Source organism: Mustela lutreola, chromosome 7 (assembly GCF_030435805.1).
Source record: "Mustela lutreola isolate mMusLut2 chromosome 7, mMusLut2.pri, whole genome shotgun sequence".
NCBI classification, from domain to species: Eukaryota; Metazoa; Chordata; class Mammalia; order Carnivora; family Mustelidae; genus Mustela; species Mustela lutreola.
Genome location: NC_081296.1, coordinates 80,270,431 through 80,338,294, shown reverse-complemented (window position 1 = coordinate 80,338,294; position 67,864 = coordinate 80,270,431). Strand labels below are relative to the sequence as shown.

The 67,864-nt window shown below is 48.1% G+C and overlaps 4 protein-coding genes across 6 annotated transcripts; 3 read left to right on the top strand and 1 right to left on the bottom strand.

Moving 5' to 3' along the window:
* Nucleotides 1-1,898: 1,898 nt before the first annotated feature.
* Nucleotides 1,899-2,759, bottom strand: PSMB11 (proteasome subunit beta 11). Its single transcript, XM_059183418.1, has one exon. It carries the CDS (start codon nt 2,757-2,759, stop codon nt 1,899-1,901), a length of 861 nt encoding a protein of 286 aa, XP_059039401.1.
* A 5,873-nt stretch (nt 2,760-8,632) lies between these two features.
* Nucleotides 8,633-16,008, top strand: PSMB5 (proteasome 20S subunit beta 5; the record flags this gene model as incomplete). Its single annotated transcript, XM_059183417.1, has 3 exons — nt 8,633-8,899; nt 9,638-9,944; nt 15,506-16,008. Coding segments are annotated over 3 exons (861 nt in total), but the record flags the coding sequence as incomplete, so codon positions are not given.
* Nucleotides 16,009-29,221: 13,213 nt separating this feature from the next.
* C7H14orf93 (chromosome 7 C14orf93 homolog) lies at nt 29,222-52,018 on the top strand. 3 transcript variants are annotated; one of them, XM_059181638.1, is made up of 7 exons: nt 29,222-29,318; nt 41,300-42,232; nt 44,736-45,056; nt 49,106-49,167; nt 49,383-49,486; nt 50,597-50,709; nt 50,975-52,018. In XM_059181638.1, the coding sequence occupies exons 2-7, from the start codon at nt 41,633-41,635 to the stop codon at nt 51,392-51,394; spliced, it is 1,620 nt and encodes a 539-aa protein (XP_059037621.1). In that variant the 5' UTR covers nt 29,222-29,318; nt 41,300-41,632; the 3' UTR covers nt 51,395-52,018. The 3 variants fall into 3 exon arrangements, with proteins under 3 accessions (XP_059037621.1, XP_059037620.1, XP_059037622.1); XM_059181637.1 differs by having other exon boundaries at nt 29,229-29,318; nt 41,182-42,232; XM_059181639.1 differs by lacking the exon at nt 44,736-45,056 and having other exon boundaries at nt 29,229-29,318; nt 41,182-42,232.
* Nucleotides 52,019-55,258: 3,240 nt separating this feature from the next.
* Nucleotides 55,259-66,458, top strand: AJUBA (ajuba LIM protein). The gene is made up of 8 exons (XM_059181636.1): nt 55,259-56,640; nt 60,041-60,142; nt 61,828-61,895; nt 62,027-62,089; nt 62,786-62,916; nt 63,000-63,051; nt 63,786-63,854; nt 64,300-66,458. Exons 1-8 carry the CDS (start codon nt 55,605-55,607, stop codon nt 64,423-64,425), a joined length of 1,647 nt encoding a protein of 548 aa, XP_059037619.1. The 5' UTR covers nt 55,259-55,604; the 3' UTR covers nt 64,426-66,458.
* The last annotated feature ends 1,406 nt before the right edge of the window (nt 66,459-67,864 follow it).

Sequence of the window (67,864 nt, the reverse complement as noted above, 5' to 3'; positions counted from 1 at the left end):
CTCTAGCACACTCATGCACACATCTCAACTGGGCCCCTCACTTACAACAGGACACAGATCCACGTACGTCTCTGCACTTGGAGATGCACCCTCTTATGCCGGAGTCCATCACGTCCTTGAACCCTGAGCAAAAGCTTTCCTCCTGTTCTCCTCCAGGACTAGGCTGGCCCTGGGTGGGGGGTGGGGGTGTCCCTGAGCTCTGCCTATCATTCCCAGAGCTCTGCACCTTCTCCCCAGAGACTGGAGAATGGACAGGGGGGTGAAGGGTTGTTGTTGAAGCCACCGATGAGATTCCTGGACCCTGACTCTCAAATGCTAGCTCTTCTGTAGGAAGCACTTTTCTGCTGCTCCTCCTCCCCCACCACAATTTCCTCCCTCAGCCTCCACTGCCTCCCGGCTTTCCTTCCTAAGACTCCCTGGCCTTTCCTTCCTCCTCCCTAATCATGCCCCAAAGGCCAGAACCTGGGGGTCTCTTAGTCAGGTCAGCTCCAGCCTGGAGGAATTCTAAGCAGGAAGTCCAGTGTTGGGGCCTAGGGCTCAGAGCTGGGCGGCAGGCTGAGAGGAGGAGAGAGGAAAGGGGGCTTTGAATCTCTCGCCTGGAAGCTCTGCAGGAGCGGGATGAGAGAAAGGTTCACCAACATTCCCTCCATTCAGTCCTGTCTCTTGGTTGACTGTGCTTCCCGCCCATCCCCCTTCAAGTTTGCCTGGGGAGAAGCCGGGCGGGGAAGGTGGCCCCCCTGGAACTGGCAGCCAGCCTTGCCAAGTCAGGGCTTATAGGGGAGCTGGAGGCGGGGCAGGAAGGGCAGGAGAGGATGTGCTAGCCCAACAGTTCCCACTGGCACAGCCATCTCCGTCTTTTCTTCCTTCCCCAGAGGAAGTGACAGGAAGGAAAGGCTGGAAAGAAGGCAAAGGGAAGAAAGCAGGAAGGGGAAAGAGGGAAAGAAGTCTGGCCTCAGTAGTGACAGGGTCTGAAGACCAGAGCTCCGGGTAGGTGATGACCATGGCTCCAGGTCTTGGGGCGGGGTGGGGGGGGTTGGCCACCCTCCAGGCCCTCAGGCTCCTCTGCCCACCGGGCAGGGGTTTGGCCCAGCTCCTCTCCCGCTCCCAGCTCCTCCCCCGCTCCCCACTCCCAGATGCCTGAAGGGCCTAGGGCAGAAAGACAGGGCAAGAAAGAGGACCTGGGAAGACAGAACTGTGTTGAAAGAGCAGAACTCTGGAGCGAAGGCCCGGAAGGCGGGGTCCCACCCTCATCTCTGCCACTTACTGTGTGACCCCAGCAAGTCACATAACCCTTTGAAGCTGTTTCCTCTTCCGCAAAGTGAGGATAATTTTTACCTCAGAGTTATCATGAGAAGGGCATTCAGAATGAATAGTGATTGTTGTCCTTAGAGTCCCTCCAGGGCAGGGGGAGAAGCCTTACGGTCTGTGCTGCCCTGCCCCCCCCCCATCTGGGTGCTCTGGGCCACTCGCCCCACCTTACTCCACCCCCAGTTACTCCCTCACCAAGGTGACACAGTGACAAATACTTTGAAGCTGAGATACAGAAATGGGAGGCAAAGAGAGCAGGGATCAGGTGGGGAAAAGCGGCAAAGAAGTTGGTGAGAAAGAGGGTCTGGCACCTAGCCCTGCGTCTGGCGTGCAGCAGGCACACAGAGATTATTCGTGGAGAACTTGGGGGTGGAAAGGAGGCTGGACCAATCCACTGGGCATCCAGAGGAACATGTTGGACAGAGCCACAGCGCTGGGAGACAGAAAGGGAAGGAGATCTAGAACAAATGGAGCTGGGGACCCCTGTGGGCTGGAGCCAGATGCTGTGAGTCTCCTCTCCCGACCCCCACCCCCATGCCTATCCTCCCACCCACTCCCTTGGCCAAGGTCCCCTCAAGTCCTGCTGCTTCTCACAGCATCTCAGTCTCTGCGGCCAGCCTGGAGTCTCTGTGCAGGGTGGCAGGCTCAGCCTGGTCCTGGCGGACCTCCTCCTCCTCCTCCTCCTTCTCTGGCTCCGGAAGCTTCTGCAGTTCCCAGTACAGCACACAGGCATCGCTGCGCGACACATACTCCCATCCGCTTTCCCGCACATGGAAAAGGTCTACAGAGCCCCCTGAGTAGGCATCGCGGTGGGTGGCGTGGGTCACGGCGCGGCGAGCCAGGGCATAGGCTTCCTGGGGGCTCATGTCGTAGCGGTAGCCGCGGTCGAGCACGCCATAGGCGTAAGGAGATCCAGAGCCCACCGAGAAGATGTTCCCCTGCAGGCGGGTGCCGTCACTGTCCACATAGAAGAGGGCAGGGCCCGAGCGGTCCCAGCCACACAGCGCGGTGGCCACGCATAGATCCAACCCCCGGTAGCAGGACATCAGGGCCGACAGGAGTCTGGCGGACCCGGCCACGCTGGGCAGCCGCCCCTCCCTCAGGGCGCGCAGCCGCAGTTCCCGCCGCAACACGCGGTACCACGTGGCACAGTCTGCAGACGTGCCGGATGTGGTGCCCAGCAGGTGACGGTGCACCGGGAGGATCTTGCGCGAGGCCGGGCACTGCACATAGCTACCACAGGACGCCCGGGTGTCCGCAGCGGCGATGACTCCGTGCCGGAAGCGGAAGGCCAAGGTGGTGGTGCCGTGGGCCAGCCTGGGGCCATGCGTCCGCAGGAAGGTTTGAGGGTCACAACCTGGGGGCACGGCCCAGCCGCTGGCCTGAGGCAGGTGAGGCGACAGTCCCCAGGTGTCCGGGGCCTGCCACTTACACACATCCTGCAGAGCCATCCCTGGGGCTGAGTGATGGCTGGAAGGAGCAAGGCAGGGATTTGTGGGCTGGAGTTGGGGAGGGGAGGGACGCTGTAGAGACGCTGGGCTGTAGCCAGAAGGGCACAGAGGGGCAGGTGATCTATGGCTTCACTTCTCCCTACCCCCAAGTCAGGCTCTGGGACTGTCCTGAGCAGCGGTCTCCTATTGCTCAGAGGATGGCTGAGGAGAGACAGGAGGAGGCCAGGGAAGTCTGCACTGATGGGAAGACGCCACTGGTGACACACCTGAGCGTCACCCAAGGAGTCTCCCATCTATCATCCTCCCAGCACCTGAAGTGGGGCGGGCAGTGGGTTGACTTCAGAGGAAAGGAGGCATGAGTGGAAGGAGCACTGCTGGGTCCCTCTTGTTTCTCCTGTGGGGAGCACTGGACATGCAAAGACAGATGAGGCTCTGTCACAGCCCCTGCAACAGCTCCCAGCTGTTGAGAGAGGGACACCTGGGTAACTCAGTCGTCAGTTGAATGTCCAGCTCTTGATTTCGGTTCAGGTCATGATCTCAGGGTGATGAGATCAAACCCCACGTCAGGCTCTGCGCTTTGCATGGAGTCCCATTGGATTCTCTCTCCCTCTCCCTCTGCCTCCTCCCCCGGCTCATGCTCTCTAAATAAATAAATAAGTTTAGATAAATAAATAACATCTTAAAAAAGAAAGAAAAGGGGTGCCTGGGTGGCTCAATGGGTTAAGCCTCTGCCTTCGGCTCAGGTCATGATCTCAGGGTCCTAGGATCAAGCCCCACACGCATGGTCTCTCTGCTCAGTGGGGAGCCTGCTTCCTCCTCTCTCTCTCTCTGCCTGTGTCTCTGCCTACTTGTGATCTCGGTCAAATAAATAAATAAAATCTTAAAAAAAAAAAAAAAAAAGAAGAAAAGAAGAAGAGTGTTGTGAACCCACCAAGTCAGGAGTCGTTTTTTGTTTTTTGTTTTTTGTTTTTTAAGATTTTATTTCTTTGAGAGAGAGAAAAAGCACAAGTAGGGGGAGCAGCAGAGGTAGAGGGAGAAGCAGGCTCTCCGCTCAGCATGGAGCTTGATACAGGACTCGATCTCAGGACCCTGAGATCCTGACCTGTGCCAAAGGCAGACACTTAACAAACTGAGCCATCCAGGCACCCAAGGCAGGGGCCTTTGACATCAGGTTCCCTCTTCAGGGGTTTGAGACCAGGGAACTCTAATGCTCAGCTCACACTTTGACTTTCTAGTCAGGAGAAAAGGAAATGGACGGAGAGCAGGGCAAAAGAGAAAAGTGCAAGAGAGTCTTTATGAGGGGGAGGGGTGCTCAAATACCTTCTAGAAAGGCAGGGTACAGAGGGACCTGGGTGAGAGGAAACTAGAACGTGGAGTTCCCTTTCTCCTTTGTTTCGAAGGTGCATATGAACTTCCATCTGCATGAAGACCGCATTCCTGACAGTTTCTAGCAGTATAGCTTCTCTGTTGTGGGATACTTCTGAGAATGTAGCTGAAAGTATCTAATGGCCTTCCCTCTCCCGGTCCCCCTTCGCCCAGTAGTTTACAATAGTGGGAGAGTTGTTTGTAGTTCCAAGGCAAAACAAACTGACCTTGTCCCCATTAGGCTGAGTCTAAGTCTTAGACCAACCAGGGGTGGGCAAGGTATAGGACTGCTGGCCCTTCAGAAAGACGAAGTAGACTGGGGCAGAGTGACAAGCCTTAACTACTTCCAGCACCATCTGGAGTATATTTTACTAAAGCCTGCAGCTCAAAGGGGTGCTGTGAAAATGGGCTTAGTCAAAGAAACAGACCCACACACAAGGGAAAGAGCCTGGAGTCCCCCCAGATACCATGATGGTGGGGCTGTAGAGTCAGTACTAAAGGCAAGTGCAAACATGTCATGGGAGGACTGGAGAAACCAGGAGGTCACACTAAAGTCCAACCAGTCTTTCTCCTTTCTTTTGCACAAGACCACATGGGACTCTTACTGGAGAGGTAGGTATGTCTCCTGTTTTTAAAGACTAAGCCTTAGATGTTGTATATATGGATGGATTGTCACCTCCTTAAGTCAAGCCATTCTCAAGTCAGATGTAGACAGTTGAATGGCCTTCTAATTTGCCACCCTCTAGTCTCCCCTCTAATCTTACCCTTCACACTGACATGTTTTCCTAACATGTCTTCTCTACTAAGAAATCTTGAAGGACTACAAGATCAAACCCAAACCACCTTCTCCTCATCAGGCTGGCATTTAAGGCCCACGATGGTCCCATCCTGATCTATCCACCACAACCTCTTTCATACCGTTCCTAACACATCTCACACCTCCCCTTCATCTACTTTTTTCATCTATTTTTTTCAAGATTTTTTTTTTAAACATTATTTATTTATTTATTTGAGAGAGAGAGAGAGGGAGAGAGAGAGTAAGTGAGCATGAGATGGGAGGGCAGAGAGAGATGGAGAAACAGACTCTCCCCTGTACAGGGAGCCCTATTTGGTTCTTCCTCCCAGGACCTAGGGTCATGACCCAAGCTGAAAGCAGCTATTCAACTGACTGAGCCACCCAGGTGCCCAAGATTTTTTTTTTAAAGATTTTATTTATTTATTTGACAGACAGAGATCATAAGTAGGCAGAGAGGCTGGCAGAGAGAGAGGAGGAAGCAGGCTCCCCACTGAGCAGAGAGCCCGATGTGGGGCTCGATCCCAGAACCCTGGGATCATGACCCAAGCTGAAGGCAGAGGGCTTAACCCACCGAGCCACCCAGGCACTCCAAGATGTTTTTTAAAAAATACATATTTTTAAAATTTATTTGTTTATTTTGACAGAGAGAGACACAGTGAGAGAGGGAACACAAGGAGGGGGAGTTGGAGAGGGAAAAGCAGGCTTCCTGCCCAGCAGGGAGACTGATACGGGGCTCGATCCCAGGACCCTGGGACCATATCCTGAGCCGAAGGCAGATGCTTAATGACTAAGCCTAAGGTTTTATTTTTAAGTAATCTCTACACCCACTGTGGGGTTCGGAATTAGCCCCAAGGACAAGAATCACATTCTGTTGACTGAACCAGACAGGTGACCCTCTCCTTCATCTATCTGAATCCTATCCTTCAAAGCCTGGCTTGAGTATCTTCTGTTTTGAAAATCCTTCTCAGGTGTGGTCTGAGAGAGGTGAGGCTGTTGGTTTGAGGAGCAATGGGATCCCCACAGTATTTAGGGAAATGAATCTACACTTCCTTAGCATGCCTTCCTGGTCTCCCCACCCCACCCCAAGCTATATTGATCTCTCTCACCTCTGAACTACAACACTTATCATTTTTTTTCTCCCCCAAACCTTTTTTATTGAGATAACATTGACACATGACATTATGTAAGTTTAAGGTGTGCAGTGTGATGATTTGATACAGGCACATATTGCAAAATGTTTACCACAATAAGGTTAATGAACACATCCCTCACTTTATATAATTAACCATTTTTGTGGTGGTGGTGAGAACATTTAAAGTCTGCTTTCTTGGGGCACCTGGTTGGCTCAGTCATTAAGTGTCTGCCTTTGGCTCAGGTCCTGATCCCAGGGTCCTGAGATCAAGGCCCACATCGGGCTTCCTGCTCCTCAGGAAGCTTCTCCCTCTCCACTCCCCCTGCTGTGTTCCCTCTCTCACTGTGTCTCTCTCTGTTAAATAAATAAAATCTTTAAAAATAAAATCAAATCTACTCTCTTAGCAACTTTCAACTACGGAATACAATTTAGCATCATTAACTATAATCCTAATGCTGTACATTAGATTCCCAGAACTTCTTAAACTGGAAATGTATATTTACCCTTCGAACAATATCTCCCCGTTTCCCCTACTCCACAGCCCCTGGTAACTACCAACCCACTCTCTGTTCATATGGAGTTTGGCTTTGTTAGTTTCCACATATAAGTGAGAGCATACAGTATTTGTCTTTCTCTGCCTGACATGTATCTCTCTATATAGATACAGATAGAGATAGTGACAGGTGATATACATATATCTCTATCTATCTATCTAAGAACTAATACAAAGTAAGTTGAGAATAGATTATGGAACGCCTTGAATGCCATACCGAGGAGCTGAATCTTAGAGAACATTTTTAAGCAGGCAAGAGATAAGATTAAGAGGGCGTTTTAGGAAAATTAATCTGGTACTGTGCAAAATGAATTAGAGAGTACAATTTGGGCCCAGAAAATCAGAAGAATATTTCAGTAATTCAGTAGTGAGGAAATAAGAAGCCAAAAGGTGGTATCAGTTGCAATGAAAAAACAACAACAACAACCAAAAAACACATGAGAAGCATTGTAGAGGAAGAATCAACAGGACTTGGCAACTTATGGAATGTGATGGAAAGGAAGGGGAGTTGTCAAAGATGGCCAGGGCTTCAGGCCTCTGCGACTGGAAGAACATTGTTACCATTCTCTCCTGTATTCACCTGGCAAGCATTTACTAAGCATAGAGTGGACGCAGAGATGAACAGTAGAGAAATACCTGTCTTTAGAAACTCGCAGTCAAGTACACTTACAACCAATCACTTTAAAATGTGAAAGTGTCTTAAGAGAGGTACAAATGCTATTAGTGACAGTGTGAACAAACCACAGGGGAGAGTCAGGAAGAGGACAAGCTGCATCGCAGGGGGGACGGCAAAATAATACCTGCTCTATAAACGGAGGCACTCCGAATTTTCCACACCATCCAAGTGTGAGACGCAGAAAAAGATCTTCTGCTTCATTACATTCTGATGGTTGGGCTTGGAAAGGGTTGCCAAATTTCAGCATTAAAAATACAACATATGCAGAGTCAGAGTCTGCTGGGGAAGAGGAGGGGCTGGGTTGGGCATCAGAAGAAAGGGGAATTTAGATATTGATGGATGTTGCTGCTGGAATCCAACAAGGAAGGCCAGACACTGACTTCATAGAACCATAAAGCAGGAGGCAGCATTTCATACATTTGCCCACTTCCTTGTTTGTTATGGGTCCCCAAAGGGTTGAAAAATGAAGGTGGGTGGAGAGATGGAGAGACAATGATAAATACCACATTCCTGTATTAATAAAGAGCTTGTCTTAGCAAGCCTAAGTTGGAGAACCTCTTGGTACATTTTTACTGATTGTCAGCCTTCCTCCAGGCTCTGAGATGGTAAATGACTATTGACTCAGTTATTCGGAGCTGAATTGAGAATCTAGTTTGTGGATTAACTGGGTCCCATACGTTTCCTTCTTTATTCTTCTGCCTTTTAGGCAATACATTACTTAGAATTTCCACCACAGGGTGGGAGTAAAGAGAATATTAAATCTTAAAAACTGGTTATGTTACAGAAGTTGGGTAGTGTGGCGATTAATGCTATCAAACAACAAGAGGTATAGCACTTTTATTTTGTTGCAATTTTTACCACAAACTACTGGGGGTTAACTAACTTCACAGGAAAATGCCTCAGAATACATCATTATTTTACCCAGTGTTACCGGGTGCCCTTAAACAAAATGGCAACTTCAGTTGCGTTAACAGGATGCTAAAGCCGCCCAGATGTAAAGTATTGCTTAGACACCTGGCAGGACGGGGACGACTTAGTATTAAAGGTTCTGAAAGGATTTCAACTAGTCACGCCCTTCTCAAAGATGGCCGGCCTCACTTCTTCTACGCAACAAGGGCGTTTCTGATCGCTTCCTATGGATTGGAGGTGAATTTAATCCGGTATTGCTTGCCTGACAAAAGTAAAGATGACAACAACATCCTTTTAAAATTTAGAGGAATTTAAGGCATTTATTTTTATCCCCTCGGCGAAAACAGTCCCTGGCATCGGGTTCTTGTTTTTTGGAGGCGTGGTTGCCAGTAGTTAAAATGGCTTCTCCCTGGGATAGCTTTAATAGGAAGTGAAGCTGTGACGGCGAGGCGTTGCCCGGCTGCTCTTTAGTAGGCCTTCTGGCAGCGAGTTTCTTGTGCCCTTACTAGACATGGCGCTGGCCAGCGTGTTGGAGAGGCCGCTACCGGTGAACGGGCTCGGGTATTTTGGACTCGGGGGTCGTGCGGATCTGCTGGACCTGGGTCCAGGGAGTCCCAGCGATGGGCTGACCCTGGCCGCGCCCAACTGGGGTGTCGCGGAGGAGCCAAGAATCGAAATGCTTCATGGAACCACCACCCTGGCCTTCAAGGTGCGGACCCAACCGCCGCGCCGCGCTGAGACCCGCGCGCCCGCGCCCTTACCGACCTTCCCGGCCTTCCGGCCGGACTGGAGCCCGTGGGGGCCGCGGGGGCCGCGACCACCGAGCCTAGTGGGAGCCTCGGGCCTGTCCTCCCGACCCCGGTGGTTTCGCTGTTTCATTGACCTGAGAGGCTTCGGTTCTCGCTCTAGCCGTAGGACCGTGGGGCTGAGGTTAAGGGGGAGAAGAAACCCGAGGCCGCTTTGGTTGATTCCTAGGCAACCCTATGACTCCGGTTCAGGAAAGGGAAGGCCTCAAAGCAATGAATATTGGTAGAGGAAAGGATGTTTAACCATTAACTAAAGGTTTTTAAAAACTGGGTCCCCATTAGGCAGGGGTAACTGAAAAGCGATGAGGGAAAGAATTGTGGGAGGGAACACTGTAGCGGGAGCTAGACAACTGGAATTCTTGATCCAGCTTTACAATAACTAGGTGTACGATCTTGGGCAAGTCATTGGATCTCTTGAACTCGTTTCCTGATCTATAAAATGAAATTGAAGATAATACCGGTTATACCATGTCGTGGGATCTTGTGAAGCTTAGTTGATACCAATATGTGGAAAGCATTTTGTGAAGTGTGAAAGGATAGAGAAAGATATTCTGGTTTTCTACTGATGCAAAAAGAAATGTGAAGGAGATGTTTCTGTGGTCTGATGTGGTCTGCTTTGTGTTTTCCTCTGATCTTAACAGTTTCAACATGGAGTCATTGTTGCAGCGGACTCTCGGGCCACAGCTGGTGCCTATATAGCCTCCCAGACAGTAAAGAAGGTGATAGAGATCAATCCCTACCTGCTGGGCACCATGGCTGGGGGCGCAGCGGATTGCAGCTTCTGGGAGCGGCTGTTGGCTCGGCAATGTCGAATATATGAGCTTCGAAACAAGGAACGCATCTCGGTAGCAGCTGCCTCCAAGCTGCTTGCCAACATGGTGTATCAGTATAAAGGCATGGGGCTGTCCATGGGCACCATGATCTGTGGCTGGGATAAGAGAGGCCCTGGTGAGTTAAGCTGCAAGCACTTGGTTCTTGGGCTGGCACTACAGAGAGGAGGGGTTGGATGAACAGGTGAATGAAAGGGCTTTGAGTAGGCGCTGGGGATGTGTTGATTAGGTTCTCCACCCTTTCTTCTCTTTGTTCAAGGAAGGCACTACTGTGTAGGAGAGGGCATGGAGTTAGACTAGCTGTGTCATTGACCACCCCATGTGACCTTACTTTGGCTGCTCATTTTCCCAGTCAGTTTCATCATCTGTTTTGTTAGTTAAAGGAGGTAATACATGTAAAGCATGTCTGGCACATAATGTTTCTCCTTCTCTCTCCCATTAAATGGTAAGACCTACAAAGAGTGTATTTGAGAATTAAATTGGATAATAGACATAAAAACTCCAGTCAGTGCTTTCTAATAAAAATATGATGTGAACCACACATGTAATTTAAAATTGTCTTATGGAGGGGCACCTGGCTGGCTCCATCAGTGGAGTATGTAATTTATCTCAGGGTGGTGAGTTCAAGTTCCACGTTGGGTGTAGAGTTTACTTAATAATAATAATAATAATAATAATAACTTTTTTAAAGATTTTATTTATTTGAGAGAGCGAGTGAGCTTGAGCAGGGAAGGAGTAGGAGAGGGAGAAGCAGACTCCCCGCTGAGGAGTGAGCCAGGTGCAGGGCTCAGATCCCTGAACTCCAGGATCATGACCTGAGCCAGAGGCAGATGCTCGACTGAGCCACCCAGGTGCCCCAATAACAATTTTTTAGAATTGTCTAATGGATATATTTAAGAAGTAAAAAGATGGGGACATTGTAATGATTCGTTTAATCCAGAACATCTAAAGTAATATCATTTGGCATGTGCATTAGCCCCATTTCAAGTGCTCAATGCCACATGTTGCTAGTGGCCATTGTCCTGGACAGTGAAACTCTAATAGGAAGTTAGTCATTTCTCTTCTTTTTTCCTTTAGGGAGTCTTTGGCCTAGAAGGGGCCTTTAGGGCTGATCCTTTCCTTGCTTGATAAAATCATCCTAGGTCCTATTCTGTCATCTCTTAAAATAAATTCCTTAGCCTTTTTCTGTTTTTAGTATATAGAAACCTTGCCAGGAAGTTCAGCCTTGCATCTGATGTCAGTTCCTTTTCAACCAGTTTTTTTTTTTAAGTTTTCATTTAAGTATCCATTTAAATAATCTCTATACCCAGCGTGGGGCTCAAACTCACCACCCTGAGATCGAGAGTCGCACGCACACTCCACACAGACTGAGCCTGCCCGGCACCTCAGCTTTTTGACCAGTTTCGGATGTCTCTTTATCAAGCTGGAATACAGCTAGTTACTTTCTGTATAATTTTCCCCCTCCATGCTTGAGTAGTTTATTCTTCCCTTTTGTTTATGCTTCATTCATTCACCTGTTTACTGAGTGCCTAGTTTTTTTCTGTCGAACAACTGCAGGATACCCAGCACTTTTCCACTTGGTTTAGAAGCTCTCGGTTCACTGTTCAGTGGAGGGTGAATAAGAAGATTAAAAAAGGGGATGTAAGAGAGGAGCATGGCTTGTTACTTTGGAAATTGAGATGCTTTTTTGGGAAAAGTGTGAAAGAACAGCTCCATACATTTTTTGTGTGGCCCAGGGAAGCATTTTGGAACTGTTGCTTCGTACCCTTAGCTACTGGGTCTGTTCCAGGGGACGGAAGCCGTGTTTGAGAGTACAGATGCTGGCTAGCAATGAGAACCTGAGAAGCTAGAGCATAACCTAAATCATGCCTTCACAAGAACCCTTCCCTACAGCATGTCTCATCTAGGATGAGTCAGTCCGTTGCCTCAAAAAGCAGATGACTGAAAAATGATTACAGATTACTTAACACGAGGCTAAATTAGATGAATGCCATTGTAAGGAGAACCGGTATGCTGCTGAGGGAGTTTTGAGGAAAAGGATTATTTCTGATGGGAGGACACAGGATGACTTCATTGATAAGTGACAGTCGAATAGGATGTGCAAGTGAGAGAAGGGAAGCATGGTGGAAAAGGGGGGTGGATGAAGCATGCGGTTTGGGAGGAGTAACTGAAAGCCCAGTTTGTTTGTTTGTTTTAAATATTTATTTATTTGAGAGAGAGAGGGAATGTGCACACAAGCAGGGGGTGGCAGGCAGAGGGAGAGGGTAAAGCAGGCTCCCTGCTGAGCACAGAGCCTGATGCAGGGTTTGATCCAGAAACCCTGGGATCATGACCTGGACTGAAGGCGGACGTTTAACTGACTGAGCCACCCAGGCACCCCCAAAAGCCCAGTTTAATCAGAACTAAGGTTGTGTGAAGAGGAGTAGTGATCCATAGAGCTGGAGAGCTAAACAGGAATCATGTAGTGAGCCCACTAGGCAAGGTAGTGGCCCTGGGACTGAGGAGGGACTAGTTTGGGGTAGACATTGGAATCCTTGAACCTGAAGACTGGTGAGCATTTGGTTCTCAACTGGGTTGCATTAGAATCACCTAGAGAACTTAAAACACAAGTCCCATACTTGTTCTCCACCCCAGACCAACTGGAAAAGAATACCTGTTGTAAGTCCTGGGCATCTTTTTAAAAAGCTTCTTAGATGAATCTGATACACAGTGAGAGATTGGAACCACTGGAACAGAAAAATAACGATCCTATTGGCAGGCAGAACTTGAGAACATGGGAGGCAGTGTGGGCTGGTGGAGCAGTAGAGAGAGATGAGTTTGGTTGGTAATGGAGAACCACTGAAAATATTTGAGGATAGGAAGTCTGAATCTGAACTTGGTGACAAAGGCATCCTGTTGGAAGATCCAGCAGGTAGTTGGAATTGATAAACATTTTATTAAAATCTTTGTCTAAATTTTCATCTGTAGTAAATACTAGCTAACTTCTTCATAAAGTGCCAAATAGTAAATAATGTAGGACTGCAAGCCATATGGTCTTTGTTTCAACTACCTAACTCTCCTGCTTTAGCATAAAAGCAGTCATAGACAATATGTACACAAATAGGTATGGCCGTGTCCCCATAAAACTTTGTTTACAGAAACGGGCAGTTGGCCTGGCCAACCCCTGATCTATACCAGCATCGTCCAATGGAAATAAAGTGTGAGCCATACATGTAATTTTAAATTTTATAGTAGCCACATTTTCTAAATTAAAGATAAAGAGAAATTAACTTTAATGATATATTGTATTTTGGAGTGCCTAGGTGATGCAGTCAGTTAGGTGTCCCACTCTTGGTTTCAGCTGTGATCTCAGGGTCGCACTCAGCCTGGAGTTGGCTTCGGATTCTCTCTCCCTCTCCCTCTGACCCTCCACCTTGTGTGCATACACATTCTCTCTCAAACAAATCTTTTTTTTTTTTTTTTAAGATTTTATTTATTGGGGTGCCTGGGTGGCTCATGGGTTAAAGCCTCTGCCTTCGGCTCAGGTCATGGTCCTGGAGTCCTTGGATTGAGCCCTGCATCAGGCTCTCTGCTCAGCGGGGAGCCTGCTTCCCCCTCTCTCTCTCTGCCTGCCTCTCTGCCTGCTTGTGATCTGTCAAATAAATAAAATCTTTAAAAAAAAAAAAAAAAGATTTTATCTATTTATTTGACGGAAAGAGGGACCAAGCAGGGGGAGTGGCAGAGGGAGAAGCAGGCTTCCCACAGAGCAGGTAGCCCTATGTGGGCCTTGATCCCAGGACCCTGGGATCATGACTGAGCCAAAGGCAGATGCTTAACGACTAAGTCACCCAGGTGCCCCTAAAATAAATAAATCTTAATAGTATATATTTTATTTTATAGATCCAAAATGTTAGCACTTCAGCATGTAGTGCCAGCTTCATTTCACATGCTCAGTGGTCACACAGGGCTAGTGGCTCCCATATTGGACAGTGCAGGTCTTTGCGATATAATTTGGAACCCTAGGCTCTCTTCTACTGTGCGGTATATGTCTTGTTCCCCAGATAGTCTAAACTTTGAGGACTAGGGTTGTTTTTTTTTCTTTGTAAGTATTGTTTTGTTTTGTTTTGTTTTTTGTTTAAGTTTTTATTTGTTTATTTGACAGAGACACACAGCAAGAGGGGGAACACACAGGCAAGGGGAGAGGGAGAGGGAGAAGCAGGCTTCCCAGTGAGCAAGGAGCCAGATGTGGAGCTCAATCCCAGGACCTTGGGATCGTGACCTGAGCTGAAGGCAGATGTTTAATGACTGAGCCACTCAGGCGCCCTGTTTTCTTTTTTAAAAGATTTTATTTATTTGAGAGAGAACACCCCTAGCACCCAAGGGCTAGAACTGTTTTAAACATTATCTCCACAGTGCTGACATTCTGTGCTTGAAACCTAAGTCATGGGGCTCCTGGGTGGCTCAGTCGGTTGCATTAGCCCTGTATCAGGCTCCTTGCTCCTCAAGAAGCCTGTTTCTCCCTCTGTGTCTCCTGCTCTCCCTGCTTGTGCTTGTGGGGTCTCTCTCTCTCTCTCTCAAATAAATAAAAGTAAAACCTTAAAAAAAAGAAAACCGGGGCACCTGGGTGGCTCAGTGGGTTAAAGCCTCTGCTTTCGGCTCAGGTCATGATCCCAGGGTCCGGGGATCAAGCCCCGCATCGGTGCTCTGCTCAGCGGGGAGCCTGCTTCCTCCTCTCTCTGCCTGCCTCTCTGCCTACTTGTGACCTCCGTCTCTCAAATAAATAAACAAAATCTTTAAAAAAAAGGGGGGGGGCGCCTGGGTGGCTCAGTGGGTTAAGCCGCTGCCTTCAGCTCGGGTCATGATCACAGGGTCCTGGGATCGAGCCCCGCGTCGGGCTCTCCGCTCAGCCGGGAGCCTGCTTCCTTCTCTCTCTCTGCCTGCCTCTCTCCCTGCTTCTGATCTCTCTTCTGTCAAATAAATAAATAAAATCTTAAAAAAAAAAAAAAAGAAAGAAAGAAAAGGAAACCTAAGTCATTTGGATTATACTTGTTTTTTGGTTATGCAGTGAGGATAGTAAAGCAGTAATAATGTGAAGTAGAATCCAGGAATCTTAATATTTAATTTTATTCCTTCAGCTATTATTTTTAATAGATTTTTATTTATTTATTTGACAGAGCACAAGCAAGGGGAGTAGCAGGCAGAGGGAGAGGGAGAAGACAGCTCCCCATTGAGCAGGGATCCCAATGCAGGGCTCAGTCCCAGGACCCTGGAATCATGACCTGAGCTGAAGGCAGGTGCTTAACTGACTGAGCCACCCAGGCGCCCCCAGCTATTATTTTTTTTCAAGTAATTTTGTAGAAATATATTTGCTTTCTTTATTTTTTTTTTAAGATTTTATTTACTTACTTGACAGAGACACAGTGAGAGAGGGAACACAAGCAGAGGGAGTGGGAGAGGGAGACTTCCTGCCGAGCAGGGAGCCTGATGCGGGGCTGGATCCCAGGGCCTTGGGATCATGACCTGAGCCAAAGGCAGACGCTTAAAGGCTGAGCCACGCAGGCACCCCCAAAGTATTATTTTCTTGTATATCTGTTGGTCTCCCCTGGGTTTCAAGAGGGATAGAGAACTTTTCTTGGAGAATGAATTAGATGTCAAAAGAGATGGTCATTTTTTTCCTGCTAACCTCACCTCTCTTTCCAGGCCTCTACTATGTGGACAGTGAAGGAAACCGGATCTCGGGGGCCACCTTCTCTGTAGGTTCTGGCTCTGTGTATGCTTATGGGGTCATGGATCGGGGTTACTCCTATGACCTAGAGGTGGAACAGGCCTATGATCTGGCCCGTCGAGCCATCTACCAAGCCACCTACAGAGATGCCTACTCGGGAGGCGCAGTCAACCTCTACCATGTGCGGGAGGATGGCTGGATCCGAGTCTCCAGTGACAGTGTGGCTGATCTGCATGACAAATATAGTGGCTCTACCCCCTGAAGGAGGGTGGATGTGGCTGCTTGCATTTCTTGGGGGAAACTGTTGCTGGCAATGTGGGTACAGCTCCCCATCCTCTAGTGGAGGGGTCCTCAATTGTACTGATAATTTTTTTAAGCTCTGGTGGCATTGACCTCTATGTGTTACTAGTTGTTAATGACCTGCTGCAGAGGTGATTATTTGTTTTACTTTCTTGGATGTTAACATTACACTACTCGACCTCAGCCTGTGTTGTGTCTTTTGTCCATGCTGTCCCTCCTCCAAGCACTTTTCAGCCAAAATAGCCAGGACCGTGGGAGGGCACCGACTGTAATTACAGGAAACAGTGGTGTGAAGACATTGTCTAGTGAATACATTAGCATCCCTACTCATGAAGCTAATAACAAAGGAGATGGAGAGAGAGGCAGGGAGGAGGGAGAGACTTCCCGATTCTGTTTGCAAAGAGATGAAAAGTTGATGAGGTGGAAAGATGCACAGGGCTCTGTGAGGAAGAGCTGCACAGGGAAAGGCTCTCATCCTGCTGTGGGGGAGGGGAAGTCAGTGCTACCCACAGAGCAGAAAGGTGAAGAGGGTGAATCTTGAATCTTAAACCAACTGGGAAGGGAAGGTTTGTTTGGACCTTGAGAAAAGAGGACAAAGAGGTGAGTGTGAAAGTGGTAGTGACCACAAGCTTGGTGATCCTTGTCCTTTTGGCCATCCCGTGTACACAGGTGGGGGACAGAGCGGTTGATGGTGGGCTTACAGTCTCCTGAACAGGAAGCGGCTCAAAACTGTCACTGGCACATGTGGGTGGGGAGGAGACCCTGCTGAGAGCAGAGCAATGGCTGATTTATCACACCCCGCACTGAGGGGGTTCCCAAGCTAATGGTGGCAGCAGATGGTAAGGCCTTCTGTTTAAGAGAAGCCATAAGCATAGGGGAGGTTGATGGGAGAAACCTTTGAAAAAACGGGAGAGGAGGGTATGAACAGTACCGCTTTGTTTTTGGTGAGTAAGAAGGGAGAAGGTGGCTGGTGAGGGTGACAGCCCAGCCTCATATCTTGAGAAATCGAGGGGTAAGGGCCCCTCTCGCCTGTGGTGCGGATACTTTCCCTTCCCCCTCAGCCTTGTGCAGTCGCGTATTGATTGATGAGGGCTGTCCGCCAGGAACTGATCGAGGCTTGTTAATTGCATTTGTCAAATGCAGGGAAATTGGGAATTAGTGAGATCCGAGCAGGGAGTTTGGAAAACAAATGACTCTGGTGCCTGAGGAGATTCATTTTGCTGAAAAGTGCCTCTGGAGCCCCCGGAGCCTGGGAGCCGCTAATGCTAGCCGGGAACTGGGCCCCCTCTACGTTAGAGGCAGCTGGGAGGTTAGCTGTGTGAGAGCCCCAAGTACAGACATCCTCTCCTTCAGGATGCTGGTTGGTAGACCTTTGTCACAAATCAGAGCCCTAGGGGCACCTGGCTGGCTCAGTGGGTGAAGCATGCGACTCTCCATCTTGGGATCATGTGTTTGAGCCCCACGTTGAGCATAAAGTTTACTTAAAAAAAGTCAGAACCTTGGGTTGCTGGGGGGAGGGGGTTGGGGAGAAGGGGGTGGGATTATGGACATTGGGGAGGGTATGTGCTTTGGTGAGTGCTGTGAAGTGTGTAAACCTGGTGATTCACAGACCTGTACCCCTGGGGATAAAAATAAATGTTTATAAAAAATAAAAAATTTTAAAAATCACTATATTGTATACCTGAAACTAATATAATACTGTCTGATAATTACACGAATTAAAATTAAAAAATAGAAGTGCAAAAAAGTCAGAACCTTAAAAAAAAAGAAAAGAACTCTTAGGAGAAATTCTAACACCTGAGAGAAATCAAATCAGGTTGAAATAAGAGTTGGGGGGGTCAAGAGCCTCTACCCCTGAGCCCCCTCCCCCTTGGGGCCCCAGCCCACAGTGCCACCTCCCTGCCTCCACACCTTTATATATATACATGCTCCCTGGTACTTCTTGGAACCCGAAGGAACACAATTTGACAGTTACTGCCCTGGGACATAACCTTGAGGGTGGAAAGAGAGTTGAAGAGTGGAATTCTTGTCCGTGAATGAGCCTAGGACTCCCTGGCCTGTGAAAGAAAATTAAGTCTGGAGATAAGAGATGGTCTTGAAGCAGTGCTCCCCTAGCCCAGTTTCTGTCTCAACGGCCTGCTTTGGCAGTGGTCTGGCTGTATAATGTAAGCACCCATTCTGCACTGGCTGAGGCCTTATGTTCAGGCAAGAAAATGCACAGCCATCCGTCCCATGTTCTGTTCTGCACGTGCCCATTTCTCTTCCTTCCTGGATCTTGGATAAAAGGAAGAATGAATGGAAGAGATGGAATTGTGGTAGGTGTTCTGGCGAGAAAGTAGAGCAGGGGTAGAAGAAACTACAAGCGTCTAGGCCCAGTCATGTCCAGCCTGGGCTGTCGTGGCTTCTTGCTGCTGCATGCTGGCAGGAAACTGGCTTGGCAGGGATGTTGTATGTCTCCACTGCATGGGGATGATGGATGCCTCACAGCGCTGGAGAGATTCTGTCGAGTGGAGTGGACCAGTTCGGGGACTCCCATCAGATTCATTTCCCAGTGCAGTCCTCTTGACAAAGGATGATGGAAAAGAAATTGCCTTAAATAGCTGGAAGATTAATTTCTCTCGGCAGTTCCCAGGCGTCCATGGGACAGGGCTCTTTAAGTGATGTCTGACAATTTCTCCTCCTTCTACAGATAGCTCAGTGACACCAAAATCTGACTCCTCAGGGTAGGTAATGGGACTAATCTGATTAAATAGAGCAAACACTCCTCCAGGTCTGGGTCTCGTGCTTTCTCTAGCTAGCAGGGAATGCATGGGCTTGAAGGCAGATGAGAGGGCTTTGTGGGGGTCGGTAGAATGTTCAGGAGGGAGAGGGAAAAGATAGGCGAGGACAAGGGGGAGGGGGAGGAAGGGCACAGTGAAAGGAAATCAGGGACCAGAGCATAATAGTTACTGAGTGTTCCCTCTTTAGGCAAAACCAGAAGGTCAATGTCTCTTGATATCCTCCTCAGCTCGCAAATGAGAAAACTGTCAAAGTCGTTTGGGAGTGGAAGGTTACATCCTTTGAGGGAAAATAAAACAACTGATTTATTCTGGTCCATGGATTCCATGTGGTCTGTTAGGGGAGAGGAGTAAGGTTAAGAAAAAAAAAAATGTGGAGGGGAAAGGTGGGGGGGAGCAGTTCCCTTGTGTCAGATGGTGTGGAGGATGATTGGGTGAGTGAAGGATTTACATGAGCATATCTAATCTGGTGAGTACAGTTAGGGGTTTTGATATTGTTGCTTGTGTGTGTTTTGCTAGAAGAGCCCCTCCTTCCAGGGCCAGAGCAGGAGAGGAGGTCCTCTGAAACTGACCCTCAGCAGTGACCTCAGGATATGATTAAGTGCTTTATGATTAAAATATGCATATATTGCAAACAAGCAACTCTGCCATTTTTTTAATGTTTGTTTCTTGTTTGTTTTCAAAATCCTGGTTTCCCTTCAGGAAGCCAGAATCACATCAGGAAAGCTTTAATTAGAGCAGGCAAGGGGAGAGAGCACACACAGCAACAGAACTATCGCAATAAGCAGCTGCCTGTTGCCCCCTCCCTCCTGACCCTGGCAGGCCCTCCTTCCCCGCCCTCTCCCTCCAGTCCGCGCACAGTCCACATTCCTGCGGTGCTCCCCAGGCCTAGCCTCTGAGCCAAGTTCTGGCTTCCAGGGGCTATGCCGCACTGAAGCATTTCAATAAAAACCATTTCTATAATGTCCTGTTCGCAGTTGTTAGTGGGTCAGGCAGAAGAAATTCTACCCACGTCAGCTTCTTGGGTTTATTTAACCCAACTTTTTTCTCCCTGAAGCTTTTGCCTCTGAGTGAGGTGCCAAACCTAACTTGGGATTTAACCCTTGATAATCCAGACTCTGCGGTCCTCAGCCACGAATATCCTCTCTAGTTTATTTGAGGGGAAATAAGAGTATGGGTTCTGGGGTGCCTGGGTGGCTCAGTGGGTTAAAGCCTCTGCCTTCGGCTCAGGTCATGATCCCAGGGTCCTGGGATTGAGCCCCGCGTTGTCGGGCTCTCTGCTCGGCAGGGAGCCTGCTTCCTCCTCTCTCTCTCTGCCTGCCTCTCTGCCTACTTGTGATCTCTGTCTGTCAAATAAATAAATAAAATCTTTTGGAAAAAAAAAAAAAAAGAGTATGGGTTCTACGTCTTCTGATGCCTCCCTTTCCAGCCCCCACCCCATCTGCTCAGGCTGCCTGCCCCTTTTCTCTATGCTCCCTCAGCTCAATTCTGTTTTCTCTCTGCTCTCTCACTTTGTAAAAAAAATTCCCTTTTCTTGCCTCCCCAGAATTTAAATAAAAACCAATCAATCAATAAACCAAGTGCTGCGGTGGACTTTAATGTAAAGAGAAAAGGTTATCACTAGCTGCGGGGTACCCAAAGCGTTCATACTGCAGAGGGAAACCCAGATGGAACGAGAGAGAACGGGAGCTAGAGAGAAGCAGACACATGAGAGAAGCAGGAAGGCAAGTCCCCTGCAGCAAGTGTGAGAGTGATCGCAGTGGCCAGCCTGGCAGGAAGGATGGCAGGAGACAGCAATGGGCAGAGCAGCACCGTGGGGAGCGGGGGAGGGAGGGAAAGGAGACTCCAAAGGACAGTGATGGAGAGAGAGTGGGCAGAGAAACAGGGAGGAAGGAAGAGGCTAGAAGCTAATGCACAATGAAACATGTCCCCCTGGAGACAGATAATTTCTCCAGCCATACATAATGACCACGTGCCCCTCTGTGTGTTGCTCTGTACTGTCACAGTCGCTTATGTTCCTCGAGAATCTCTCCATGTCTGCCCTGCTTCTGCGAGGTTGGGAAGAAGATTTGAGCCCTCAGAAGCACCTTCTCAACCCAGCCAGGCCAAAGACAGGAAAGAACTCTGTTTCACAAGAGGAACTGGGTCACAGATTCAGTCCCTTTTACCTTTTTTCTTTTAGGTTCCTGAAGAGAACCTCTCTTGCCCCTTTCCATAACCCCTGGCCACACCCATCACACATGCATAACTCATCCCATTTGTTTTTCTCTAATGCCCACAGGTCAGAGCCAAGGCTGTTCAAATGGAGAGAGAAAGGACACAAACTCCCAGAAAGACCAGAATAGCGGGTGCTCCCAAGGAGGGGATGTGTGCAGACCAGAAGGGACCAAAGTCAAGGGGCTATTTTTGCAACTACTGCAGCTCTTTTCCCAGCTTAGCCTCACTGCCACCGTTGTCCCAAGGACATCATATGTCGGAAGCTTCCCCATGCATACAGAGTTTCACACCATACATAGGCTCTCCTGGCATGGTCGCTCATCTGCAGCGGGGATGTGGAGGGAAGCCAGTGAGTGCCAGGGTTCTGTGGGGGGGCTCATAATCAGCCTGTGTCTCTTGAGTCCTGAGGCTGTACCCCCAGCTTAATCTCTGGAAAAGAGAGCAGTGGAGCATTTTAACCCAGAACAACAGATGAAGCATAGTCCCACAGGAGCCCCCGAAGAAGCAAAATGTACAGAAGGGTGGCTCAGCCTTGAGTCAATAGAGCCTCAGTGTGGTCCGTAGGTAGGGATAGCAGAGTTCCCCCAACTCATCTAAACAGTCTAAGGCACGTGGCATATTGGAAAGCGTCTCTGTTAGGGTCTCTGGTTACTTTGTGATCTATCTTCCTTTTCAGTCAAACATTTACTATACTGTACTTTTTGTTTGTTCCCCTATGTCTAGCACAGTGCAGGCTACTCAGTAGAGATAAGATAATACATGTATTTTAATGAGTAAATGAATGACTAGATTTCACTCTGTGTCCTTATGTCAATGATGCTTTCTTACCCTTCTCAGAACTGTGACTCCCTATAATTGTTGAATTTCAAGATGCTGTTTGCTGCTTTTGTTTGTTTTTAAAAGATTTTATTTATATGTTTGTCAGAGAGGGAGAGAGCACTTGCAGGGGGAGAGGCAGGCAGAGGGAGAAGCAGGATCCCCACTAAGCAAGGAGCCTGATGCGGGACTCGATCCCATATGACTTGAGCCAAAAGCAGACGCACAGACACTTAACTGAAAGAACCGTCCAGGCATCCCTGCTCATTTGTTGTTGTTGTTGTTGTTTGCTGTTTGCTATTCTTAAACATACTTTGAAACATATACTAATTTTTTAAAAAGATTTTTAAATTTTATTTGACAGAGAAAGAGATCACAAGTAGGCAGAGAGGCAGGCAGAGAGAGAGGGGGAAGCAGGGTCCCTGCTGAGCAGACATCCCAATGTGGGGCTGAATCCCAGGACCCTGAGATCATGACCTGAGCCGAAGGCAGAGGCTTAACCCCCTGAGCCACCCAGATGCCTCCATATATTAATTTTTTTAAAAGATCTTATTTACTTGAGGGGGGGGGGAGGGGCAGAAGATGAGGGAGAGAGAGAATCTCAAAGCAGACCCCAGGCTGAGCTCAGAACTGACTTGGAGCCCCATGGACTCCATCTCATGACTCATGAGATCATAACCTGAGCCAAAACCAAGAGTCCAATGCCTAACCGACTAAGCCACCCAGATACCCCTAATTTTTTTTTTAATTAAGACAAAATTACGGGCGCCTGGGTGGCTCAGTGGGTTAAGCCGCTGCCTTCGGCTCAGGTCATGATCTCAGGGTCCTGGGATCGAGTCCCGCATCGGGCTCTCTGCTCGGCAGGGAGCCTGCTTCCTCCTCTCTCTCTCTGCCTACTTGTAATCTCTCTCTGTCAAATAAATAAATAAAATCTTTAAAAAAAAAAAAAAAAAAAAGACAAAATTACTTTCATTGAGGAGTTTTTAAAAAATGTTATGCCACCCCCTCCTTATAAATGCAGACAACTAGGTGTCATAAAAAGCAGTTTTTATTCTATTTTTAAGTAATCCCTACACCCCACATGGGGCTTGAACTCACAACCCCTAGGTCAAGAGGCGCATGCTCTGCTGACCAAGTCAACCAGGAGCCCCAGAAAAAGCAAGTTTAAGGAGCAGTCATGCCGTTCCCACTTTGCCCAGATTCTGCTCTGCGGTCCTGCTGTCTTTGATAACATTAGTCTCATTGAGAATTGAGTTCCCAGAGGAGCTCTGTAGGGTATTTCTCTTAGTATCTCTCTTTTGTTTTGTTTTCTGTTAGATCAATGGGCAGAGGCTTAGTCAATACTCAAGTCTGGATATCAGGTGCGTGAGTGAGTTGGTCTTTACAAGGGAAGGACTAATCAATGGTTCATGTACCACCAGCCCTTGCACCTTAAAAACAAAAGCCACTTTTCTTTGGGTTTTGGTCTTTTTCACAATCTAGAATTGTTGCCACTTGTTCTTCTTCCACCTGTCTGTTTAAAAACATTCTTTGACTTTCTAGGTGGTCTTGATTTACATGCTCTTTTGATTTTCTGAAGCATTGTAACAAAGTCTAAAATAATTCAGGGAATGCCAGAGTCCATGAGACCATTTCCTTGTCTCAAGTAAGGGCTGAGTCTAAATATCTAAAGTGAAAACATGATCTATTTTTTTTATTTTTTATTTTTTAAATTTTGAAATGTTTCAAAACCAGAAAAGTTTCAGCTTTTTGAGACTGGTACAACAAATACCCATATGCCCTTCATATAGGTTTGCTAATTGATATCATTTTGCCACATGTACATTATTTCTAATGTATATATCTATTTATTTGTTAATATATATCTTACCTAATTATTTGAAAGTTAAGAGATCATGACATTTTGCCCCTAAATGTGTCTCCTAAGAACTAAGATATTCTTTTGTGAAACCACAATAGCACACCAAGAAGTTTAACAATGATATAGTCATATTATCTTGATATCTCGCCCATATTCAGATTCCTCATTTGTCCACATAGTGCCCAGAATAGTTTTCTTGTTTCCTGATTCAGAAGTCGATCAAGGCTCACACATCACATTTAATTGTCATATTTTTTTAGTTTAGTTTAGAACAGGCTCCCAGGTTTGCATGTGTATCTCTTATGACATTTAAACTTTGAAGAATCCAGGCCATCATCTGTCATGTGCAGCCCAGATTTGTCTGATTGTTTGCTCCTGATTAGAATCAGGTTAAACATTCTTAGCAAGAATATTATCTAGGTGATATTGTATATTCCCCATTGTACTGTACCAGGAGGCACAGGTCAGTTTGTTATGTTACCGTTGATGTGAAGTTTTTCTGATAGACTTCTCTGCTGTAAAGGCATGTCTGTCCTTTGTAATTAATTAGTAAACTAATAATTAGTAGAGTGCTCATTTGAGATCATGTGAGTATCCTGTTCTCTGACAGTCTTGCACCCAGTGGATTTAGCAACCATTGATTATCCTTCCTGAAACCATTTTTGCACTGGTGGTTGCCAAAGGCTGGTTTTCCAATTCCTGTCATTTCTTCTACATACATTAGCTGGCATTTATCCTTCTTCTCCTCCTCCTCCTCCTCTTCTTTCTCATTCTCCTACATTTTCACACTTATCTATATTTAATTTTTGTTTGCATTTTAATTGTTTTGATAGTATTGCTTTTTGCTAGCCTTTAAGAAAGACTTGCCAGCTATTTTTTTTTTTAAGATTTTATTTATTTATTTGACAGACAGAGAGATCACAAGTAGGCAGAGTGGCAGGCAGAGAGAGGCGGAAGCAGGCTCCCTGCAGAGCAGAGAACCCGACTTGTGGCTCGATCCCAGAACTGGTGGACCACGACCCAAGCCGAAGGCAGAGGTCCTGAGCCACCCAGGCACCCTGACTTCCCAACTATTTATACAATTTCCTTTGCATTTAATTATCAGTCCGATTCAGATATTTTTTTCCTTTATAATCTAATCTGCCTTGGAGTGCCTGTGTGGCTCGGTGGGTTGATCATCTGCCTTCAGCTCAGGTCATGATTCCAGAGTCCTGGGATAGAGCCCCCGGAGCCCCATGTTGGGGCTACCTGCTTGGCAGGGAGCCTGTTCTCCCTCTTCTCTCTGCTCCTCCCCCTGCTCTTGCTCTCTCCCTCCCTCCCTCTCTCACTCTCTCAAATAAAAAATAAAATCTTAAAAAAAAAAAAAATCTAATCTGCCTTCATATCTGCTACAGCATAAACTCCTTTACTTGCTATTCCTTGAATACTGTTCGCTGCTTGCCTGTCCTTCTCTTTTCCTTTGCATTATCTTCCACCTTTCTATAACCTCTTTCATCTCTTCAAACCTCCACTCTTTCAGACAGTTCCCTCTCCAGTGCCTCTGAGGACATACTCCCAACTGACTCTGGGATTTCCTTCCACTACTGTTCCATAATGCTCTCGGGTGTGTTAATGAATGATGGTTGGAAGCAGCTCCCCGGCCTCACTCCAGGGAAAGTTAGATTTCACTATATGGGGAGCCTCCCATGGGATCTCACTGAACAGAAATAGCTTAAAATGAAGAGATCTTCTTGATTCGAAGCCAAATGAGCAGCTTTTCCTCAATCAACAAGTCATCTATAAAGTTTAACATTTGAAATCTCCAAAGTTTTGGAGTTCAAAATTTTAATTTTTTTAGGTGAAAAAGGTGCATTTTTCTTTCTATTCTCATTATCTAATAGCACAAAAATGCTTTGCTCCAACTTTCTACCAAAGGTTCCTCTATGGCCATAGGGGGAGAAAAGAAAATTAAAATGAAATGGCTTTTTCAACTTAATTCTGGCCTTTGTATAAATGGACTCATAATTTAAAATGTGTCCCAGGAGGGGTGACGGGGTGACTCTTGGTTAAGCGGCCAAGTCTTGATTTCAGCTCAGGTCATGACCTCAGGGTCAAGAGATCTAGCCTTGGCTTGGGTTCCCCGCTGGGCATGGAGTCTGTTTAGGATTTTCTCTCTCCCTCTCCCTCGGCCCCTCCCTCCCCACTCCATACTCTGCCTCTCTCTAAAATAAAACAATAAAGGGACGCCTGGGTGGCTCAGTTGGTTGGGCAGCTGCCTTCGGCTCAGGTCATGGTCCCAGCGTCCTGGGATCAAGTCCCACATAGGGCTCCTTGCTCCGCAGGGAGCCTGCTTCTCCCTCTGACTCTGCCTTCCACTCTGTCTGCCTGTGCTCGCTCTCGCTCGCGCTCTCTCTCTGACAAATAAATAAATAAATAAAATCTTTTTAAAAAAATAAAATAAAACAATAAAATAAAATATACCCAGGAGACATTGGTGGAGTGGGGGGTGGTATGAACATTCTATTGATCCTCAGAGGGAAGACAGCTTATCTTTCATGGACTCAAAACAAGGGACCAAAAGAGAGTTAACACAGAAAAAGTGGACTTTAATTTTGGCGGAGACTAATGATTGCTCAAGAGCACAGGTGCTGAAGTCAGGAGGCCTGGATTCAAGATCTGACTCCACCATTTAGTGAGCTCCATGACCTTGAGGTAAATCACCTTCAGTCTCTGAGTCTGTTTTCTCATCAGTAAAAGTGACAGTATAATAGTATAATAGTACTTATCTCATAGAACTGATTAAATGAAGGGTGGCTTGGTGCCTCGGTCATTAAGCGTCTGCCTTCCACTCTGGTCATGATCCCAGGGTCCTAGGATCGAGCCCCAAATCAGGTTCCCTGCTTGGCAGGAAGACTGCTTCTCCCTCTCTCACTCCCCCTGCTTGTGTTCCCTCTCTTGCTGTCTCTCTCTCAGTCAAATAAATAAATAAAATCTTAAAAAAAAAAAAAAGAAGAAGAACTGATTAAATGAAAGAGAGCCTGGCACCACGTAAAACTTCAATAAATGTCAATTATAATAATTGTCATTAGTAATTCTATTTTTCCTTCATCTTAACATTTTGAAAATGGCCACCTGTATGTTTGCAGATATAAGATGTTATACCTTTTTTTTTAAGATTTTATTTATTTGACAGAGATCACAAGTAGGCAGAGAGGCAGGCAGAGAGAGAGAGAGGAAGGGAAGCAGGCTCCCTGCTAAGCAGAGAGCCTGATGCGGGGCTCTATCCCAGGACCCTGAGATCATGACCTGAGCCAAAGGCAAAGCCAAAAACCCAAAATCTTTAAAAAACAAAAAAATAAAAGCTATGCAGTGGAGACAGAGAGGCATAATGATTAAGAACTCGGGCTATTGGGGCACCTGGGTGGCTCAGTTGGTTAAGCGGCTGCCTTCCGCTTGGGTCGTTGTTTCAGGGTCCTGGGATCAAGCCCCTCATCAGGCTCTCTGCTCAGCGGGGAATCTGCTTCTCCCTCTCCTTCTGCCTGCTGCTCTGCCTACTTGTACTCTGTCAAATAAATAAATAAAATCTTTAAAAAAAAAAAAAAAAAGAACCTGGGCTATGGAACTAGATTTACTGGGTTCGAATCTCAGGTCTACCTCTTATACCTGTATAACCTTAGTCACTTATTACAGATGGCCCCTGACTTAGTATTTTTTTTTTAATTAATTTATTGGTCAGAGACAAAGAGAGAGGGAACACAAGCAAGGAGACTGACAGGTAGAGGGAGAAGCAGGATCCCTGCTGAGCAAGGAGAGATATATATACCAGTATACCCTGGGATCATGACCTGATACAAAGACAGATGCTTAACTGACTGAGCCACCCAGGTGTCCTCCCTGACTTAGGACTTTTTTGACTTTACACTGGTGTTAAAGTGATACAAATTTTGTAGAAACCATACTTGGAGTTTTGAATTTGGCTCTTGTCTGGGGCTAGTGATAAGCAGTAGGATACTCTCTCATGATGCTGGGCAGAGGCAATGAGCCACAGCTCCCAGGCAGCCACGCTATCGCAAAGATAAACAACCAATACACTTACAACCATTCTGTTTTTCACTTTTGGTACAGTGTTCAATAAATTACATGAGATAGTCAACTCCTTATTATAAGATGGGCTTGTGTTAGATGATATTGCCCAACTATAGGCTAATGTAAGCGTTCCAGGTAATTTTAAGGTATAAAGCTCAGGTTAGGTGTATTAAAATCACTTCCAACTTAATGTTTTCAACTTAGGTTCATCGGGAAGTAACCCCACTGTAGGTTGAGAAAGATCTCTATACCTCTCTGTACTTGAGTCTCGAATATAAAATGGGGATAGGTGTGCCTGGCTGGCTCAGTGGGTACAGCATGCAACTTCTAATCTCAGCATCATGAGTTCAAGACCCCTGTTGGGAGTGGAGCTTACTCAAAATAAAACAAAATAAGAGAGAAAGATACATCATGAAGTGGGGGGAAACATAATATCCTCCCCATCACTGAGGAGATTAAATAAATTAATATTTGTGAAGTGTTCAGAACAACTCTTGCACAGTAAGTGCCCATGAACCATTACTGGAGAAGGCACATTCTTTTTTTTTTTTTTTTTTTTTTTGAGAAGGCACATTCTTGTTGTGGGGTCTGAGTTTCAAAAATTGTGTCTTAGTCTAGAAAAAAATTCACTCATTTAATTATAAATGATTTTTTTCCCAGTGCTTACCAAATGTCTACAGTTATGCTAGCTGCTGAAGTAAGAATCAAACAACAACAAAAACAACCAGTTCCTGAATGGAAAAAGAAGTTTAAGATACCATCTCTGATCTCAGACAGCTTACTAGTGTGAAATCACTCAAGTATGTGAAACAATCAAGGTTAAGGGCTGCTAACCCGAGAAAGCCTGAGGTTGATGCCAACAGGAGAGAAGGAAGTGGCCTGCGCTGACTGAAATAGCTGAAGAATGGGTAAAAACTGACTAGTCAGAGAAGAGGAAACAGGCATTATTCCACGCAGACAGGAGCACTTGAGCAAAGGAATAATTCGGGGTTGAAAAGGTGAGGGCAGTGGGAACCAAGAAGGAACAAGGGTGTGGGGCCAGAGTGCAGGCGGTTTAACGTTTAAGTACAGGCCACAAGGTCCTCATGCAAGAGGTAAAGGGGAGCCATTTTAGGTTCCTGGGAATGCTATTTTAGCCAGCTGAGAAAAACTGGAGACTCAGGCTGAGCAAAAGCAACGCCAAAGTCTATTTTGTCCTTCACCTTGCTTGAAATGTTCCTTCCCTTAAAGGTGGGAGTGTCAAGCGACAGACACGACCCAGGGACGTTCTACCTGGAAATCAGCCGACGCACCAAGTCCTTGATGCCTAATTCCAGTCTGGAATTTTACTGACTAGCTAGCTAACCAAGTTTAGCAAATTGTCAGAAGGAGCTTGCTCACTGAACTGTTATTCGTATTGATGCGGGGGGGGGGGGGACGGAGGGGTCTCGTTTCACTGAGAAAGGACGATGGGAAAGGGTGAGGAGGGAGAGAAAGTGAAAGGAAAGCGACAGAGGTGGGGAAGGGGATAGATGAGAACCCACGGCGAGGGTCCAGCCGGGTGGGCGTCGGGGTCGGGGGTCGCGGGGCCCTCAGGGGCCCCCTGGGGACCCGGCCTCTGGCGCGGCGCGTGTGCTCGCGGGCGGGGCGCCCCCGCGGCCGCCGGCGGCCAATCCGGGAGGGCGTCGGGGGAGGGGCGGGGCTTGCCGGCTCCGGCGCCGCGAGTCCTCCTTTTTGCACACACACGAATACAAAGAGCCATACGACCTTCGGGTATCCTTTTTCCATTTTTTTCCCCCTCCTTAATCTTGTGTGTGTTTTCAAAATTTTTAAAAATAGAGATCTGTGGCAGTGCTGGGGTGCGGAAACTGTTGCTAAGGGGAATTTGTGCTTTCCCCCGTTTCTTTTTCTGTCTCTCTTCCTCTTTCTTTTTTCCTGGTCAATGTTTTAAATATACCAAGAAGTTGAGAAGCAGGATGACCGTGTACAACTATTTACAGCCAAATTTATAGTTTTTTTCTTTTTGTTTTCACAGTTTAAGAACTGGTAAATTTTTGTGGTTGAGGTATTTAAGAAATTTAGCTGCTTGGGGAGTATAGATTTTTTTTTTTCTTTTTTTCTTTTTCTTTTTTCTTTTTTTTTAAGGCGGGGTGAAGGGATAATGTATATTTCTGCCACGGGCAACGTCGAAAGAAGCGGAGAATTGAGACTCCCTCACAAAGCTGTTTGCGTGCGTTTTACACACCCTCCTCCAGAACCAAAACCAAGTGGCTTGAATGTGGCAATTGTCCAAGGCCAATAGGTTAAAATGTTTGGATATTATAATTGAGACACTCACCTCCCCGGGGAGGTGGGCAAAGCCCTTCTTACAAATGTGTCTTACATTTTCATGAAGACATTGTGTGCGTGTGTGTGTTTGTGTGTGTTTTGAAGCAATTGATTTTATAAAGATTTATCTTGGGGTTTGTGCTTTGTGTATATGTACAGTATGTGTATATGTGCCATATCAGATTTTGTTTTCGAAAGAGATTACCTTTGATTTTATGTGTGCAAAGTAGCCCTTATTAGGCTGTGATTTTTTTTTTCTGTTGTGTTCCCAAATGTGATCCAAATAGGATTTCGTGTGCAAATTAGAGCTTAGAAAATCCTATGCTCAGCATACTTAGGCACTTTCATTTTATGTGCATTTACTGTATTTTTCTACTCCTCTTTTAAAGTACCAGATTAGTGAATAATTAAATAATTCCCAGGGAGTATATAGTCCATGTGGCAAATGAGGGTAGGCAATTTATTGAATCTGTGGTTCGAAGCCTTCTTTAGTGACTGTTTTGCCTTAAGTGGTTTTGCTTTTTATTGTCTCACGTTCTTAAATGTACAGCTGTGTATATTTTGGCCTTTATGTGTGGTTTGGTTGGTGTGTTCAGAAGGGACGTTCTCTCTTGGCTTTTTGACAAAATGGTCGTTTATAGGTTGGGATTTGTTCGAAAAGCTCCACAGCTGGCAAAGTGTCAGGAAAATAATCCAGTCAAGTCCAGATCTCAAAAACCATTCATGGTGGTTGTGATGGGAGAGGGGCAAAGAGGAGGCAAAGGCAAATAATATATAGGAGGGGGATAAGAAATGCATTGTGGTTATCGTGTTGCATTTTTGGATTGAGTAGCCTTCTCCCCAGGTCTAAGAGTCACAGAGAAAAGGGTAAGAAGAGGAGGACAGAACAAGCTCAGAGCAAAGCCTCCTGTTACATGAGCCTTCGTCTCAGGAGCCTTCATCTCACTTCATTCTGTTACTAAGCCACTGTCTCCTATGAGGAGTCAAAGGGAAAATATATTCAAATCTGTATTCAGATTGGAGCGAAAGCATAGGAAGTATATAGGATGATGAGGGAGAAACTGGAATGTCACCAGTGAAGCAGCAATCAGGATATTAAAAAGAATCTACCGTAGAGTTCAAATTTAATTACATCAAAGCTTCTGTAGGAGGATGGAAATACATTTCCATTCCTCAGCCAGAGCCCTACTCAGTTTCGGGTAGGATTTAGGGCGCCTAAACAACAGCTTTAGAATTACTTGTCCCAGGTCTTGAAATTCATTATAATGAAAGTGGCCCTCTGTGGGCTCTCTGGGCTTCTCCCTTGTACTGGGTGTTATTTTTATTTCCTAACAATGCAAGCCAGATCAGTACTTAATAAATACTGTCTCAAATGTGGATCATTCCACAAGTTTAGACCTGCATGCAAATCTCTGAAATCTAGTCAGATTCCAATGACTCTGTGGTGGCAGCAGTGCTGGGAATTTTTAATGGAGTTTTGTTCTCATTCTTTTCCACATCACTGCAGGTCATCACTTTTTAGCTTCCCGGGAGAGAGAGCTTGTCCCAGAGAGGTACACAACCCAAGCTTCTGACTTGCTATTTGATTTTTACTAGGAACCTAGGCTCATGCCTGGTTTCCTTGCATTGAGTCCCACGAATGTATCGTTGGCTTGGCCTTCCTACCAAAGCACAGCTAAACTCGGTTGACTGGGAATCCCCGGGCTCCTAGTGATGAAAACTTTGAACTAAGGGGAACTTCCCACTTTTGCTAGTGGTATCTGAAAGATCCGTAACCAAGGCCGACAGGAATTAAAATCCTTCCATCACCAAATGTATGAGGCCTGTTAGTAGCACTGAATTTATAATCGTGTACACGCAGCTTTCTAAGCAGCGACGAACAAACCCAAGTAAACAAAACAAAACAAGCCAAAGATGGCGCCTCATGGCCTTGAGAAAGCTTCGCAGTCGTGTCCCTCCCTGAAGTGGCCCCTCCTTTCCCTGGCTCGTTGAGTGATTGTGGATTGCAGCCAATAACCTCCCCGGCCCTGCTTCCCCCGTCGTCCAGTCGCCAATCACCGGGAGCCAGAGGACAGGCGGGGCGGTGTCTCCCCGCGAGCGCGCGCTGGCGGGGTACACGGGCCGGCGCCGCAGTCTGCCTCAGCCGGGCCGCGCGTTCGTGTAGGCGCCGCTGAGTCAGCTGGAGCCGCGGCGCGGGGCACACGAGGTGGAACACCGGCAGTGACGGAACACCTGTAGGGCTGCCAGAGCCGGGCCGCAGCGGAAAGTTCCCGGTGGCTCTCCGCCCAAGTCCGCAGAGCTTTTGCGGCCACGAGTCTACCCACGGTGACCCGGCGAGATCCCCGATCGGGCTGTTTGCTCCTACACCCCTTTCCCCGGAACCCCCAGGCCACTCTGCGGTGAGGCTCAAAGGCGAGTCGCCCTCACCCGTGCGGCCTGACCCGAGGGCAGTGCTCGAGCTCTGTTCTCCCAGTGTCGGAAATGGTTCTGCTGTCCCCGGTGCCCACCTGTCATCTCTGACTAATATTTAATCCACTAACATTTACCGAGGGCTCGCAGGGCGCATGATGTGGCTTTAGGAGCTAGCTTTTCATTTTTCAGTTGATCCAGAAATTCAGGTCTTGTCCTTTGTGTCAGACACATTTCTACGGAAATCTTAAACCGAGAATTTTAATTTTAGCAAGTTGCATTTTTAACACATGTAAATAAAAAAGACTGTGGCGCTAGGCTAAAAACTCTTAAACCACTCTACAAGTATACTTGGAATCTTTGGATTAGGGGAAGCCTTTTCTTAGAATCTTATTCTCCCCTTAGGTCTACATCTCTGTCTTTTTTAACCTCTGAAAATTAGGTTCTAGACTTTCTCTGCAAAACAGTAGATGGGTCGATCTTTCAAAATGTAGTAAAGTAATATTTTATGGTATTTGCTTTCTTGCTCTGGTGTGATGAAAGGGCTCTTTTTTGATAGGAACAGGTGAGCCGTATTGCACCTCCAAGTGGAGGAGCTGGGCTGACCAGCACTTTGGAGCTTTGAGTGGCCATTTTCCTTTTATTTCTTAAAATGAAAATTACGGTATGAATTGCTGTGCTTTGGTAATCACATTTAAGGAAGTCCACCACTAGCCTGACCCTGAATGAGTCAAGGGCCCATTACAAAGACATACATCATCAGAGTGATACCATATCATACACATCTATTAAAGAGTGAGGAAACTTTTATTTTTCATAGTTTGGAGGTGAACTCAGTCATGCAGAAAATTCAAACTCAGAATGGGTTGAAAGCAAGCAAGGGAGCTGCCACGAGGATGATATATTTAGTTCTACCACAAATACATGTGACTGGGGAGGAAAGAGGTAGTTAAGATTATGGACACTCTCACCCTGAACTGTCTAAAGAAGATGGGTTTTCTTTCTTTTTTATCTAAATATTTATGAAGAAAATACCAAAATTATTGGAAAGTACATTTTCTGGGCCCCTTTCACATGTGTTAAAATTAAACCAACACTGAATGAACCCCAAACATGTATTTTATGCAAACTTTAGTTTGCCAGCTGCCATCACTTTGTGTTGGCAACTCATCAAAAGAGTAAAGATCTTTTTCTTAAAACTCAATTCTAAAAGTTGATAGCATTTTGCAAAAGACTTGTATATTATTCTGTGGTGGTCAACCTTAGTTTATTCCTTTTCTTTTTTCCTTTCTGGAATGAAAATATGAATTCTTGGCTTGCAAATAAATTAGCAGTCTGAGTTGCAAAAGTTGACTGTATTAAAATGTTTGAGAATGATGGTTTAGACATTGCCCACATAATTTACTATAGTTAACCATTGGTTTGCCAAACAGTGCATGAATGGCTTCATGTGTTATTGAATTAAAGTTATACATTTTGAGAACTAAAATAAAGATATCAGAATAAAGTTTATGTACCTTAATAATATTGACAGTGTTAAATGGGCTCTAGAACCATAAGCCAGTGCTGGAAAAAAGCAAGAATAATTAATTATGTTAGTTTGGAAGCATTAGGAAAGGATTTAACAGGTTTGTAACAACAGATAATGCTGTACTGTTTATAGTAAAGTTCTATTATCAATTTGGATTATTCATACTGAGGAAAATCTGCCTCTAAGTAAAAAGAGAGTCTTAATACTGTATCTCTTTGTCTTCCTCTCTCCACCTCAATGAATCTTTGCTCTGTATTCATTTTTCTTCTCTGTAGTTTTAGGGAAAAGTTACTCTTCCTTCCTTCTCACATTGGGAGGATCCTTCCTAGAAGAAAACTAATTCTTTTCTAATATCTTCATCTTTTACTTTCTCACAGCCGCCTTCTTTTTAAGTCTTGTTGTCCTTCTTTTCGTTTCATTTTTTAAAGTTTTTATGTATTTGACAGACAGAGGTCACAAGGAGGCAGAGAGGCGGGCAGAGAGAGAAGATGGGAAGCAGGCTTCCTGCCGAGCAGAGAGCCCAGTGCGGGGCTCAATCCCAGGACCCTGAGATTATGACCTGAGCTGAAGGCAGAGGATTAACCACCTGAGCCACCCAAGCGCCCCCATTTTATTTTTAAAAGATTTTATTTATTTATAGAGAGGCGGGCAGAGAGAATGGGGGGGAAGCAGGCTCCTTGCTGAGCAGAGCCCAATGCTGGGCTCAATCCCAGGATTCTGAGATCTAAGCTGAAGGCAGAGAGGCTTAACCCACTGAGCCACCCAGGCGCCCCATTTTATTTATTTTTCTTTACTTTTCTTTCTTTCTTTTTTTTTTTTTTTTTAAAGTAGGCTGCACACCCAACCTGGGGCTCGAATTCACAACCCTGAGATCAAGAGTCATATGCTGTACTGACAGGCAGCCAGGTACCGTTGGTAGTTCTATTCTTAATTTATTGAGGAACCTCCATACAGTTTTCCAGAGTGGCTGCACCAATTTGCATTCCTAACAACAGTGCACAGAGTTCCTTTTCCTCCACATCTTCACCAGCACTTGTTGTTTCTTGTGTTTTTTATAGTCATTCTGAGGGGTGTGAGATGATACCTCATTGTGGTTTTGATTTGCATTTCCCTGATGAGTGATGTTGAGCATCTTTCCATGTGTCTTTTGGCTATCCGTCTGACTGTCTTCTTTGGAGAAATGTCTCTTCACGTCTTCTGCCATATTTAAATTGGATTATTTGGTTTTTTTTGTGTTGAGTTATATAACTTCTTTAATTTTGGGTACCTTTATTGAATATGTCATGTGCAAATATCTTCTGTCATTCAGTAGGTTGTCTGAGTTTTGTTGACTGTTTCCTTTGCTGTGCAGAAGTTTTTTGTTTTGATGTAGTCCTGTTATTGTTTGTTTTTTGGGGGAGGGGAGGCAAGGGGAAAGAAAAAAAAAATTTTTTTAAGATTTTATTTATTTATTTGACAGAGAGACAGCACGCATGAGAGGGGAGAAGGTCAGAGGGAGAAGCAGACTCCTCGCTGAGCAGGGAGCCCGATGCGGGACTCTATCCAGGGACTCTGGGATCATGACCTGAGCTGAACGCAGTTGCTTAACCAACTTAGCCAGCCAGGTGCTCCGAAAGAGAGAATTTTAAGCAGGGTCTACACCCAGTGCAAAGCCTGACCTGGGGTTCTGTCTCACCACCCTGAGATCAAGGCTTGAGCCAAGCCACTTAACGGACGGAGCCACTCAGGCACTCCCCAATAGTTTATTGTTGTTTTTGTTTCCCTTGCCTCAGGAGATATATCTAGAAAAAACGTTGCTGTGGTTAATGGCACAGAAATCACTGACCTTTTTCTTTCTGCTTTGTAAATAGTGAAGTTCTAGAGCCTCTTCTGACTTCCTTTTTATTTCCTTCCTTCCTTTCATAACTAAACTCTAGAAAACTTAATTTCATGTCTTGTTTGCATTTTCTGTCCATCAATTTTTCTTTCACCTACTGCTTTGTATTACTTTCACTGAAAAATTACCGCTCTGGTCATGACCAATGACCATCACAGACAAATAAAATGTATCTCCTTAATTTTCATCTTCTTTAGTCATTCTGCTGCACCTGTCACAGTTGATTAGATCCACATTCTTGAAATTCTTTCTACATTGGCTTTCATAACACTTTTTCTCTCACCTCACTGACCATTCTTCTCTTTTAATGAAGCCTCTTGCACAGGTTGGCTTTAAGCGCTGTCTTTGGCCTTTACATTTCACACTTTATCCTTACTCTGTGGAGAATGCATTCACTCTCAGGTTCAACTACCACCCTCCAGCTAAAGATTCTAAATCTGCATTCCAGCCGTGACCTTCCTTGTGGTTTTTCGTTTGTTTTGTTTTGTTTTCGGTCCTAGTCAGTTGCTGGTAGGACATCCATTTAAAGATGTTGCTATCAGTTTGAAATTTAACTTGTCAAGTAAATACACATCTGGGGTGCCTTGCTAGCTCAGTTGATAGAACATGTGACTCTTGATCTCGGAGTGGTGAGTTTGAGTACCAAGTTGGGCGTAGAGCTCACTAAAAAAATAATAAATACATACATACATATATACACACACATCTTTTCTAACATGATGGTGCCTCCTCTCAATGTCTTCATTTCTTTCTTTATTTTTTTTTAAGGTTTATGTAAGAGAGAGTATGTGCGCATGTACACACGTCAGCGGGTTGGCAGGGTGGGAGGCAGCGGGAGAGGAGAGACTCTCAGGCAAGATTCTTTGAGTACAGAACCTGATGTGGGGGTGATCCCACAACCCAAATCATGACCTGAGCCAAAACTAAGACTGGGATGCCCAACCAATTGAGCCACCTCAACATTTTCATTTCTGTCATTCTGTTATTGGTACCATCTGCTGACCCTCAGGTTGATCTTGAAGTTGTCTTTGCCAGTATTTCTGTGCCCCGCATTTATTAAGTAAAAAAATATTGGGTGCCTGGGTGGCTCAGTTGGTTGGGCAACTGCCTTCAGCTCAGGTCATGATCCTGGAGTCCTGGGATCCAGTCCCGCATCAGGCTCCCAGCTCCACAGGGAGTCTGCTTCTCCCTCTGACCTTCTTCCCTCTCCTGCTCTCTCTCACGGTCTCTCTCTCAAATAAATAAATGGAATCTTTAAAAAAAAATTATCAGGTTTTCTGTCAGAATGTTGAACCTTCATATCCACAACCCTCATTCTCAACTCACTTCCGGTTTGAAGAGTCTCCTAATACTATCTAACCCTTCCACTTTAGGTGTCTAAGACAAGGGTCAGCAAATTGCCATCCATAGGCTAAGTCTGGCCTGCCGTCTGTTTTTGTATGGCCCATGACCTAAGAATGGCTTTTATATTTTTTAATGTAAGTGTTAAATATAATATCTTATGACATTTCTGTGTTTATAAATAGATTTTATTGGAACACAGTCATTGTTTATGTCTTGTCATGTTTATGTATTATCCATGGCTGCATTGTGCCACAATGGCAGAGTTAAGTAGTTATGACAGCAACCACATGACTTGCAAAGCCAAAATTACTCTGTCTGGTCCTTTATAGGAAATAGTTTTCTCACCCCTACTCTTGGAGTTTCCTTAACATGGCTTTCAGAGTCCTGTGTCAGCTTTCCATACCTTTGCTCTGACCTCACACACATACAGCGTAAATTCCTATAATGTTTGTTTTTCCTCTCATCTCTCACGTCTTCCCACCCTACCAGTTCCTTTTATACATTGTCCAAGGCTTGGTTGGAGGTTCTTCTTCTGTAAGACCCCTTTCTCATATGATTCGTTTTGTTGATCTCTCCAGTATTTTGAACTGTCTCCTCAAGAATTTTTGTCTGCACCCATATTTTTAGGCACTTGTGTATATTCTGTTTTGTTTCTTAGACATTCCATTCTCACATATGCTGTAAGCTTTTTGCATTCTCACATATGCTGTAAGCTTTTTCATTTTGCATGTAGGGACTTTGTCTTCCCTTCATTTGAGTATTTGGTGGTGGCAATCCATTTTGGTGACTCATCCTTCAGCATGGCCTTGCATAGAGAATTTTTAGAAACTTTTTTTTTTCAACTTGTTTTTCTGTAATAGGGATGTATGTAGTTAATGAAATGTGTGTGTTTTGTTTTTAATCCAACTTATCCAGCATTTAGATTGTTATCTGGTTAGGAAATATTATAATGTGAAATATTCCTTCATTACTTGCTGGCTTTCCTTTCTTTCCTTGTCCTTTCATTTCAGTGTCTTAGAGCTTAAGGAAATACAGGAGCCAGGAAAATTAAGTCATCAGGAATGTCCACAGAAACCGAGTAAGGGTTGTTTGAATACCCATTGTGCTATAGTGCACTGTACTGAGTTTATATAGACCGGTTAGTAAACAAACAAACACCAATTATTGCTCTGAATGTGACATTCTAAAATAGACATAGTTAGGGGCACCTGAGTGGCTCAGTCAGTTAAGCGTCTGACTCTTGATTTTAGCTTAGGTCATGATCTCAGAGTTGCAAGATTGAGCCCCACGTCAGGCTCTGTGCTGGGCATGGAGCCTGCTTAAGATTCTCTCTCTCTTTCTGCCCCTTACCCCAAATAATAATAATGAAAAATAAATAAATAAAATGACCATAGGTGGGTTTTTTTTAGATTTTATTTATTTATTTGAGAGAGAGAGCACAAGTTGGGGAGAAGGGCAAAGAGAGAGAGAGAAGCAGACTCCTTGCTGAGCAGGGAACCTCACAGGGTTCGATTGCAAGACCCTGAGAGTGTGATCTGAGCCAAAAAGGCAGACGCTTAACTGACTGAGCCACCCAGATGACCCAGACGTAGTTAGGTTAATATACAAAATAGAAAAGCAGAAAGAAATTGAGGAAAAAAATTAGAGACAGTAGAATTATAATTTGGGATGGGGGAGGGGCAAAGGGAGAGGGAGGGAGTGATTCTTAAAAGCAGGCTCCATACCTAGCCCAGAGCCCAATGTGGGGCTCAATCTCTCAACCCTGAGATCATGACCTGAACTGAAATCAAGAGTCGGACGCTTAACCGACTGAGCCATTCAGGCACCCCAAATCATGATTTTTTTTATGTCAACACACATATGAAAATATATCTTTAAAAGCTAGCAAAGTTGTATATTATCCCCAGTCTAAAGCCGGTTCATGAGACTAAGCAAATTGCAAATACTTTGTTTTCTTAATTACCTCTCTAATGTATACCATAGAAGTTTTTATATGCATACATGCATCTTTGTAGACTTAAATTTATTGTTGCTTAGAAATTTGTTATTAAATTTAGGGGGAAAATCCCTCAAGTTCCATTTCAAGGCACAGCATTTTTTTTTTTTTTTCAAGATTAGGAAATCAGGATGGAGCTCCAGGATGGAACACAAAATATTTTGGGAATAATCATCCTACCATCCAGCTGCTATTTACGGGGCACGGACTGCATGCCAGCACTCTGTAGGTGCCTTACCTACATTACATATGTGTAGTCGTCACCAAAACACTCCCAAGTTGGCAGAGGAGAGCGCTGGGGCTCAGAAGAGGGAATCATTTTTCCAAGTTCACACAGCTGTTAAGTAGTAGAGCAGGATGAGAAATACATATATTTTTTTCCTTTTTTCTTTTTCTTTTTCTTTCTTTCTTTTTTTTTTTTTTTTTAATACTTCCAGTTCAGTGCTGTTTTGGATTGATGATCTGGGAATGACCATTCAAGGGGGAGGGGAAGGGCTTGAGGCAGGCACAGCACTGGCAGGGGTTAAGGCACTTGCAAGAAAGAGTAAGTGTTTGGGGCAAGAATGTAGCTTTTATCATTTTGGTACCAGAAGGGGTACCCCACCCAGTGTGCCAACCTGATGCGTCTTAGTATCTGATTTTACAAATACTGAACCCAGCTGGCAACCATTTGTATCTTATCTTCTACATAACTGTCTTTTTCTCACAACAGCTGTGTTTCAGGTGACACTCCTTGCATGGTGTTGGTTAAAAACCCGGCAAGAACAGCGAAGGCCCTTATTTAGGAAGGGAAAGGATTTATAAATGCTTCATCCATAAACTGACACCGGACTCGTTTACTGCCTTCTTCTAACCTTTAGTTTCAGGTTAAGCTTGCCTTCCAGTGACTCTAATGACAGAGAAGCTGCAAATGGATATGAGTGAAGTTCTTACATGTCAAAACCTGGCACAGAAACATTTTTGTTTGTTTGTTTTTATGTATAAAAGGTGGAAAGAGCAAATCAAAGGCTATTCTTTAATAGCCAAATGTAATTAAAATGCATGGTCAGATTTACATTTTAGTACCGAAGAGGCACTAAATGAGATTGCTGATTCAAAAAAAAGAAACCCAAATCTCAATATATAGAAAATCTTCTTACCCGCCTCCTCTTTTTTTTAATTGTGATGTTATGATATCATTTATAGGGTAAGATGGAAATGTATCTCTTGTGGAAACTGTAAATATACCTAAGATTCTATCTTAGGGAGCTTCAGACAGAGGGATTTTTTTTTTCCCCTATAATCAAGTATTTAGCAAAGACAACATGAAGCTCCTTGGACTGTGCTCAGTCATACAGTCCAACCTTCCCATACCTTTTTTCTTTTTCTCCTAGAGTAGTTTAGTTGCTTACCTAGGGTGATTCAAAAGTGAGACACTTTGGTTTATCATCAATATTCTGGTTTTGTCTTTGATGGGGCTGGTCATGTGGGGACTGAGCTATTTCGACATGCCTTTTGAGCTTTGTCCCTCCGTCAAGGAGCTTGAGAAGTGGAGATGAGGGGCCTCAGAGGTGATTTCTCCGACCTACCAGCTGTAGGATTCAGAACAGCTGGATTTCTTTTCAGAGGCTGGAGGCCCAGATGCACAAATGTGAGAGCCAGGGGCTGGTTGGCCTGTGGTCACCACAGCTTGATTCTCTGATCCAGCTTTTCCCTTCCTTTCCCTGCCCCATCCCCAAAGTGCCAGTGATAGAATCGTGTGAGGTTGGTGACGTGTTGAGGGCTGTCGGCATATTCCTTACTTAGGAGTCTTACTCTGAATGCATGTGTAAGAAAATTATAGAGCGGGTAGAATCGTGATTCTCTATGTCAACAAAAAGTGGTTATCAGTTAAAAAAATAAGCACTAGATTGAAAGTGGCAATAACTGGATTCTGCTGTCTCCCTTGACCTTGAAAAAGATCTATAACTCGTCTGCATGTCTCTTCGGTGTACCTGGGGTAATGTGTATTTCCTAGAGCTTCGGTGTGGTTGAGATAACCTGCGGGAAGGGTTTTGAACTCCTTAAAGAATGATGTCAAGGAGACAAAAGGCAATGACTGTTACTACCACAAAGACAGGGAGGAGGTAAAGACAGATCTGCATTTTCTTCCTTAATCTTCTCATCTTTCCAGATGCTTGTGGGTCCTTTTGAGTCCCCCACCCCTCTGTTCCTCAGGTTGGAGTGGTGGTGGGGTTCCATGCTTGGGTGCAGGAAGAATACCTTCTACCCCTTGACACTGTATTCATCAGGAAGGCCTGTGTAGGCACCACCCTTTGGGTCAGCAGTGATTGGGACCCCCACCGCGCTGTGCTGGGAGAGTACAGGATCTGCAGATAGAAGAAGGCATCTCTCTGCAGGCTGAGGACAGGCAGCCATGGAAGGTGTACTCCTTCCTGGCTTGCCTACTCCTCCTTCACCCAGCCCGACGCCTGGTACCCAGGCTCCTCTGGTCACCTGCCATGACACAGGAAAGTGAATCCAAAGAGGCTGGTGCTTCCCGCCTGCCTCGAGTGGGGCCGACTGGGAACACCTTTCTGAGCAACCCAGCAGTGTGAGCATACTTGTTCCCGCTGCCATCAGCCATGTCCTTCAGTGCCACCATCCTCTTCTCCCCTCCCGGTGGCAGCGAGGCCAGATGCTGCTGCTGTGCTTGCAAGAGCGAGACCAGCGCGAGCAGCGCAGGGTCCCAAGGCGGGAACCCTCCCGCCAGCACCCCCATCACGGTGACTGGACACGGCCTGGCCGTTCAGAGTTCCGAGCAGCTCCTGCACATTATCTACCAGCGGGTGGAGAAGGCTGTGGGCCTGGCCGAGGCCGCTCTGGGGCTCGCCAGGGCCAACAACGAATTGCTGAAACGTCTCCAGGAGGAGGTGGGTGAACTGAGGCAAGGGAAAGCCTCTGCCCCCAACGAGGATGCGGACAGCCGGGCGCACGACTCCCCGCCCGAGGAGCCGGGGCCTCTCAAGGAGAGCCCTGGGGAGACGTGCAAGGCAGCGGCCGCGGCGGAAGAGGAGTGTGACAGCGTGGGCAGCGGCATGCAGGTGGTGATCGAGGAGCTGTGGCAGGTGGGAGCCGCCTCGGCCGTGGGGCCCGGGCCCTTGGGCTTCCCGGCCGCGCAGAGAGACGCGCGGCTCCCGGGGTGCCCCCTGGCGGCCGGCGACGCGGCCCCGCTGCTCAATCCCGTGAGTAGGGCCGCAGAGCGGGACGCGCGTGTCCTGGGGTGGCTCCCGAGGGCTTCTCCGGTCCTGTCCCTCTTCCTTCTGCCTCCCTCTGGCTTCTGTCCGGCCTTCAGCCTCGCTTTTGGGGGTTACTTGTGCGCAAACAGGACAGGCCCGGCCGTCCCTTGCCGGCGGGCATAGGCAGCCCTCGTGTGCCTGGCTCCCCACCGCAGCCCGTATGGCAGGAGCTCGACTCCGGGGTGCGGGGCGCTGGCCGTGGCCTCCCCTGCCTCAGGAGCTCTGCGTGCCACCCTCTCCTCCACAGCTGGCTCCTCTGCTCCAGGGGCTCTGCCTCTCCTGGCGAGGAGGCCTGCCGCGCACAGACGGCTCATTCATATTTTATCACGAGCCCTCCGCCTGCCAAGAGGAATTCAGTACAGAGAGATGGGAATGGAGGGGGGGCAGGCAGAGGTGGAGAGAGAGGGAGGGGACGGGGGAGGGACGGAGAGGGAGGAGAGAGGGAGAGGACAAAGGGAATGGAAGGACAGGGGTAGGGAGGGAAGGAGGCAGGTGGAGAGGAAGGGTTGAGGAAGGAGGGAAAGTGAAAAGAGCACAGAGGAAAGGTGAATCTAAATGGGAAGAGAATTGAGGCGGGCAGGAGAACGTGGGGGAAGGTGGGAAAGAGGTGGAGGAAAAGGGAAAACGTAAGGATGAGAAGTGGACAGCTGGGAGTTCCTGGGAAGAGAGAGATGTCATCGTCGGGAGAAGAAGGGGAGCAAGCGGGCATATTTTGTGAGCAGGAAAAGACACAGAAGTACACTGTGATATTTCAGTTTCTTTACTGCTCAGGGCCATCTGAGCAGGAAAACCCTGGCTGAGTGGAGTAAAAACTGCAGAGCGTGGCACTTGGAAGTATGAAAAGGAGATGGAGCAACTAGGGAGATCACAGAGATGGGAAAGTAACAGATGTGTCACCACTTGAGAGACAGTGGGAGGTCTGTTAGCTCTCCTCCCCCATGATCCCTCTCCCCACGTCCTCTCTTTCCTCCTCCCTCATGCACAACAAGGTCCAGACACCCAGGAAAGAGAGAAGGAGCAGAGCACACAGGGGAGATGGAAGGGAGGAAACTCCCAGCCCATCTGCTAGATCTGAGAAATGAATGTAGAAGCCCCTGTCCTCCTCCAGTGCCACCCTGTGGCTGGTCACTGCTCCCTGAAGGCCTAGACATGTGGTGGGTGACGACCACTGCTGCTTGCCCCATTCAGCCCAGCCAGGACTCTGGATGGGGGAGCTGCAGGGAGGTGGGAGGAGGCAGGGGGCACTAGGTACCAGGCTAGGCGATGCCCTGAGCTTTGGTTCTGTCAGGCAGAGAAGGCTTCCGAGCCGACAGGATGGAATTAGATTTCACAGCGCAGAAAGCAGCTCACAGGTCTATAAATCTCAGCTTCCTCCCCCGCTTCTTTCTGTTTTTTTTTTTTCCCCCACTTTCACTGTTTTGTTTTCTTGGCTGCAGAAATCCCCCCTCCTTTCTTCCCTCTCTCTCCTTCCTCCCTCCTTCCTTTCCCTGCCCTGTATGTCCTTGAGTGAGGGCACAGGCAGCAAGTGGATGTCAGGACAACAATGACAGTCGGGTGAGGCCAGAGCAGGATCAAGATGGGGCACAGACAGATCCTGTGAAGGGAATGGGGGGGGGGACAGTTGGTGCCAGCCTCTCTAGAAATTATTGACTTTTTTTTTTTTTAAGATTTTATTTATTTACCTGACAGACAGAGATCTCAACTAGGCAGAGAGGCAGGCAGAGAGAGGAGAAAGCAGGCTCCCTGCTGGGCAGAGAGCCCAGTGCAAGGGGGGGCGGAGAGTAGGGTGGGGGGGCTCAATCCCAGGACCCTGAGATCATGACCTGAGCTGAAGGCAGAGGCTTAACCCACTGAGCTACCCAGGTGCCCCATTTTATTTATTTTTTCTTTTCTTTTTTTTTTTTTAAGTAGGCTGCACACCCAACCTGGGGCTTGAATTCACAACCCTGAAGGAAGAGGTTTAACCCACTGAGCCACCCCGGTGCCCTGAAATTTCTGACTTTATATCTCTCTTCTTTGCTCCCATTTTTCTCCTGTTTCTCCTGTTTGTGTTATCATTTTATTTTCTTGTTCTTTCTCTTGCTTGATGTTCCTTTCTTATCACTTCCTCCCCCAATCCTTTTAGACAAAATACTTGCCTGGCTATGATTCTTACACCCAAGAGCAAATCATAGATGATTCCTCACAAATAGAGCATCAGAAACAAGCTTTGTCCTTGTAATCAGTCCTGTGGGTAACGATTCAACTCGAGAGGCCATGTATTTCTAAGAAATATTTGCCAACACTCCCATAGGAGCCCCCGAGAAACAAGCTGTTGACCATTAAAGACTGTGCTGGATTTCCCCTGCTTTCTGCTCTCTCTGTTCACTATCCTTGGCCAAAGAATGATGGTTGACCGAGTTCCCCTAAGCCTGGATGGCTAATGGGCTATTCTTTTTTATGTTCTTAGCTGGTGGATGATTATGTGGCCTCTGAGGGTGCAGTACAGCGGGTGCTGGTTCCTGCTTATGCCAAGCAGCTCTCACCAGCCACACAACTGGCTATCCAGCGGGCAACCTCAGAGACAGGGCCAGAAAATGGAAGCAAGCTGCCAACACCCCGCCCTGAGGACATGCTCAGTGCTGCTGCTGCGCTGGAAGGTGCCTTGGAAGAGTCAGGCCCTGGGGGAACAGGGGAGCTGAGACACTCTCTAGGGTTTACTGCTTCCCCATGCAGGACCAGAGGGAGTGGGCAGAAGAACTCCAGGCGCAAGCGGGATCTGGTACTCTCTGTGAGTGAGCTCAATTCTATACATTTTTCTTCAGTCTGGAGAGAGAAATGAAGAATGAAGTGGGGGTTGATTTTAAATGTCCCATATTGAATGAATGGTGTCCTGGATCCTACTGGAGGGGGAGGGAAAACAAGGAGACAGGCTGGTCCATGGCCCTAAGGATGGGCAGGCCCCCTGCTAATCAGGGAACTTTAAAAAAAAAAAAGAATTATTTATTTGAAGGACAGAGATCACAAGTAGGCAGAGAGACAGGTGGGGTGGGGGGGGTGGGCAGGGGGAAGTAGCAGGGAGCCGTATGTGGGGCTCAATCCCAGGACCCTGGGATCATGACCTGAGCTGAAGGCAGAGGCTTTAACCCACTGAACCACAGAGGCGCCCCATTGGGGAACTTTTGAAAGGCTTTTCCAAATAGCTTGAAATATTCTGTTTATAAAGAAGGGTTTCCTATCACCTCTCCTCCCCATGAACTAATAGTCCTGATGGGAAGATCTTTAAAGGATTGAGCGGCCTGACCACTGAAGGGTAGCACGGGAAACAGCCTGCAGATAACTGGTGTTCAGGGTAAGCAGCAAGGGACCCCTTGGCAGAATGGCCAAGGAATGCTGAGGTGGCACAGCCCAAGGGCACAGAGGGCCCCTCATCTCTCAGCTCGGTTAAAAAGGTTTGGTGAGTCTAGGGATTCCAAGGGCTCTTGGCAGGGAAGGTACTGGGCTGAATCAGTTGGGCCTAAAACTTGGGAGTGGCTTGGAGCTTTGGGAGCACCCCTAAACATCCTTCAGTGCACAGGGCAGCCACCCACAATGATTCGACCTAAAACATCCATTGTGCCAGGGTCAAGAAACCCTACTCTAGGGTGACCATAGTCCCTTGGATCGCCTTTGCATCCCCAGACATCTTTCTGATAACGGGGGGGGGGGGGTGTTCTTTAGCTAGATCCTGTTCATATGGACTATAAGGCATTTCCCTTCTCTGGCTCATGGCTGATAGAGTCATTGGAGAGTTCTGAATAGGAGGGGAGTTCACCATTCACACCCACCAGAAATCTCATCACAGTGTAGCCCTGTTCCTCTTGTCACAATATTAATAAATGTTGAAGCCCACCCAGTACTGTGCTTACCAACTTCATCTTAACTGAAGATTCTTCTTTCATTACTTCTTGTTTCTTTTTCCCTTGTCTACAGGCTCCTGACTCTTACCTTCCCTTTCCTCTGGTTTGTTTTTACATTAAAGGTTTCTTTCCTTCCCTGGGAAGGAAGACACCATTCATAATCAGAATCAGCTGGTTTCTTTTTTTTTTTTTTTTTAAAGATTTTATTTATTTATTTGACAGAGAGAGAGATCACAGCAGGTAGAGAGGCAGGCAGAGAGAGAGTGAGAGGGAAGCAGGCTCCCTGCTGAGCAGAGAGCCCGATGCGGGACTCGATCCCAGGGCCCTGAGATCATGACCTGAGCCGAAGGCAGCGGCCCAACCCACTGAGCCACCCAGGCGCCCCAGAATCAGCTGGTTTCTAACCTTCATTTTAAATTTTGGTTATGTTCAGGGATAGCTCACTTATCAAAAACAGGGAATGGGTTTAGTTTTTCTGTCTGAAACTTCTGGCCCAAGAGGGCCACTCTTGCTGCCAGTGACAGAAATGGAGCATATACCTAGAAATGGATTGCAAGGGATTTCCCAAAACTTCATAGTGTTTAAATCATGAGTAAATGCATAATAATTACAATTTGCTTAAAAATGGGACTTTTGACCACTCCCAATTCTTCCTACCTCCTCCAGCGAGAGGTCTGGGGTTGAGGCCTAGCTGCTGCCTGCCTTTTGGAGAGCCGGGTGGAACTGAGGACCTTACAGGAGGACAATGTGCTCACCCCTCCTGCTCTGTTACAGATGCTTGAAAGGGCTCTGGAGGATCAGTCAGGGAATTCTCCTGCCCATCCCAGAGGAAGGTTTCAAATGTACTTGTGCCAGATTGGTTTCGAGGGAGAGGGTTAGCTGCAGGCCTTTAGTCTTCCAGCCTTTAGCTCTGGGAAGGAATCAGAGAGGCATCCCTCCAGTCTGCTTGGGTCACTAGGGATTGCTGCTAGGGATCCAAAAGGACCAAATGGGAACCACAGACTTCTTGGAATGCGGCAGATCCCAGCCACACCTTGGGGAAATGTATTTATTTTTAGCTCGCTCAGGAGGTAGGTGAGCCAGCAGCCTTCACAGTCTTAACACTTATTATTGTCTTAGAGTATTTTCCCTTTCCACTTCAAGCCTGGTTTGATTTTTATCAGCTGATCTCTTCCAATCCACTTGAGTTGGAAGCTGTGCACCTCCTCTCCCTTTCTTCTTTTTCCTCCCTCCTCCTTCCTTTTCTTCTTCTCCTCCTCCTCCTTCTTCTCCTTTTTCTTCCTGCAACACTTTCAGATTCTTTCTGAAGCATTCACCTATCTTTTGTGATTCCTTAGGTTGGGACTCTGAAGAGGTAAAATAACCATATCAAATATGAAGCTAGTTTAATAACGGTCCTTTTTATAGAGTGGAGGCCCTAACCATAAACACTTGATGGTACTTTCCTAAATGGATATGGTCAGTCCTAGAGGCAGAAGGGTAAACTGGGGACTCCACAGCTGCAGCTGACATCCTGACATGAGTCCATTGGTTTGGGACTGGCAATTTCCACTAACCTAGGGAGCTTGGGATGAAAATACCACCAGAAACACTGGAACTAAATTTAATTGGAAGAAATGTAAAGTCCTGCATCAAAGTTTAAAAAAAAAAACAAAACAGTTGCAGAATGGCATAGATAGTAATCCCTGTGAAAAAATGGACTCGAGTTGACTGTATGCTCACTAGGAATGAAAACTGTGACCTTAGGAATAGGGGTGGCATTGCTAAGAAAGGTAATGCCATCTTGGGTTTCATTCCTAGAAGTGTAGTGTGCCACTCAGCAAAGTAATGCTCCCTTTGGCCTGATCTCCACTGACGCATTAGATTCCATTCCCACTGCCACGTTGTCCATGGGACACTGGCAAGCCAGAGAGCCTGATGGTTTTGAGAGGCGTCTGTCTGGAAACTGTGTCATGAGGAATGGCTGAAGAGCTTGGGGACATTTAGCCCGGATAGAAAACCTGGGGAGTACATGAGAGTCTTCAAAGATTTTAGGTGCTATTAGGGGCAAAATTGGCCAGATTTCGGAGTCTAAGACAAAACTTTTTAACAACCAGGGATGTTCAATAGTAAAATAAGCGGACTTGAAAGAATAGTGAGAACCCATTCTTAAAGGTATTCAAGCAAAGCTGAAAGTAAGCCTTTAGAATGATGTGAAGTTGGGAGATTGGGTGATAGGGTCTCCAAGATCCTTTGCGTTTCACATTTCTGTTACTTTAGGTTTGTGTTTTTTAGACCATGGTGTGTGTACCCTTGAGATTTGTGGTAATGTGCAAAGGAGTATACTTAGGGCATTTTCCTGAGTCCTCAATTTTATGAGACATTAGAATTTCTTAGACATTCAGAAAACATTTAAAAAATTTTTATTTTATTTAAGTTCAATGAATTAACATATAGTGTAGTGTTGTTTTCAGAGGTAGAGTTCAGTGATTCATCAGTTGCATATAGCATCCGGTGCTCATTACAAGACATTTTTAGATTAAAATAAATACAGATACACTGTAAAGAAAACTTGAAAGTTTGCAAGAAGAGGGGCCCTCAAGGAATGTCCATGAGCAGTAATCCTGGTGTATATTTGCTCTCTCCTGGTTATCAGGAAGGATTATGTTTGTGAAAATGTCTGAGACCTTTTCCCCTAGTGGATTATATTCCCCAGAAAAAGAAGTGAAACCAGAGATGATCCTCGAGTCCTCGTACAAATTAAATGAAAAGGACCACAAAAGGGAGGACATTTGAAATACTGACTTGAATAGGCTCTCTGGCTAAGAAGGGGCACCAGCAATGGTGCCCAGCCTATGGGAAGGATTCAGGCAGAGAACCTCATAGGGATGATGCCTAGGGAACAGAGGAGGGTTTCATCATATCCACTCCCAGCTTGAATCTTTTTTTTTTTTCCCCCTAGAAATTGGTCCACAATGTGCATAACCACATCACCAATGACAAGAGATTCAATGGGTCTGAAAGGTATGATCCTCTTGAGAAAAAAGAATCACAGGGTATTCTGCCTCTTCCCCCTGAGGGCAGTAGAGGGTTACTCCAATGTAACAGTGAGGCTAAGGTTGCCCCCTGCATCCTGTCCTTGGTCATGGGGGAGTTTACCTCAAAGTTGATTCGTGCCAGGAATCTCTGTCTGGCTTTTAAAATGCTGACTGCCTTGTTCATGATCTTCTTTGTGGCAGCATCAAGTCCTCTTGGAATATTTCAGTAGTGAAGTTCCTTCTGGAAAAGCTCAAGCAGGAGCTGGTGACCAGTCCCCACAATTACACTGATAAGGAGCTGAAAGGTGAGAAAAATTGAATTAACCCCCATCCTTTTTCCACTCACTGTTCTTGGTCAGAGAAGAGTTGTAATGGAGGTGATTTAAGCAATTTTGAAAATAGTGGACTTTAAAACATTTTTTTTGGCTATTCTCACACCTTTACAGGATTGTTTCTCTTTGTTTCTTTCTTTGAGAGAGAGGGAGAGATTGAGTGGGATGGGGGAGAGGGAGAGAATCCCAAACAGACTCATCGCTGAGCACAGAGCCCCAACACGGCTTGATCCAGACACTGAGAGCACAACCTGAGCCAAACCCAAGTTGGAAGGTCAGCCGACCTTCTGAGCTGCCCAAGTGCCCCTTTTTCTTTCTTTTTAAAAAAAATATTTTAATAATTAAATATTTAATTTAAATATTTATTTATCTATTTAAATATTTATTGGGGAAAGAGAGAGAGAGTGCAAGTAAGGGCAAGGGCAGAGAGAGTCCCCACTGAACATAGAGCTGACTCCGGGCTCCATCTCAAGACCCTGAGATCATGACCTAAGCCCAAATTACTCAACCGACTGAGCCACCTAGGCACCCCAGGATTGTTTCTAATTGCCTTTTTATTCCCCTATCCCACTTGAAATGAAAGTAAGAGAAGGAAAGGACTAACACCAGCAGGCATGATATTTCCACAGGGCCTGAATAGGGCATTACAAAAAGGAAGTCAGAATCCAGACCTGCCCTTTTGTCCCTAAATATTACATCCTGGGTTTTCTATTTTCCTTACTCTTCTCTTATTTGCCCGTAGCTAACCCTGCAGCATTAAGAAAGCTTCTGCTGAAAAACTGCTGGTAATCCACTACCGGGAGAGTAGAATAGGGATGGGTTTGATTGATCAAGCCCAGGTTGGGGGAGGAAGCTACAGAGCTCGGACTTGTTGAGTGCCAGTGGGAGATATGGGAGGAGTCAGTGCTGGGTGGGGAGGTGAGCAGAGACAGCCAAACCTAAGAGAAGTAAATAGATGCTGATGAGTCTGTGAGAAAACCCACCTTCCAGAGTGATTCTCACCTTCCCAGCCAGTAGTGTTAGGGCAGAAAAAAAAGGGCTGAGGACCTGCTCTCTGCCCCCTCCCATTTCCCTCCTTGCCAGGAGCCTGTGTAGCCTACTTCCTTACTAAGAGGCGTGAGTACCGCAACTCCCTGAACCCCTTTAAAGGCCTGAAGGAAAAAGAGGAGAAGAAGCTTCGAAGTCGCAGATACCGGGTAGGTTTCTAGGCCTTCCTTTCAAGACACTAAACACTAAACCCTACTAAGCTGCAGTGGGACAGGCCAAAGGACGTGGCATCTGAGGATAGGGTTGAGAGCCAGGAATGTTGGCAGATATGGGGGGGGCAGTTCTAAGATGACTTGGGGGCTAGGTTCTCTCAGACACAGATTTTATACGGCCTTCTTCCTACGAGAACCCTCTTCCCAAATCTAATCCACAGTTTGTTTCTCTTCCTGTCTCTACCCTGGGCTCCTTCCTTAGCTTTTTGCCAACCGATCCAGCATCATGAGGCATTTTGGACCTGAGGACCAACGCCTGTGGAAGGATGTGACAGAGGAGCTGATGTCAGATGAAGAGGACAGTCTTAATGAGCCAGGTGTCTGGGTGGCCCGGCCTCCCCGGTTCCGGGCCCAGCGCCTCACAGAGCTCTGCTACCACCTGGATGCCAACTCTAAGCATGGCACTAAAGCCAACCGTGTGTATGGGCCTCCCTCAGACCGATTACCTTCTGCTGAGGCCCAGCTCCTTCCACCAGAACTTTATAATCCTCATTTCCAAGAAGAGGAAGACGAGGGAGGTGATGAGAATGGACCTGTCTCCCCATCTTTCGACCAACCCCACAAAACCTGCTGTCCTGACTTGAACTCATTCATTGAAATCAAGGTGGAAAAGGATGAATGAAATCTGTAACCAAGAATAACTCTGGATTCTGCCATTCCCCATGTCCCAGGAATGGGGCTTCCCAGAATAACAAGATGTCCTCTGCAGTCTCTCTCTTCTCACCACAGTCCCCAATGGAAGTGAAGCTGGGAGCTGTGGTGGGATAAAAAAAAAAAAAAAACTTACCTAGAAGAGGGACCTCCCTGCTCCCTGGGAACGGCAAGCCAGAAAATGCTTATTTCTAAGCACACACAGTGCCTCGGGGTGCCTGGGCTGAGAAGAGGAGGAGGATGAGTCTAAGAAACATGAGGCCTTCTTGACATATGCCCCATCACGGAGTTTTTTTGGTTGTTGTTTTTGTTTTTGTTTTTTTCTGGTTTCACTGAAATCTCGGGGAAGCTACCGTGGTTGCACATTCTGCTTCCCCCTGACTGCTTGTCTGGCTCTGCGGTGGCTGCAGCCTGGGACCAGGCCGGGGTCCTACTGCCCCCTGGTGGGCAGTTCTGTCATGGGCTGGAGTCTTCTGAGCACTGCTCCATATTTGGGAACTGGGAGACTAATATAATAGCTGTTGTTTATTGAATTATGTAAGGCAGATTTTATTATTCCCATCTTCCACATGAAGAAATTAAAGCCTAAAGAGTTCCCATGTCCCACTGGCAGCTGCTGTCCCCCTGTGTGACCCAGCGGTATAGGGGGCTTTGTAGCTATTTTCTTAGTCATGTCAGCCAAGCTATATTTCAAGGAAGGGGTGAGTGTGTGTGTGTGTGTGTGTGTGTGTGTGTGCGCGCGCACACACACGCGTAAATGTGTGCACACGCGGATGCACACACACACACACACACTTGCATACAAACTTTGTGCCTGATGAATGGAATGTGAAGTAAAAATGGCTTTCTGTTCAGTCGGTCATACAACAAATACTGATTACTTCCTAGGTGTCAGGTACTGTGTTAGGTGTTGTGGGTACCCTGTGGAGCAGGTCAGATGCTGATTAGAGGTTTCATTATCTAATCAGGGAGCCAGGCAGTTAAGTATACAGTGAAATGAACTGTGATAAGGGTGATGATAGGGGAGTGTAAGGGGCAGCGGCAGCAGACAACAGGGCTGGCTGACCTACTCTGGGGGTCTGGAAAATCTTCTCAGAGAGTGGTGCTTAGACTGGCACCTGAAAGATGGTGAGATGTGAACCAGAGGGGAAGGGTAGGCCGGGAGTCTTCCAAACAAGGGAATAGCAAGGACGAAAGTCCAGAGGCAAGAGAGAGCACAGAGGAGTTGCCATCGTCCTGCAGAACAGTTTGAGGAGGGACTGGTACATAGAGAAGCTGGAGAGACACACAGACCTCGTCTAGTTCGAAGGCAGTGAGAAATCATTCAAGGGTGTCTGGCAGGGAAATGAGATGATCAGTTTTGTGTTTGAGAAGAATCCCTTGTCCTCGGTAGGAGATGGATGGCAGGGAGAAACCCAGGTCTGGGTGTGGGGCTGTTGGGGGGTATTCTGCAGTGGCTCAGGAGAGGAAACGGCTGGTCAGAAAGTGATGGTAAGAGGAGGACAGATTTGGAAGTTATTTAAGAAGCTGAACTGAGAGGATTTGGTGACTGACAGGCTTGGGGATGAGAGTTGGTTGGACCTTAGATGGAGGGAGGAGGACAGAAGGTTGGTGTTCCTGTTTCGGGCTTAAGCAGCTAAGTGCTTAATGGTGCCGTTTCCTCAGGGGATGCTGGAGGAGCCAGTTTCGGGAGGCAGGGAAGGTGAAGTCAGTTGAGAGTGTTGTATGCCTTTGAGACAGCCAAGTAGAGATGCTAGCGGTCGGCTGAGTTTTTAAATCTAAGAAAGTCTGGGCTAAGGGGTGCCTCGCTGGCCCAGTCAATGGAGCATGCAACTCTCGATCTCAGGGTCATGAGTTCAAGCCCCAGGCTGGGTGTAGAGCTTATAAAAGAAAAAATGTCTGGGAGCCATCCGTGTACACAGTTCATAATTCAAGTCTTGAGGAGGGAGAACAAGGCCTGTGGAGCTCCCAGCTCTAGTCAAGACTATGGAATGGTTACCCTGAGGTCCTAAGCACTCTGGAGCGTGCCTTCAGTGCCTCCTTCTGCCCCTTCACTTGTCTCTGGTTCTTGTTATCCCCTGAAAACACAAGTGGTTGGTCCCAGCTGGGCCCATTGCTGCCACCACCAACTCCCACAGGGGCTTCCTTTAAAGGCTTCTCAACTTTTCCTAAGGTTCACTCTCCCATCCCCACTCCAAAGTGGGAAAGCTTCCAAATATAAGAGGCTCTGTGGATATTTTGGTTGTAAGTAGTAGGAAGGAAGAATCCAAGTTCTCTTTCCCCATCTGGAGACAGGAAAGGAGGGAGATGTCACTCACAGCAGGTTCTGGATGCAACCTGATAGCTCCCCTCTGTTACTAATGCTTTCAGTGTTCCCAGCTTCTAGTCTGATACTAAACTCTCCTCTGGATCAGAGAAAAGCTGTAGGCCTGACAGGGAAAGAGAGAGGCTGGTTCTCCAGAGAGATGAGGTCAGGGAGACAATGCAGCTAGGACAAAGAAGCCAAATAGTTTGTGCCAAATTAATTTCCCCAAAGATATTAACTTCCTTTGCTTCCCCATTCCCTAAGGCTACACTAAGATTAGGAAAGGTGTTCAAAATGTTGAAATGAAAATAATATGCATGATTTGTTTGCATATAATTTTCATGCTCATTTACTATCTAAATACAAAGGAATCATTTCCTTCCCCATTCTACCTCCTCTGCCCCTTGCCCCTGATACGCTAGTCAGGGCAAAATCACTTGCACTGGTATTTAATTAGACACGTTTTGCTTCAGCCACCTTTTCTTCCTTTCCTTATTCTTCATTTTTCCAGTACGTCCAACACTAGAAGCCTTCTCTTTCCCTTTTCCACCCTGATCATTTTCACTTGCTAGATCGTCTAAATGACATTTCTTTTCTTCCTTTTTAATGCTTACCCTTTATCATAATCTCCTGTGGGCCCACCATCGGGGAGGGGTCCGTTGCCCTAACACCAGACCTCCCATCCCCCTTGTCGCCTGAGAAAGTTTCTAAAAATCTCTCTTCCCAACACCAGGGGGTGTCTTCTAGTCCTCTAACCGTTCTACCTGGACGGTAGAGATGAGTCCCAACCCTCTTCCTCACTATTTTTGCATAGACACCAAAGTTCCTTCCCTCCCTACCGTCGCAGAGCTTTGGGTTCAGAAAGTGGTGTTATTTTATTGCAGTTTATCTGTTGGGCTCTCATTCTGTCTGGACTTGGACAAATTTGCCTTTTTCTCAGTCTGCTCATCCTTCGGTCTGCGCACAACCCACGATTTCCTCCCTTTGCTCCAGCTCCCCCTTTCTTTCGCTACCTGTCTTCCACCACCTCTCTACGTGGGCTTCCTCGCCCTTCTGGGCTCTTCCATACGCGTCTCTGACCTCTTTATGTATCTACCTTTCTCCCTGCCCCCCTCTTTATGGGTCTCATTACTTCTGTGCCGGTCTCTCTTCATCTCTCCCACAGTCCCCACAGTAAGAACAAAGTCACGATGTTTGCGCAGAACATGCCTCGCGTCGCCCCGTCCGGGCCCGCGACATTCCACCGTGCCCCTCCGCGCATTCCAACTGCAAACAAAGAGTTCCTTGCCCCCCTCCCCCACTTTTCCCGGTCCCACTTCCTGAGAGATGTAGTAGCAGCTGCCCAAACTGCCCCTCGGCCTCCCTTCGTCTCCGGTCGTTGGGTCTCCACCTCCAGGGACAGTTAGCACCAGCACCACCCTCCCCCTCCGGCGCCCTAGAGATCCCTGCGCAGGCACCCCCGTTCCTCTCGCACGCAGCGCTCCGCCCCTCCCGGAAAGTAGATCCGGCCAGGCAGACAAAAGTTTGGGAGAGAAGTTCGGTCTGTGCTGAGTGTGAGACTGAGGGGGGCGGGGGCCGGGGAGAGTGGGGCGGCTGGGCGAGTGGACGCGTGAACAGACTGACCTGCGGATGGGACAGCCGCGGCCGTAGGCCCTTCTAGCCCCGCTTAACCCCTGATGCGCGGGGGGAAGCAGCCCCTCTCGCTGGGGGATGCTGCGGGATTCCCGGTACCGGGCATCTGGGCCGCCCGCTGACCCCCTGTGCCTACCCCGTGCCCCCGGGGAACCGGAGTCCGGCCGCTGGAAAAGAGAAGCGGCCGCCGAGAAGCTGCAGGGTGCCCGGCGGGGAGGGGGCTGGAGGCCCCAGGCCCGAGGGCATGGAGCGGTTAGGGGAGAAAGCCAGTCGCCTGCTGGAGAAGTTAAGGCTCTCCGACTCCGGCAGCGCCAAGTTCGGCCGCAGAAAGGGTGAATCTAGCCGGTCTGGGTCTGATGGGACCCCCGGGCCGGGCAAGGGGCGTCTGAGTGGGTTGGGGGGGCCTAGGAAATCAGGGCCCCGTGGAGCTACTGGGGGACCTGGGGATGAGCCATTGGAGCCAGCCCGGGAGCAGGGCCCCCTGGACGCTGAGCGGAACCCGCGCGGCTCCTTTGAGGCGCAGCGCTACGAAGGCTCCTTCCCCGGGGGGCCGCCTCCCACCCGGGCCTTGCCTCTACCTCAGTCATTGCCCCCCGACTTTCGGCTGGAGACCACGGCCCCAGCTCTAAGCCCACGCTCCAGTTTCGCCAGTAGCTCAGCCAGCGACGCCAGCAAGCCGTCCAGCCCCCGGGGTAGCCTGCTGCTGGACGGGGCGGGGGCAGGCGGAGCCGGAGGTAGTCGACCCTGCAGCAATCGCACCAGCGGCATCAGCATGGGCTACGACCAGCGCCACGGCAGCCCCCTGCCCGCCGGGCCCTGTCTGTTTGGCCCACCCTTGGCTGGGGCTCCAGCGGGGTATTCCCCTGGAGGGGTGCCGTCCGCCTACCCGGAGCTCCACGCCGCCCTGGACCGATTGTGTGCTCACCGGCCCGCGGGGTTCGGCTGCCAGGAAAGCCGCCACTCCTATCCCCCGGCCCTGGGCAGCCCCGGAGCTCTAGCCGGGGCCGGAGTGGGAGCGGCAGGGCCCTTGGAGAGACGCGGGGCGCAACCCGGACGACACTCAGTGACCGGCTACGGGGACTGCGCCGCGGGCGCCCGATACCAGGATGAGCTAACAGCGTTGCTGCGCCTGACGGTGGGCACGGGTGGGCGAGAAGCCGGCGCCCGCGGGGAACCCTCGGGGATTGAGCCGTCGGGTCTCGAGGAACCGCCAGGTCCTTTCGTTCCAGAGGCCGCCCGGGCCCGGATGCGGGAGCCGGAGGCCAGAGAGGATTACTTCGGTGAGTGAAAGAAGTGGTCAGGGACGGGACAGGACGGGACCCATCACCGCCTTCCTTTCCTCACTGCCCCGACGGCCCAAATTGCCGGCGCCGGCAAGTCGGAGGCGGAGACGCGGAGCTAGAAGAGAGGCAAGAGGGATTTCCCCTTCCCACCAGGTCTCAAACGGACCGTGGGCCCCTTATTCCTGTTACACTCAACCCCCTGATTATCTCGTGAGTCCCAGTTGAAGCTTTGGAGCCTCCGTTTTTCGCGTAGGAGGCCTCGTGGGGAGGGGACCAAGTGGGGAGTGAGAGCATCTCCCCATCCTACTCCCCCCTTGGCGGCGGTGCCCCGGCAGGCTTCTGCGCGCCGCGCCCCTACCCGGGCCCAAGCTCCGCCCGCAGGAATTCGGGGAATGCGCGGGTGGGGGGCGGGGCGGGCAGGCCGCGTGCGTGCCGGCTCCTGCCCGGGCGCTCCAGGTGCCCGCGGGCGGGGCTGGCCGCGCGGCGCGCGGGGCGGAGGGTGGGGTGAGGTGGGGCGGGGTGGGGGGTGCTGCTTGCTAACACGCGCGGAGCTGTGGCGGGGGGCGGGGAAGTGGAGCCTGGGAGAGAGGGTGAAGCTCTCGGGGACGGAAAGCAGTGACCCTGCTGTTGGCTTGTCCGGGTCATGCTGGCTTGTTGGGTGCCTGAGCATTTAAGCAGAGACCTGGTGGGTCTATTTACCCCATCCTCCCCATCCTCCGGGGAAGTCAGGGCAGAAGCCATGACCACCTGGACACCAGCATCCCTAGCAGGTTAACGACCCTGTGTAACTGCCAGAAATAACCTGGCCTTCGGTTTGGTCCACAACCTGCTCAGAATTCAGGCTAGAAACAGCACGTTAGTATCTGCCTCTGTTAAGAAAACCTGGTCGCTCTGTCTCCCACACACAATTACCTTTAAGGAGTCTTTTTTAAAGATTTTATTTATTTATTTATTAAAAAAATCTTTTTAAAGATTTTATTTATTTATTTATTAAGATTTTATTTATTTATTTGACAGAGAGAAATTACAAGTACACTGAGAGGCAGGCAGAGAGAGAGAGAAGGAAGCAGGCTCCCTGCCGAGCAGAGAGCCCGATGCGGGACTCGATCCCAGGACCCTGAGATCATGACCTGAGCCGAAGGCAGCGGCTCAACCCACTGAGCCACCAAGGCGCCCCAAGATTTTATTTATTTTTTTGACACAGAGAGAGAACACAAGCAAGGGGAATGGGAGAGGGAGTGGGGAGTCTGAGCCCGATGTGGGGCTCCATCCCAGGTAATTGAGATCATGAGGGAGCCAAAGGCAGAGGCTTAACGACTGAGCCACCCAGGCACCCCACGTTTAAGGAGTTTTGATTGATTATATGTCTCAGCTACCAGGGGATATTAGGATTTTTTTTTTTTAATATTTTATTTATTTATTTGACAGAGAGAGACCACAAGTAGGCAGAGAGGGAGGCAGAGAGGGAGGGAAGCAGGCTCCCCGCTGAGCAGAGAGCCTGATGCGGGGCTTGATCCCAGGTCCCTGAGATCATGACCTGAGCCAAAGGCAGAGGCCTAACCCACTGAGCCACCCAGGCGCCCCAGATATTAGGATCTTGAAGGATCTTTTTAGCTAAGACCCACAGCCACCAATTTGTTATAGAAAGAAATGCTAATGCAGTGGGAGAAAAAACAATGGAAGGCCTTGGGCTTATCCTCTCCTTTCCCATCATCCATGTTCCTGCCCTGGACCTCGTGCCCTAGACCACCTCTATGGCTAGAAATGTGGACAGAGAGAGGAACCTAGCCGGGGAGGGCAGATTGAGGTAGAAGTTGAGAGGTAGCAGGGCTGCAGGCTTAAAGGGCCCTTCCTTCCCCGGGTCAACCCCTATCCTCCCATCCTAAGAGAGGAAAGCCTAAAGTAGATGATGCTTTGGTTAAGGGACAGGATCCCTTTAGCAGTTTCTTTTGGAGCCCATAAGAAGTGGCGGTTGAGGGGAAGGAAGTCTCTTGGGCCAAGCCATCAGAGTGAGAAGGAAGAAAGGAGCTTGGACAGAGTGCAATAAAAGGGCAGGGAGAACCTAGGCGTGGATATGCTGGGTTAGAGGAGGCCAGGCAGGCATGCCTGAGCAGTTTGCGCCTGTCTTCCCATAATGTCCAAGGCTTCCTAAAGAAATGGTTCTGATGGGCCCCCCTGGCATGGTGATCTTGGTTCACTCTTTTGGGCATTTTGACCCCAGAAGTAGAGGCTGCTTCTCCCCGAGAGTTAGGTTGTCTCCTCTGACAGAATTCTCAGCCTGACTGTACCCTTCTACTCTGGCCCTTAGTTCGGGGCCCTCTTTCTTGGCTACAGCCTTGCCCAGCTGCCAGAGGGTGGGAACAGGACAGGCCTGGGCCCATCAGTCACTGCAGCTGCTGCACGAGCTCCGAAGCCCCTGGGCAAAGACTGGGATGGGCCCCAGCAGGCAAGGAGTATGGCAGTGTGCCGAGGGGGAGAGGTGGGGCGGGTGAGGCGGGCCCCGTTGGGATCTGCTCCCCAAAGACAGGCCCTAGCCCTCACTCATGGGCCTGGAATTGGGGAGTGGAGGGAGGAAAGAACACACCCAGGAAAGGAGGGTGCCAGAGCCAGGTGTATGTATTTGGCAGGGGTGGGGGGCTGTCAGGGAAGAGCAGTTCAGCTCTATCCATCCCATGATAGATTTCAGGGAGACCTTAGGGATTCTGTCACCCTTCCCCCACCTTCCTGTGCAACCTCCAGTCCCTGAAACACACCCTACATTCTTAGCAGCCACCTCCCCACAGGAGTCATGCTCACATGGTCCGCTCTGCCCAGGGCCCTCTGCTGAGCCATATCCTTCTTTCCATCCTTGGAAGCCTCGAGGTGTGGAGCAGTAAGAAGTCATTTTGTAGCTATATGGCAGCTCATTTTACGGATGGGGAAACTGAGGTCCCAGAGAGGCTGTCTAGACCTGGCCTGCTTTCTCTGGGAGTCTGCTCCTGGGCCATTATGGACTGGCATCTCTCTTTGTCCTAACACAGTGCAACAGGGGTCAAACCCTTGCCTGTTAGTCTTGTCTCCCTGACAGAATCTGCACATTTGAAAGTCAAGGATCATATCTTTGACTCTCTCCAATTTTGCACAGTATCAGGCACTGTATTTTTGCTAGGCACAAAATAGATGCTCAGAAAATATCTGTTGATTAATCAGTAAACAATGATGGGTCTGCTCAGCCAAGACCTTGCCGCATCCCATTTCTTGTTCTCCTCTCTTCCCAGGAGAGAGCCCGTGAAAGGAAGGCTGGGACTGGTGGTCCTCTGGAACAATCGGGAAAGAGCAGTCAAGAAAGATCCCAAATCCCTGTTTTGAGCTGGGGGTGTGTGGGATATGATGCTGACAACGTCTTCTCTCCCCTCAGGTACCTGTATTAAATGCAACAAAGGCATCTATGGGCAGAGCAACGCCTGCAAGGCCCTGGACAGCCTCTACCACACCCAGTGCTTTGTCTGCTGCTCCTGTGGTGAGTGTATCCCCTAGGCCTTGTGCAGGGGGCGGGCTGAGGCCTCAAGCATGTCCCACAAGCATACACCCTCAGAAGTGCCTAGGGAAAGCAGAGCTTGTGCCTCTACGGTCCGTCCCGCACCCATGTGTCTGGATGCCCACTGTTGCCCGCCTTCCCTCCTCTGCTATACCTGGCTCTCCGGCCCCCATGTTGCGTCTGCGTTCTGGAGTCAGCCCTCCCTTCCTCCATTGAGCCTCTTTTCCTCCTCTCTGTTCCTCCCTCTTTCTTCTGCTTCCTTGCTTGCCCAGCCTGGACTCCAGCCCAGCCTCGGCCTCTCCTTGGTGGGGTTTGGTCCTGGACAGTCTGAGTTGCCTGGGGCGACAGTGAAAGACTGGAATGTGGGAAGGGTGGGGGTGGGCTGGGGGAGTGGGAAGCCATGGGGGGCCGAGAGAGGGGTTTTCTCTTGGCTGGTCAGAGTTCAGCCACCTCACTGGAGTGCAGGCCACAGGGCCATGCCAAGCTGATGACATCACGCTCCAGGAATGCCCGCCACTGTTAGCTCAGGAGGCCTGCCTTGGGGGGGGAGGGGGTGTGCTCCCAGCAGCCTTAACTCCCCAGCCCTTCCCTCACCTCCCTCATTACCCCTCCCCACTGCTTGCCCACTCTTGATTCCTTTGCTAAACCTTTAATCTCTTATCTCTGCCTGTCTGACTCCAGCACTCAGCTTTTCTGTGCCCCTACTCCAGCCACCACCACCACTGCCAGCCCCCACCTCTGCCTGATTCTCTTGGGTTCATCCATCTGTCTGTCTTGTGTATAGGGCCTTTTCTGGGTGTGTCTCTTTCCCTCTCTGTACCCCCGCCGTGTCTCCTGAGTCTCTAAGTCAGCTTTTCCAAACTTCTGGTAGGAGGTAGAAGAGATTTTGATCAGAAGAGGGCAGAGGAGGTGGCCAGCTCGCCCCTTTCTCCACCTTGGGTCTCACTCCTCCCCTCTCCCTGACAATTTAGACACTTTGGAGCAGTTCCTAAGTGTTGGTCACATGCCTTGTCTGCTCACAGAAGATCCTGGATTCTCTGGGTTTCTCTGAGCTTGGGGGAGCTGCCTTGTGCAGCGGGAAAGGGAACTGACTTTGCTCCTGAGAAGAGCACTTTGTCTCCAACAGTAATGCCAATATTTCCTGACCTCTACTGAGCCTGTCCCTGGAAGAAGACAGACAGGGCTAGGATAGCAGGAAGGCTATACACAGGCAAAGAGGCCCCTAGGTTGAAAGGTCCCAGAGGGCAAGGTCTATAATAAAGCGAACACCTCCATGGGCATTGTACAGTACCTTATTCCCAGCTCCTTTACCTCGTACCCCAGCCTTGGGTTGGGTCCCCCAACTCCCACCCCTGGGTGACTCCCTGTGCCCTGGAGAGGAAGGCATTCATTGAGGGAGGGTAGAATCTTAGAAAACTGTTGAGGTGAGAACTGGAGAAACAGTGAGCAGAGGAGAGGGGAAGTTTGCAGGAATGAGACCAAAGTAAATTGGAATGACATCAGATGGGATTTTTGTGTAGAGAGGGAGGACACACAGCAGTGAGGAGCACTGGCACTAAGGTCCAGATTAAATACGTCATCCTACATTGGAGAGCAGTGTCCCCGAGGCGGGGACGCCCTGTATGTGGACACTGGGATGGCTCCAGTCTCTTGTCTGCTGCTCGTAGGGCGAACTTTGCGCTGCAAGGCTTTCTACAGCGTCAATGGCTCCGTGTACTGTGAGGAAGATTATCTGGTGAGTGAGGGGTCCCCTGGGCCTGGAATTGGCTCTCATACCCGGACCTTTCTTGGTGGCCCATTGGGGTTGCACCCGTCAGGTCCTTCTCTGCTTGTAATATCCTCCTTTGGTTCTTTCTTTCTCCCTAGTTTTCAGGGTTTCAGGAGGCAGCTGAGAAATGCTGTGTCTGTGGTCACTTGATCTTGGAGAAGGTAAGCAAAGTGTCTTCAACTGCGACTCTCTGTGAGGCTGAGTGACTGAGGGGTAGAACCAGGGGCTAAGTGGGTACTGAGAAAAGGGGGAGGGAGGAACTGCATCACTGTGAGTGGCTTTCTTCCCATTCTTCCCCAGAGCAGCTATTTGTAGTGCCTTCCCTCTGTTGGTTGGGTCAGCACCCCTAATCCTGCCATTCCCACAGCCTCTGTGATCTGGTCCCTGCCTATTCCTGCAGTCACAGCCAAGCTAGGAGTGTGGGGTCCCAGGTCTTAATCCCCTTCCTGCTACTGGCTTGGATCAGTTAGAACTCAGGGTGGTTGTTTTTCCGTAAGCAAGGGGAATAGGATTAGAGCAGTGGTCAAGCCTAGCAGATCACCTGGGAAGAAGTAAAGAAAATAACCAGTGCCTGGGTTGTCATCGGAGACTGTGATGAAAACCTCTGGGGTGAGGCCCAGGCACCGATGGGTTTTACAAGCTCCCTGGGTGAGAACCACTGGCCTGGATGTTCTCTAAGACTGTGTTCAATGTTTCTGCCTCTATTTTAAGCATCCTTTGGGCGCCTCAGATTACAGAGCATTGTTCTGGGAGGAGAGTGGGGAGTTGGAGGAGTTTGGGGGGCTTCAAGGAGCACCATGGGTAGCTAGAGAATGAGACTGGAGGGAGACTGATCATCTTCCCACCCCGTGAGCCAGATCCTGCAGGCTGTGGGGAAGTCCTATCACCCGGGCTGCTTCCGGTGCATCGTTTGCAACAAGTGTCTGGACGGCATCCCCTTCACCGTGGACTTCTCCAACCAGGTGTATTGCGTCACTGACTACCACAAGTGAGTCTGCCCCCTGGGGGTGTGGTGTGGGACTGGCCTCTGGGTTCCCCAGCCTCAACTCATCTCTGCCCTCTCTTCTTCAGAAATTATGCTCCTAAATGTGCGGCCTGCGGCCAACCCATCCTCCCCTCAGAGGTCAGTATGCCGGGGTTCTCCTGTGGGGCAGCCAATGCTGCTGCCCCTGGGAAGGGGGTGGGGACATATGGGCCTGGCTTCCCGCGGGAGGCGGTGGTGCTGAGGAATGTGCTCTGCGAAGATTCCCGTGTGACTCTGCTCTCAGGGTCACCATCCTGACCCTGACATCCGGGCCTGGACATTTCTGACAGCCTCACTGGGCCCAGGCTTCATCCAGTCTGTCCCAGGCCATAGGAGGAAGCTTTTCTTCAAGGTCAGAGTCAGCAGATCCCAGATGTAGGGGCTAGAAAAAGGTGGGAAGAATCCTCAGGGCTGGTAGGAAGATGTCAGCAATGATTTATTCTGTGTGTGCTACGTGTTGGCCTGGGGAGAGAATCTGAAAGCCAATAAGGAACCAGACCCTACTGGAACTCCTTGTCCCCAGCTTAGCTTACTTTACTTAGACTGCCGGCCCCTTTTCCCTCCCTACAGCTCGGAGAGGTAGGTAAGGCCAGAGCTGCTGGACAGAGGGAAGACTGAGAGGACAGGCCTTCCTGGAGGCAGTATCAAGGAAGGGGAGGGGGGAAAGTTCTAGTAGGATTTCCAAAGGCCATCTGAAAGCTACAGGTGATTGCAGAGAGTTCTTCCTGGAGGCCTTTGAATGATCTTCACATTGGGCTGGGAAGGGGCCCAGGGGAGGGCCGAACTGGGGTTGTCATTCTACACTCATCCCATGGGGGCCTACATCATTTCAGGGCTGTGAAGACATTGTGAGGGTGATATCCATGGACCGAGATTATCACTTTGAGTGCTACCACTGTGAGGTGAGTGGGAGGAGCCAGGGCTCCTGGAGGAGAATCTGGAGAGGGAATGGGGCTGGGGAGGAGGCATGTCGCTGGACTGCTCAAGTCTGTGGGAGCGGTCTACAGCGTGGAAACCAGGACCCATCTCCAGTATCTCTGCCCTCCTTCATCCACTCTGTCTGGTCCTGGGTGTTTAGTCCTTTCTGCATCTGGCTTTCCCCAAGGTGAGCCTGAACTGGGGACTCCTGATAACCACTGCAAATGGGAGTCCGCCTCATTATTTCCGCTGTAGCAGCGACACCTGCTGTCCAGCTGAGGTATTTTCTCGGGCTTCTACTCGGAGGCCATCACCTCCAACCAGCCCCACCATTCTTCCAGTCTACGAGGGGGCTGGTGTGGATCAGCACAGTCTCCCAACATGTCCCAGTGCCCGGGCGGAGGTGAACTAGGTGTCTTTCTTCCCTAGGACTGCCGGATGCAGCTGAGTGATGAAGAAGGCTGCTGTTGCTTCCCTCTGGATGGGCACTTGCTCTGCCACGGCTGTCACATGCAACGGCTCAGTACCCGACAGCCCCCTGCCAGTTATATCTGAACTGCGGTCTGTGCTGCTGCCTTTGCTGCCCCTAGCAAATCCCTCTGGCCAGAGGGCCCCTCTGAGGCCAGCCGAGGCAAGGAATGCACTCCCAGGCCAGGCAGAAGAGTCCTCTGGGGAGGGCCCCAGGGGCCAGAGACCCAAAGATACAACATTCCAGATGGACTGTGGAGAAGGAAACTTCCAATTGCCATGGGGGGGCGGGTGTGACTGGCTTTCTTTCCATGTGCGCAGCCTGTGCTGTAGCATATACTCAGGCATGCACAGGCAGGTTCCAGGACTTTCTAAAGGTCTGATTCTAGTCCGTTTCTCTAGTACCATTTATGCATAAGCCAAACAACGTTCTGGCTTTGGGTTACAGAAAGAGAGGACACCATGAACCCGCCTCACTCTGGCACCCATCACGTGGGTCAGATACGGGGTCAGCAGGTTCTTACCACAATGTCTTATCTCTGTATCTAGATGAAGAGGTGGAAACTGGACTTTATTAACAACTCATTAGTTGTTTCTTGGCCACCTTCTCTCTAAGGACCAGGAGAGCTGCTCAGCCCCGTGAAGGAAGGGGGGTAGCTCGTGTGGACCTGCTGCCTGTGTTGCCTGTGTCTCAGGGACTCACGTGGGCCTGGGAAGGCTGGGTGGGTGGCTGTCCTGGGTTGCTCTTCTCCTCAGCTTGGGGACGTGACAAGAGAGTCTTTGGGGTAGAGGGCCAGGCGTGCCATGCAGGGAGCCTCAGGCCCAGCCACGCACCCAGGTGCAGGCGCATGGAGACTTCCAGCCCACTGTGTACACAGGCACACTCAGACACACACTTGCTCCCTCACTCCCTTCTTCTCAGGTCACTGTCACCCACATTCCCTCACAGTCGCTCACTGCTCCAGACCTGCCACCCCGCAGAGGGACCTAGTGTTCCAACCAGTGCAGCTCCCAAGCCCTGAGGCTCCAGGGAACCAGAGGGGCAACACATTTTGACATGGTTTTAGTCCACTTGGCTAAAATTGGTCCCTTCAAGCCAATCCAAGACTTACTTACTTTCAGTTTACTTCACCAGTTTTTTGTGTTTTTTTTTTTTTTTTTTTTTTTTTTAATGATTTATTGAAAATCCGGGGACAGGACCTATGGGCAGAAAGAGCTGCGAAAGTTTACGTCACTTAATGACAAGTTTGCCAAAACTGCGGTTCCCTTTGGGGTGTTTTTACAGCCATTTAGTGTTGTGGTTTTTTTTATATTTTGGGTGTTCTAAGAATTTTTATCTATTCATCCAACAGTAGTTCTGAATCATTGTCAACAAAATAAATTTATCAAATTTGCAGCACTTTGTAAATGATATTTTTTCCTAAGTTTATGGAAAACGTTACCTATGTTATCTACTTTTCAGACACCTTTCGAAAAAGTTTAAAGTAGCTAGCAATAAATATAATTGGCACAGACATTTTGTGTATCATTTTTTGTGTTTCTTAATATTCCTTTACAAATTAGATACCTTGGAAAAGTTAATGGAGCTCTTATGATTTTGGTGCTTTGGCCTAACTTCTACATTCCTACTGTAAAAAATGCCCATAAATTCTAAACAATTGAACAAGCATGTAGCATAATCAGTTGACTAACACTTAAAAGATTACACAGACAAGAACAATAAAAAGTGAAAGTATGAGTCTACTAAATCCTTTTGAAATGCTGCAGATTTGATAAATATTTATTTGAGACTAATTGTCTCTGGGTGACTTGGTTTTAGGCAAATTAATCTGATAATCTTTGATCCTTAGTCTTCATTCTCTGTCACTTAGTTTCATCCTGGAAACGGTGACTCATGGGAACAACAATCCCATATTTAGGGGGTTTCTAAGGTGGCCTGTGTCAGCCAAGCTGGGGTCGCGGAAAAGAGGCCTGTGCATGAGGGTATGATCTAGAGAAAGAGCTCACATTCATACCACTGAGTACTGGAGGGATGCACTTTTGGGCGAGATAAATGTTCTGAAATTGGTCTACAGCTGGGATTTCTTCTGAATTATTATTATTAAATAAGTGAATACAAAGACCGTGACTGGGCAGTTTTCTCACCGGGCCACTCCAGGCCTGGGAAATCCAGGCAAGCACATAAAGCCTTATATCCACCCTTTCTTTGACTCTTGGGAGACTTGTCCACTCCAACCCTGCATTTCAATCTCTGACTTCAGCCTTGCATCTGTTGCTGACTGGCTGATTCCTTTCTGGGTCTATGCTCATCTATGCAAGCCCTGGAGCTTCCCAAGACTGTTCTTGCTCCCGGGGCTACTCTCTCCCTCCTTCCCACGGAAAAACAAGTGCTAACATCTGTTGGGGACAGGCCCAGGGAGGGCAGGCCATGGAGAAGAGCAGCCCCAGCCACCCCTCATCATCACAGGCAGGCATCTAAGTGTACCCTGCACCGCAAGAGTTTGTCTTCTTGCTGTTCACTGGGACACTGCTCGTCCTTAGTCGTGCTGTTTCATATCTACAGCTGATAGATTCCTGGGGTGCTGCAAAGGGTACAGTAATAAGTAGACCTTGTTTGGCCAACTAAGCACCCGATTTTCATCAACAGCCACTAGGCCTGAGATGGGGAAAGGGGGAAATGGAAGAATTACAGATCCATTTCGTGTTTCTAGATGAGAGTTGCAGTATGGGGTGTGGGGAGGGCAGGCTTTCACAGCCGACGTCAGCCATGGGCTCTGCTCAGCCTGTTCAGCACAGGCCTGAATGCGGTTTGTGAGGAACAAGGCTGGTGGTGGTTCTCTCTTTTTGCCTCACTCCTTAGACACCTGTTTCCCCCTTCACTACCTGGCGCTCCCTAGGCGGGGGAAACGATAAGATTCCATTTGTAATCAAGCTGGAGACTGTCCTCAGTCAAGAAAGGAGAGAAAGCTGTTTTCAGGCACGTAAAGCCAGCTGGAGGAGGTCCTTGAGACTGTACCTATAAAGAAGGGCTAACAAGAGGGAAAACAGAATGGTAGAACTGAGACAAAAGGATTGGGAAACCCGGTGAGCAAAAAACATTTTGTTGTTTAGAAGGATCCAGACCCCAGAGTGGGCCTGGGGTCATTTGGAGCCCTAATGTTAGGGGACTTTACAAGGACAACCCCTGTCCTCTGCCTCTGCCATGGCAGTCATTGGTGTCGAGCTGTTGGGATATCCATACTAGGCCCTGGTTGTGAAGGACTGAGGTTGGACCTTGAAAACAAGAGCAAACTGTCACTGGGACGGATGGATTAGAGCAGTCTAGCTGGTTTTTGGAGAGTCGTCCAAGGCAGATTCTGTCCACCTAGGCTTCGAAAGGACAGCACTGCCCCATGTCAAGGAAGCCAGGGAGGAATCCAAGCAGGGAGACATGGCTTAGAACATCTGAAAGGACAGAACAGACTTAGAGCCAAGCAGGGTGTGACTTTAGAGAGAACCCAGTGACCTCATTTTACCAAATGAAGAA

Coding starts and splice junctions, on each gene's coding strand:
- PSMB11 (XM_059183418.1), bottom strand. CDS start 2,759: ATGGCTCTGCAGGATGTGTGTAAGTGGCAGGCCCCGGACACCTGGGGA.
- C7H14orf93 (XM_059181638.1), top strand. CDS start 41,633: ATGTCCTTCAGTGCCACCATCCTCTTCTCCCCTCCCGGTGGCAGCGAG. Junction 42,233..44,735: donor CGGCCCCGCTGCTCAATCCC/GTGAGTAGGGCC, acceptor TTATGTTCTTAG/CTGGTGGATGATTATGTGGC. Junction 45,057..49,105: donor AGCGGGATCTGGTACTCTCT/GTGAGTGAGCTC, acceptor TTTTCCCCCTAG/AAATTGGTCCACAATGTGCA.
- AJUBA (XM_059181636.1), top strand. CDS start 55,605: ATGGAGCGGTTAGGGGAGAAAGCCAGTCGCCTGCTGGAGAAGTTAAGG. Junction 62,917..62,999: donor TGCGTCACTGACTACCACAA/GTGAGTCTGCCC, acceptor TCTCTTCTTCAG/AAATTATGCTCCTAAATGTG. Junction 63,855..64,299: donor TTGAGTGCTACCACTGTGAG/GTGAGTGGGAGG, acceptor TTTCTTCCCTAG/GACTGCCGGATGCAGCTGAG.